Below are 72,089 nucleotides of genomic sequence, written 5' to 3'. Positions count from 1 at the left end.
TCGCCCACACTATCAAAGCCCCTTTTGGTACACTTTTGGTTGAACTTTGAAATGGCATGTATAGGACTACCCTTTTTGTTGTTGGTCATGTACCCTTGGGTTTTGTGTAAATTTGGATAGCCATGCGAAAAATGGCTTAAATATACTTTGATCATAACATTATAATCGTTTTGTATGTTGTTCGTTGAGAGGTATGGAAATGTTTGGTAATGATTAGCCATTGGAATGGTTAATCATGATCATTTTGGTGCTATGTATGACAACCTCTAGTTGATTCATGGAAAACCATGAAATAGGAAAAGTTTACCTTAAAAACAGATGCTGACAGCAGTAGTGGCGTGGATTTGAAAAATCACTAAAAATAGTAGGAATGGAATTAAATAGTGAATAAATTATGTAATTGAACCTTGATAAATCTATTTTCATATGGAAGAAACGAAATGATCATATGAGTCGTATGTTAAGAGATATTTAAGTTTTCGTGATATAGGGCTAGAACGGTTTCTGGATTCCCTGTTCCGACTTTGGAAATTCATTATAAATTAACCAGAGATAATTAGAAGTCATGCCATATATGTATAGATTCCTTTTCGAGTCTAGTTTCTATATAAACAAACAGCATCAGTATTAAAGCCCTGTACTGGGAGATGTCCAAGTCGTAATGTGTGAAGGTCAGAGTAGTCAAACCCTGAAACAGGGGAGACTTTAACTAATAAAATGTACTAATTGGCTTGACCAAAAATTCTATAAAAACATTTGTAGATTGATATATGAGTCTAGTTTCAGGAAAAATTTACGAAACTGGTTTTCAAGTTTGAAACTCAAGATATGATTTTTAAGGCGACAGTGATGCAGTAATCCGTTTGTCTGGAAATTTTTTTAAATGGATTGTGGAAATAAATGTATTATGTCTGTTAGCACCTCGTGTTCGACTCCGGCAACGGGCTCGGGTACGGGGTGTTACAAGGAGTGAGGGAAAAATAGCGTAATATATTCTTAGTAAAACCAATTGGGAGAACAAACACTTACACTAGATTTGACCAAAGTAGGAGTAGTAGTTGCACCAAGGGTATTCGGCCCAAGAGGTGTACAGCCCTTTGCGATTTTGTATGGAAAAAGAGGGTTATTCGGTTACAAGGAAAAAGAAAAAAAAGTCAGTAATAAAGTAGAGGAAGAATGGAAATCGGCACAGGGAAGAAAAAAAAGAGAAATAGAGGGTTTTCGGCTTTTAGGGAAGAGGGTTTCTGGCAACAGAGTGAAGGGAAATTCGGCATTAGCCTGACAACCTCCAACTCAGCACCTATTTATAGTCCCTATAGCCAAATTCCTCAAGCCTAAGTTCCCAATTCGGCTCCACTTTCTCCTCACTTCTCATCTCCTCATTTTTCTCCCTGATAACCCCTTGATCCTTTCCTCAAATTTCACTACTGAACACTCCCCTTGGAGTCCATCTTCATGCCACTTTCAACCTTCTAAAAGGCCCAAAATTAAACTCCTAAAAATACTAAGCTAGGATTCGAACCTCGGATCCCTTGCTAGCCACTAATGCCACCTTCCTACACCCTAAGTGGCGTCACTTAGCCACTCGTCCACAAGGCTTTTTGGTGCCATTTTCCCCTATCTTTATTTAAAAGCCCAACTACTTGCCAACAAGGTCCTTTTAACTATTAACGCATAATTTTCCTTTCCCCTAAGTTCGAACTTAAACCTTAGCCAAGAACTACTATTACCTACTTAACTGAAAATACCCAGTACATTTTTTTATCAGAACTGAAAAAAATTGGGATTTCAGAATTTTTGGGGCGTTACAACTACTATGTGCCTCTCGTAAAATCCTTTGAATAAGCTCATTATCCTTGGGTACACAAACTTTGTCTTGGTATATCAAGTATCTGTCGGTACTAATTTGAAAATCTGATTCAACACCCGACTCACATTAAGTTCTCTTGGCTTGCAATTCACCATCGTTATTTTGAGCTTTACAAATTTCTTGGAACAATGTCAGTCTAGCTTTTAAATTTGCTAGAATCGAACCATCCTCTAACAAGGCCAATTGGACGTTCATTGCTCTCAAAGAAAATAAGGATTTTCTATTTAATGCATCGACGACCACATTCGCTTTTCCCAAATGGTAGTCGATAATCAACTCATAATCCTTTATCAACTCTAACCATCGCTGTTGCCGTAAATTCAGCTCCCTTTGAGTCATCAAGGACTTTAGACTCTTATGGTTAGTACATACTCGGCATCTCTCGCCATACAATTGGTGCCTCTAAATCTTCAACGCAAACACAATGCCGGCCAATTCTGAATCGTGGATCAGGTAATTCTTTTTATGTGGCTTTAGCTGTCTCGAGGCATAGGATATTACCTTGCCTTCTTGCATAAACACGCACCCTAACCCATTCAAGGATGCATCACTATACACCAGAAACTCTTTTCCCAGTTCCGGTTGCACTAAAACTGGGGCTTCGGTCAACAAAGCCTTTAGTTTCTTGAACTCTGTTAGCACTTCTTTGTCCATTCAAAGTTGACATCCATTTGTAACAGCCTAGTCATCGGAGTAGCTATCTTCGAGAATCCTTTAACAAATCGTCTGTAGTACCCAAATAAGCCTAGAAAGCTTCTGATCTCCGACACATTCTTCGGCGGTTTCCACTCTACAATAGCTAAGATCTTACTCAGGTCAACTATGGTCACATTGTTGGACACAATATGTCTCAAGAATCTAACTTCTCGTAGCCAAAATTCACTTTTACTAAACTTGGCATACAACTGCTTATCTCTTAAGGTTTGTAAAACCATCCTCAAATGTTCCGCATGTTGACACTCATCACACGAATAAATCAATATGTCATCGATAAAGACCACTATGAACTTATCCAAATACAGCCGAAAAATACGATTCATCAAATCCTTAAATACCGCCAGGGCATTTGTTAAACCGAAGGGCATGACAAGAAACTCATAGTGCCCATACCTCATCCTAAATGTGATTTTCGATATATCTTGCTCCTTTACTCAGAGCTGTTAATAACCGGACCTCAAGTGTATCTTGGAAAACATGGTGGATCCTTTCAATTGGTCAAACAAATTGTCGATCCTTGGAAAGGGATACTTGTTCTTCACTGTCACTCTGTTGAGTTGTCTGTAGTCTATACATAACCTTATCGACTTGTCTTTCTTTTTCAAAAAGAGTACCAGAGCACCCCACGGAGAATACCTCGGTCTTTCAAAACATTTATCTGATAACTCTTGTAATTGAGTCTTCAACTCCTTTAACTCCGTTGGAGCCATCCTATATGAAGCAATCGAGATGGGTGTCGTACCAGGGACTAACTCAATCCCAAATTCAACCTCACTCACTGGGGTTAATCCGGGTAATTCTTCTAGAAACACATCTGAGAACTCACATACCACCAGTACTGACTCGATCCTAAATTCAGATGCTTGAGTATTTAATACAAAAGCGAGATAAACTTCATATCCTTTCCTCTAATATCTCACTTCTGACATAGACGATATCACCACCGGCAAGTTATTCTTTTTACCCAATTAAACCCGAAGAACATCCCCACTTTCACACTTTAACTCAATAACTTTCCTTCCATAGTTCACTACAACACTATGAGAAGTCATCCAGTCCATCCCAAGGATTACATCAAATTCATTAAATGACAATAATACCAAGTTAGCCGAAAAATAATGACCTCTAATTGTCAAAGCGAAATTTCTACACACTTGGTCAACTAGCACATGTTTGCCTAAAGGGTTGGACACCTTTACCACAAATTTAGTGGACTCTATTAGCATGTTCATACAAGGTATCAATTCCATACAAATATAAAAGTGGGTAAACCTTGGGTTAATTAAAGCAACAATAGATATATTATGGATAGAAAAGGTACCCTTGGTCACATCAGGAGACTTTGCCTCTTCACGGGCATGTATAGCATAAGTCCTTGCAGGCGCTCTGCCCTTGGACCTCACTGCAGCATCTCTTGGCGCACCTCTACTACTAGCCCCACTTCCAAGGCTCTTATGTGGTCTACCACTTGAAGGAGCACTACTTGCCCTCACGTCTTGCTTTTTCTCTTTCTCATCTAATTTCGGGTAGTTTCAGATGAAGTGGTCTAGTGATCCACATTTGAAGCAACCCTTCTCATTCCCTCGGCACTCGTCGAAATAACGCCTACCACATTGTGAACACTATGGCCTATTTGGTCAGGCACTACCAATACTTGCGATATAAGTGGTTTGAGCTTTAGACGTCGTGTGCTACTTGTTCTTGCTCTTGCTCTTGCTCGAGAACCCCACTGACACGTTTGATCGAGTAGAAAACTCTCTTGATCTCTTAGATGAGGTCTACTGTGATTTCCCTATCTGTCTTTTCCTTAAGTCTCGGGACTTGATGTCAGCTTTTCTCTTCTCTTTGGCCAATTCCTTAGCCTTACATGCTCTCTCCATGAGCACCAAAAATTCCCTCAATTCTAAGATGCCAACTAATAATCGGATGTCTTTATTCAATTTGTCCTCAAATCTATTGCACATGATGGCTTCATTAGATACACACTCCTTAGCGTATTTGCTGAGCCTCACGAACTCGCGCTCATACTCTGCTACTGTCATTTGGCCTTGCTTTAGTTCAAGAAATTCTTTCTTCTTTTGGTCGATGAACCTCTCACTAATGTACTTCTTTCAAAATTCTTCCTGAAGGAATCCCCAAGTTACTAGCTCTCTCGGTACGATTGACACGAGGGTGCTCCACCATTGATAAGCCGAATCTCGCAAGAGTGACACTACGCACTTCATGCACTCTTCGGGTGTGCATGATAGCTCATCAAATACCTTAATGGTATTTTCTAGCCAAAACTCTGCTCTCTCCGGGTCATTATCAATATTTGCCTAGAATTCCTTTGCCCCTTGTTTACGAATTCTGTCCACTAGAGGTTTCTCTCTCCTAGCCAACTCTGCTTTTTGAGGAGCTATATGAGCGGGTTGAGGAATTGGTAGAGGTGGGGGAGGTGGAGTATTCGAATTCACACAAATGAACTCCGAATACCATGAGTCAATCATGTGGAGGTAAGCTTCTCTAGCTCCTCCTCCCTGACTCATTGTCATGGGCCCACTATCTACTGGCACGGTCCCTTCAGTGGGAGTCGGTGCATTACTCTCCACATCATCTTCTGAAGCTATGTTAGGATCCATTTACTATATAAATAAAATCATAATTTATCTCATCACGAGTCGTCATACTATCAATATACAATTATGGCATGTATAGCTAGACTCGTACTCGTGCTAGGTTAGTCTTAGAATCGACTAAACCATAGCTCTAATACCACTAAATGTAACACCCCACACCTAAGCCCTACGTCGGGACGGGATACAAGGCATTACCACACTTAATCACATGCATACAATCATATCGATGTCAATAAGACTTGATCAAATTTAAAACTTTTTTAAACTTTGTTTAAACTACTTAATATGGGCCTATGAGGCCCCAAACATCCATTGGAAACCATTCGGGACCAATCTGGGTCCTTTAACTAACTTTAGAAAAATAACTCTTGAAATAGGGCACACACCCGTGTAAAAGGGAAACAAGCCCATGTAGTCATTATAACACGGCCGTGCTGATGGCCCGTGTGACACACACGACCTAAGAATTTAGGGACATGTACGTGCCCATGCCCGTGTGAATTAGATTCTAAATTCGAACCTACAGGGGTTTTCACATGGCCTAACACACGCTTGTATCTATGGCCCATGTCCCTCACACGACCATGACACGCCTTTGTCCTAGCCCGTGTCTAAAAACTTTGACATTCTGTTTCTGACGTCAGCATCCAATTTAGGGCACACGGCCAAGGCACACGCTTGTGGCCAGAGGTCTTGTCCTCCACACGGTTGAGACACACGACCATGTCTCTGCCCGTGTGTTTACTACCATGCATACTAACTTGCAAATTTTATGTGCAGGGGACACACGACCAAGCAACACACCCATGGAGCTGGACACATGCCCGTGTGTCTACTCGTGTGGACAAAATAAGGCTATTTACCAAGCCTTTTTGCCACAATTACTTGCACTAACCTACATAACATCTAACATGACAAATCCACACAACAATACAAGGTCTAATCAGACACACAAGGCATTATCTCATTCATGCAATTTACTCATCCATGAAAATAACATCATTTACATATATCAATAATGAATATTAGCTATTATCCAAGTCTTTTTACAAAATGAAAGGATTCATCCAAGCCAACACATTTGGCCAAATTAACATTAACACAAAACTCAAATGTCTAAGCCCTATACATGCCATATTCAAAATAATGAAACCAACTATACCAAGTGCTTTGGTTGATAGTGTGATTGATGCCTCCGATGTCCGATGATCCTCGAGCTAATTAGGCAGCATTATAATAAAATGGAAAGGAGAGGGAGTAAGCATAAAGCTTAGTAAGTTGCATGCAAATAAATATAATAACAACTTTACCATTCATCATCATGCTCATAATACAGAAGTAGGCATAAGCACAACTTACTCATCACTATCCAACACAATTCACATAGCATATATTGAGCTCACATCTCATACATTTCAGATGGGTACTTGTACCACTCACAATACGGTTATACTTTTCTCGTTTAACTCAAACTGTAACTCTTACCGTTGAACCATTTGGAATACTATCGAATATTCACTAAGCCTCAAACATAGGGTATAATACAGATGCCATGTCCCAGACTTGGTCATACACTAGCTCATCCATCAAGTTGATGCCATGTCCTAGACATGGTCTTACATTGTCTATCAAAATCGAGGCCGACACCATGTCCTAGACATGGTCTTACACTAGCTCTCACATATTCGTGCCGCTGCCATGTCCCAGACATGATCTTACACTGGCACTTCTATATGTGCCAATGCCATGTCGCAGACATGGTCTTACACTGACACATCTCTTAGCCGATGCATGTCCCAAACATGTCTTTCACAAGCTCTCGTCTCAATGCCGATGCCATGTCCCAGACATGGTCTTACACTGGCTCTCATAATGTGGCTGATGCATGTCCTAGACATGTCTTACACTGGCACACAAATAACTCGAATGTCATGGCATGAATATCCGATTTATTTCATAAGGTTCAAATGGGAGTTCTTGTAACAAGCCTAACCAGTATCCGTCATCGGATTGGGGTTACGAGGTATTACCGGACGGGACACAAATTTTGAACAATCGTATGCATGCACTTGCTCAAACTTTTAAACCAATCAAATGTTAACATATATAACTAATTTAAATTCTTTACAAATCATAACATAACAATTTAAATATATTTTCAAAGAACACCAAATAATCTATCCATTAAAATACATACAAAATTTCACAAATCATTTTCATAAGGAAAGTCGAATTTCACATATAAATAATAAAAGTGATATTCTTATTTGACCGAATAATAAGCTTAAAAATCAATCAACTTATACTCATCATTTAACGACTAACCTATACACTACTCAAATATCAAATTTGAACCAAGTAGGACATTTATACACCACATAAAACTCATATAGTCCTTTTGTTTAACCAGTGCCCAAACCACTATTCATTTGGTCATTTTTCAATATATTAGCCGAATGTAATCATGCTAAAACATAGCTTTATTCAATGCTTAAATTTTCATCATTTTCAACCTATCACTTTATACACATAACATTTCATAGAAACAAATCAATATAGATATATATCAACCATAATTTGCACATTAAGTCAAACATATTACAAATATATTTCAACTAATGTATACTTATTAAATCATTACATAACAGAATGCCAATACTTCAAATCATAGTCATTTACAAAATACATCCCACTTATATATCATGCCTATCACTCAACAAAATATTCAACTACAATTTCACATCATACTAAATATACAATACACATATATTTTGACATATCTTCATCACCATTAGCAAATATATCTACCATATTTCACATATAAATACAAAATGGCCGAAACATCAATACCACAACCAAACATAACCATCAATTGATCAAAGCATAAAAATCCAAGCGTAATAAAATAATAAGCCATTTTCACAACATATATAAGGCATATAAAAAACAAGCATTAAACTCAACACATATGAAAAATATAGCCAATAAAGTCAAATCATGTTTGTACATTTCCTCGCATAAGCACAACATGTTTCAAAATTTAACCTTATCAATATCTTTTATTTATTCAAATTCCAAACCAAACTAACATACTTCAAAATCATGTTTACTATATCATAGTTCCCACATTCGAACCATAAGACCAAAACATCATGTCAAGCACCGGGTCATGGGTTTAGTGGCATTTTTTGATGACACTAAATGTGGTTAGCATTCGAACTCCTTAATATAATTATACATAATTTAACTCATATACCCAACCTACATTAAAAACATTCTTTAATATAATTTCATGTCTTTAGCTAATATTAAACATACCATTTTTAAACATAAATTGCAATTCATAATATACCAAATTTGCATGATCAAACCAATCCAAACTACCTATATCTAGCCATTTAACTATGTCTATTCGTTCATCAATATAACTTCCAATGTTCAAACCAATTAACAAATAAATCACATTCATTCTTTAACTTCACCAAACGTACCTAAATAATCAATCCACAATAGATATGTCATAAACATGTACTTTGATTTTTACTAGATATGACCGAATATAATCATACCTTAACAAATCACTATTTTTCTCACAAATAACCAATTCCAAACATATCACCAAAACACCATTCACACCTATCATATAATATTCTTACCAAATCAAACTCCAACTATATCAAATATAACCATAATATACTTTAATACCAAGTCATATAATAACACCTTAACAAAACATAACAACCAAGTTCACATATAATTTTTATCTATGCATGAACCATAACTGAATCAATCAAACACACATCCAAAATCACCAAACAAACAAGCCATTTTCGCATGGCTCATATTTACATGCCCCAAAATCAAATATATAAACTAGCCTATACATGCCATAAATTCGAATTCAGTTTATAAAAATACTGAAACAGTTGATAGTATGATAGACTTTGTTGAAGATTCCAGAGATCGTAACCGAATATACATAAACTAGTATATATATTCTTGAATCATTACATAAATATTCACATTATATAATCAAAAGGCCGAATATACTTTCCATATGCTCATACATTTTTCATTTATATCATACATAATTTGCAACAAATATTAAGTAACCTACTTACCTAATTTCAAATAGACAATAAGCTATCACATGTCTGCTCACTTTAGCTCGTTTTACACATTTGATCATAGCTTATCATTGCCCGTTGAACCATTTGGAATTGAATAGGGTACTCAGATAATCATATATATCGTACAATGCCAACGTCCCAGACGTGGTCTTACATGTAATCACATATCGATGCCACTGTCCTAGACAGGGTTTTACTCACACACATATATCGAAGGCACATAGCGATACCAACGTATTAAACGTAGTCTTACTCGCACACATATATCGAACTCACATATCGATGCCAACGTATTAAACATGGTCTTACTCGTACACATATTGATGCCATGGTTTTACTCGCACCTCACATCTCAAAATCTTATGTCATGACATATGTATCCTAGCTATTCCTAAGGTTCATATGGGGCTTTCGGATGTCGTAACTCTGTCAAAACGAACTTGTAAACATAGTTCCCAAGTATAAAAACATTCGACTATCATATATATACAAGCTCATAAAATTTAAATCAGCCTTCTATGTTCACATATATTCAAAATTTTACAGCATTTATTTACTTATAAACTTACCTCGGACAACGATGATGAGAACAGGACGACTAATCAACAACTTTGGTTTTCCCCCGATCCAAATCTGATTTCTTTAGTTCTTGATCTAAACATATTCAAATTAAACTCATTCAAACATAATTTCACTCAATTTAGTCCAAAAACACATAAATAGGAAAATTACCATTTTACCCCTAACATTTTACACTTTTTACAATTTAGTCCAAATTGCACAAAACACAAAGCATGCAAAATTTGCACACATCATGCTTAAGCCGAATACTACCCATGTTCATACATGTCCATATATTTCATTTATTTCACATTTTAGTCCCTTAATTTATTATTTTTTAAAAATTAGCCCTAATTACTCAAATTCATCAAAACTTCAAATATAAAACATGTTAATCTATCACATATCTTTTATTTTCTAGCATCAAACAACAAAAATCACAAGCTTTCAACAATGGAAAAATACAAAATCATCATCAAATTAAAAAATTGAGATATGGGTTTGATAGATAACATAACAACGATCTCATAAACGTAAAAAATATAAAAACCTAGCTAAAACTCACCTTGAATCAAGCTTGTTAATGGCCGAATGTGGCTTTCTTTTTCTTTTTATTTCTTTTGGTATTTTCGGCCAACTATAAACTAAAATGCATGGCCATTTTTTGTTTGTTTTATTATAATAACATATTAATACATCATTTACATTTTTAACCTTATAAAATGATATAAAACCATGCTATTTAATACCAAAACCGTCCATCCATTTCAACTATGGGCAAATTACATTATAAATGCATCATATTATAAAGACAAATTAAGCACTCTCACATTAAACTATCAACTTTTCACTTTCGGTGATTAAGCCCTTTTTATTAAATCGGCATCCAAACAGTAAAATTAAAACGCGAAAAATTAACACATATAAGTTCACACATAATAAACATAAAAAATAATTTTTAAAATATTTTGTTGACTCAAATTCATGGTTGATATGTGATATTTATGACAGGTTTTAAAGATTTATGAATGAATCATTCTTGAGAATAACTTATTATCACGATCAAGGCAAGTGTAACTATTGAACAGTAGTATAGTTCAGCAAGACCGGATTTGTCGAACCCAAAGGAACCATGAGTACTAGTATTTACTTCCTTTTTATTATCTAGCATAAAAATTAAGAGGTTTGGTTATCTAAACTAAGAATGCACAGAAAGAAAATTTGGGAAAATACTTTTTAGAAAATTTGATTGATTAAGACAGTACCTAAGGAAAAATCCACCTAGACTTCACTTGTTATTTGACTCTGAATCAGACGATTTATTCATTTGACTTGATCCGTAGAAATCCCTAAGTTATATTATTATCTCTCTCGAGACTAACAACGTCTAACCCTAGGTTGAATAATTGAAATCTCTTTCTAATTAACACCCTAGAATTGCATTATCTCGATTTATGGATTCCCTTATTAGGTTTCACCCGAATCTGGAAAAATTTTGTCACCCTATCTCTAGACGCACAATCAACTCCGCTTAATTATGACAATTTTACTCTTAGACAAGGTCTATTCCTCCTCTGAATAAAAGCATTAACTTGAATCAATATTCTGGAATATTAAGACAAGAATTAAGAACAAATAATTAAGAACAAGTCAAGTATTTATCATACAATTCAGATAATAATAACAAGATCTGTCTTAGGTTTCATTCCCATTAGGTATTAGGGGGTTTAGTTCATAATTATGAAAGAAAACATCACAAAAGCATAAAGATAACAAAACATAAGAAGGCCCAAAAACTCCTGAAGGAACTTGAAGGGAGATCTTCAGTCTTGATGATGAATTCAGCTTCTGAGATGGATCAATCGGCTTTCCTTGAGTAATTCCTAGCTTCTTACTCTGCGTCCCCCTTCTAAGTGCCTTATTAGGTGTTTAAATAGGCTTTAGAATGCTTGAGCCCCCAAAACTGGCCTTTTTCGAATAGGGTTATTCTTGGGCTCGACAGGGACACGCCCGTGTGACACGTCCGTGTGCGATTACTCCAGCTCATGGTCAAGGCTGTTGAACAGGCATGGCCGTGTAGTCTACCCGTGTAAGTCGTGCTCCAATCCTGTCAAAGGGACACGGTCGTGTGACACGCCCGTGTGAGAAAGTCCAGGCCGTGTTGATTTCCCACATGGATCTATTTTCTTCGTTTTCAACCCGTTTCTCACTCTTTTTACTCTCTTATGCTCACCTAAGTATAAAACATGAAATTAAAGGATTAGGAGCATCAAATTCACCAAATCTAAGGAGAAATCATCCATAAATGTGCTAAGTATGGGATAAAATGTGTAGAAATTACGGTTTATCAAATACCCCCACACTTAACCATTTACTTGTCCTCAAGCAAAATCCTCAACTCACAATCAAAAAAAATTCTTTTCAATTTATAATCCCTATCAATAATATCTCAAAATAATTCATAAGTATTGATACATTGAAATTCAACAAAAGTACATCAAAGTTTCAAACATTCCAAGTTGAGCATTTTATCACGGAAACATAGGTGTCTCCCCTTATCTAAGTGGTTACCTTTGATCAAAATATCGTAGAGTTTAACATCCTCACTAAAGATTCACTCAAATCACTCAAGGTGTTTAAGGACATCAATAAAAGCACTCATTAGTCAATATGAAAAGTTATTACCATAAGCTTGCTTGAAAATCAAATCTCCACCACTATACATTGAGCTGATATATCAATCAAAAAGGTCTTTTTATAGGGTTTTAACGTGGCTTTGGTTAAGGGGTGTGGACACAAGCTGAAAGAAAAGGTTAGAATCGAGATTGAATTGAAAAATTACCTAGCTAGAAAAATGACTAGTCATCAGTTGAATACAAGTTAGCTTCTTCTCAGAATATGGAATTGACACTCAAGCTCAAAAACGATGAATTACAACTAATATGTATTGAAGTACACTCTTTTTTTTAAGAACAAGTCAAATACATAGAAGAGTAAATCATATCTAAGCAATTAGTTCAAATCCAATCTCGACAAAAATAGGGATCAAATTAGGGGATTTCAACAATAATGGGTTATGGGCTAATATTGAGGGTAAATCAATTAATGGCTTGTTAGGCTCAAAGGGGTTCACTAAGGGTTAATTATGAAGGTAGGCGTTTGTGGAGTGAGTGGGTTAAACCTAAGTGCCTTTATCATCTTGATATATCAAATCAAATGGAGTGGTCTTGACATGCAAAATCAAGCAAGTTCTAGAATAACAAATCAATACGGATGCAGTCATAATAAAAGTGAGCATGAAAGGAATAAAATATGCTTTAAAGGCTCAAGATCTTACAAAAATTATGGCTTTTTGATGTTCAAACTTGTGACTTTCAGCTCAAGATAATACTTAAACTTAGGGAAACAACCTAAAAGTTTTTAATTCTTCAAAAATCAACTTATCATGCTTGATTCCCTAATGTCATAAAGTTTGAACAATCAATGCATAATTGCCTATGTTTTAATTCAAGACATAAAAATCATAAATTAATTAAAATTCATTCTAATAGTGATATGAGTAATTCACGTGAGAATAAGACAAAATTCAGGGATTTCTAATGATGATATAAAAGACCCCCCACACTTAAGATGTACATTGCCCTTAATGAACAAAGATAGATATATTGAAAAAGATAGATATATAATCATAAGATAGGGAGTGAAATGAAACTTCCTGAATGATGAATGAACTCCTTGAATTGGAGTTATGGAGAATAATCAGCCAAAGAAATGATGAGGGAGGAGGAGGATACTCCGGTGGTGGTAGAGGTTCATTAGTCCATAAGTCCTGCGCCAAAAGAATATTATTTCTGGTGGTAGATATGGTCGTGGTCGAGTAGGATATGGCAGTCGTGGAGAACCTTTCCCAGTGGAGTTTGTAGTTCCTATGCGATGATAAGCTTTGGAGCTCTTTATAACAGTGATAGAATCAAGAACTTTTTAGGGAATATAATGAAGCATAATCACTCGTAATGAAATAGCCAAAACTAAAAATTGTAAAACTCAAGATAAAATAGTATTAAAAGGAAATAAAAAGTAATTTAAAAATATAAAGATAAAAATAAAATAGCATAATCTTTGTTCGCTTCTCCCACGCCTATGTATGCAGGCACACGACCATGTTATTTTGATAGGCTCAACCACGGTCGGTAGTCACGGTCGTGTCACTCACCCGTGTTACTTTGGCAGGATTGCCCACAGCCACGTCGCACGGTCGTGGCAACTTTATCGGATCCCGTGTTAGGTTAACGCTTTTCCTCTGTTTTCACACGGCCGTATCACACGGCTACGGCACGATCGTGTACCTAGCCGTGTGGTTTTGGAAATCCTGTGTTCAGTGACTCAGTTAGTGTATTAAATGTTAAAGACTAAAATTTAAAGAAGTTAACACCGGTAGTGCTCGGGGTGCCTCTTGAGAAGCGCTTGTTTATAGTCTAAGCTCGACTCTACCTTGTTGGTATATTTAGGTAACTTCGTGGAGTCGTAGCTCCTCTTTATCGTCTTTGAAATTCTCACTGTTATACATTTTGAGACGATGTCCAGTTACCTTAAAAGTGCCTTATGATGGATGACTTACCACTACTGTGCCATATGGAAACACAGTTTGTACTACGAAAAGACCTGACCATCGTGATTTAAGCTTTCCAAGAAACAATTTGAGCCTCGAGTTATATAACAGGACAAGATCTCCAACTTCAAATTGTCTTCGTTGCTTCAAATGGGTGTCGTGGCGGCGCTTCGTTGCTTCCTCATATAGGCGCGAATTTTCATATGCATTGGCTTGCCATTCATCTAACTCGCTCAACTACATTAACCTATTTTTACCTACAAGTTTGGGGTCAAGGTTTAGAAATTTTATAGCCCAGAATGCCTTGTATTCTAACTTAAACGGTAGGTGACAACTTTTCCTATAAACGAGTCTGTAAGGTGATGTTCCTATGGGAGTCTTAAAAGTAGTTCTATAAGCCCATAAAGCATCATCTACTTTCATCGTCCAATCCTTCCTGTTTAATTCTATTGTCTTTTCTAGGATACGTTTAAGCTCTCGGTTCGCTACTTTGATTTGGCCACTAGTTTGAGGGTGATAAGGGGTAGTTGTTCTGTGATGAACTCCGTATTTCTTAAGGATCTTGTCAAATTGGGCGTTACAAAAATGAGTACCTCTATCACTGATAATTTCTCTAGGTGTACCAAATGGAGAGAAAAGTTTCTTAAGGAATCGTACTACTACTCTAGCATCATTAGTAGGTAAAGCTTGGGCTTCAACCCATTTGGACATATAATCAACAGCTACTAAGATGTATTTATTCCCGAATGAACTAGGGAATGGACCATGAAATTGATACCCCAAATGTCAAATATTTCACATGAGAGCATATATGTCTGAGGCATTTAATCACTTTTGGATATATTACTTATCCTTTGACATTTGTCACAAGAAGTAACATACTTGTTGGCATCTTTGAATAGAGTGGGCCAATAAAAACCTGATTCGAGGGCTTTATGTGCGGTCTTATTTCCACCGTAATGTCCTCTAGTTGGTCCTGAGTGGCAATGTTCCAAGATTTTTAATGCTTCTGTCCTTGTAACGCATCTCCTTATGATTTGATCTGCACATTTATGGAAAAGAAAACGGTCTTCCCAGAAGTAGTTTTTCACATCAGTGAAGAATCACTTCTTTTGCTGATGTGTCAACCCTTTTGGGATAATGTTAGCAGCTAAAAAATTTGCAATATCTGCAAACCAAGGTACCTCAGAATCAGATATAGCAAAAAAATGTTCTTCAGGGAATGAATCATTTATTTCAATGTCATCTGGTTCTTTGGTACTTGAGTTTTCAAGCCTGGAGAGATGGTCAGCCACAATATTTTCAGCTCTTTTCTTATCTTTAATCTCCAAGTCAAATTCCTGCAATAATAAGATTAATCGAATGAGTCAAGGTTTTGCATCAGTTTTAGTCAAAAGGTGGCAAAGAGTGGAATGGTCAGTATAAATGACAATTTTAGACAATATTAAATATGACCTAAATTTATCGAATGCAAAAACCACAGTTAGCAGCTCTTTCTCCGTGGTGGTGTAGTTTTCTTGTGCGGCTATCAAAGTCCTGCTAGTATAATAGATAGGTTGAAAATGTTTATCTCTTCGCTGTCCCAAAACTGCACCTACTGTAAAATCACTCGCATTGCACATTAGTTCAAAAGGTGAATTCTAATTAGGAGCAATTAAAATTGGAGCTTTAGTCAGTTTATCCTTTAAAATATTAAATGCTTCTAAACACTCTTGATCGAAATTAAAAGGCACATCTTTTTCTAGTAATTTAGTCAAAGGCTTATCCATTTTAGAAAAGTCTTTAATAAATCTTCTATAAAACCCAGCATGTCCTAAGAAGCTTCTAATAGCCTTTACTGAATTAGGGGGATGTAGTTTTTCAATTGTTTCAATTTTAGATTTATCAACCTCAATCCCTCTACTAGAAATTTTATGTCCTAACACAATACCTTCTTGAACCATAAAGTGACATTTTTCCCAGTTAAGCACAAGGTTTGTTTCCTCACATCTTATTAACACTCGTTTTAAATTTTTGAGGCAAAGATGGAAAGAGTTACCGAAAATCAAGAAATCATCCATAAATACCTCTATGACATCTTCTACGAGTTCGTCAAAAAAGACCATCATGTAGTGTTGAAAAGTAGCAGGAGCATTACATAATCCAAAAGGCATTCTACGATAAGCAAACGTACCATATGGACATGTAAATTTCATCTTTTCTTGATCTTCAGGAGCCATTGGGATTTGGAAATAGCCAGAGAGCCTGTCTAAAAACAGTAGTGCATGTGTCCTGACAATCTTTCCAACATTTGGTCAATGAATGGAAGGGGGAAGTGGTCTTTTCTCGTGGCATCATTTAGCTTCTTATAATCAATGAACACTCTCCAAGCTATGATTGTCCTTGTTGGGATTAATTCATTCTTCTTATTGGCCACAACAGTCATGCCTCCTTTCTTAGGAACAACCTGCACTGGACTCACCCAAGAATTGTCAAAAATAGGATAAATAACTCCAGCATCTAAGAGTTTAATTACCTCAGCTTTAAAAACTTCCTTCATGTTGGGATTCAGTTGTCTTTGGGCTTGTAAGCATGGTTTATATTCATCTTCCATTAAAATTTTGTGGCTGTAAAAAGAAGGGCTGATCCCTTTAATGTCAGAAATTTTCCAAGCTATAGCCCTTTTATGCTCTCTTAATACTTGGAGTAATTCCTCTTTTTCCTTGGGTTGTAAGTTGGATGCAATAATTACCGGTAATGTGGAATTATTTACAAGGAATGCATATTCCAAATGATTCGGCAATTGTTTAAGTTCCAATTTGAGAGGTTCGTCAATAGAAGGTTTTTGCTTAAGTTCATCTTTTACCCTAATTCCCTCATATTCTGCTATTTTTGAGGAGGTTTCATTGGGGTTTAGTTCGGTTCCTATTTCAGAATCATCATCCATCCCCTCTCCTTGGACGAGGCACAGTTCCATCATGTCCTTGTGTATGATTTCCTAAAAAGAATCTTGAGCAGTTCCATCGTGTCCTTGTGTACGATTTCCTGAAAAGAATCTTGAGTAGCATGATCAATAGAGTCGATAAAATAACATAAGTCATCCTGTTCTCTAGAAAATCTCATAACATCATAAATTTTAAAAATAATCTCTTCGTCACCTACTCTAAGTACTAATTTACCATCATCCACATCAATTACAGCCCTAGCAGTGGCTAAAAATGGCCAACCTAAGATGAAAGGCTCCTCAACATCTTTATCCATGTCAAGCACAACGAAATCAATAGGGAATATAAATTTATCTACTTTTACAAGTACGTCCTCTATAATTCCCCTAGGATATTTAACAAATCTATCAGGTAATTGAATACTCATCCTAGTGGGTTTAGGTTCCCCAAGACCAAGTTGTTTAAAGATTTTATATGGCATCAAATTAATGTTGGCGCCTAAATCAGCTAGTGCTTTATCAACATTCAAACTACCAATTGAGTAGGGAATGGTAAAACTTTCTGGATCTTTCAGTTCGGTTGGCAGTTTTTTCTGGAGTATGGCTGCACTCTTCATTAAGTTCTACTGTAGATAAGTCTTCAAACTTCATTTTATTTTTTAGAATCTCCTTTAAAAATTTTGCATATGTAGGCATCTGCGATATATCTTCAACAAAAGGTAAGTTAATATGCAGTTGTTTAAAAAGTTTAAGAAATTTACCGAATTATGCATCCATGCGGTCCTTCTTCGACTTTGCTGGGTATGGGATTGGTGGTTTATATTCTTTTGCCATTAGATTGTCATTGTTTTCAGGCTTGACCTCTTTTCTTTCAACTTCTTGTGGTGGCTTCTTTTCAGATTCAGCAAACACTTTCCCACTCCTTAGTGAAACTGTTTCCACATGCTCTTTTGGGTTGGGTTCAGTGTTACTTGGTAGGCTACCTTGTGGTAGTTCAGATATCAATTTAGCGAGCTAACCTATCTGAGTTTGGAGCTCTTGGATTGATGCTTGTTGATTCTTAAGTGCTGTCTCAGTATTCTGGAAACGAGTTTCTGACACCGAGATGAATTTTGTTAACATTTCCGCAAGGTTCAGTTTCTTTTCCTGCTGGTAAGGTGGTTGTTGAAAACCCAGAGGATGTTGTGGCCTTTGATTTCCTTGTCTGCCATACGAGAAATTGGGATGATTCCTCCAACCTGCATTTACTATACAGGTTATTTTGGGGTCTAAAGTTATTGTTACGCATATATTGGACTTGTTCCTCCTTAATGCTAGGGTTGAAGGGTTGATATTCTGTGCATGCTCCTCCTCTATTCGAATCGCACCTCATAACTGGATGTACCCAAATAGAACCACACAAACCGTAAATCTTTTTATTTAAGAGTTCTACTTGGTTAGATAGTAGAGTAACCGCATCGAGATTGAAAACACCGACTGTTTTCGTCGGCTTCATTCTCATAACTTGCCACTGATAGTTATCTAGTGAAATCTCCTCAATAAATTTGTAAGCCACCTCAGATGTCTTATTATTGATAGTTTCACCAGCGGTTGCGTCAATCATTTGCCGAGTCGAGGGTTCAGACTATTGTGAAACATTTGGACCTATAGCCAGAATGGTAACCCATGGTGAGGGCATCTTCGCAAAAGGTCTTTGTATCTATCCCTTGCATCGTAAACTCTTTCTAAATCCATCTGCATAAAAGAGGAGATATCATTACGTAATTTGGCTATTTTAGCCAGCAGAAAAAATTTTAATAAAAACTTTTCAGTCATTTGTTCCCAAGTAGTGATTGACCCTCGTGGTAACGAGTTCAACCACTGTTTAGCTTTGTTTCTCAACAAAAAAGGAATAACCGAAGGCGAATGGTGTCATCAGAAACGCCATTAATTTTAAAAGTGTCACAAAACTCTAAGAAATTTGTCAAGTGAGCATTTGGATCCTCATCCTGCAAACCATCAAACTGAACAAACTATTGTATCATTTGAATGGTGTTAGGTTTTAGTTCAAAAGTATTTGCAGCAACAGTAGGCCTAACTATGCTCGATTCAGTTCCTGTTAAAGAAGGTTTAGCATAATCATACATAGTATGCGGAGCAGGATTCTGATTAGTAGTAATCGCAGGAGGTAGCGGATTTTCTTGGTTTTTAGCCATCTCCTCAATTGTGGTTGAAGTATCGTCCTCTTGCTCTTCCTTTGTGTATCGTAAGCTTCGCCTTATTTCTCTTCAATTTCTGTGAACTGTGCGGTCGATCTCATCGTCAAAAATTAGTGGTCCTGACGGATTTCTTCTAGTCATAAACTAGAAAAACCTGTCAGAAGAAAATAAATGAAGAATTAGAAAAGAAAATAAAAAAATAATTTGCAATAAAAGTAAAATGGCTAAAGTAATAAAAATTGAGTGTTCCTAATATCCTAGTTTCCCGGCAACAGCGCTAAAAACTTGATACGTGATATTCGCGACAAGTTTTAAAGATTTATGAATGAATCGTCCTTGAGACTAACTTATTATCATGATTAAGGCAAGTGTACTTATTGAACAATAGTATAGTTCAGCAAGACTGGATTTGTCGAACCCAAAGGAACCACGAGTTCTAGTATTTACTTCCTTTTTATTATCTAGCCTAAAAATTAGGATGTTTGGTTATCTAAACTAAGAATGCACAGAAAGAAAATTTGGGAAAATACTTTTTAGAAAATTCGATTGATTAAGACAATACCTAAGGAAAAATCCACCTAGACTTCACTCATTATTTGACTCTAAATCAGACGATTTATTCATTTGACTTGATCCGTAGAAATCCCTAAGTTATATTATTATCTCTCTCAAGACTAACAACATCTAACCCTAGGTTGAATAATCGAAATATCTTTCTAATTAATACCCTAGAATTGTGTTATCTCGATCTATGAATTCCCTTATTAGGTTTCACCCTAATCCGACAAAATCTTGTCACCCTATCTCTAGGCGCACAATCAACTCCAATTAATTATGATAATTTTACTCTTAGACAGGGTCTATTCCTTCTCTGAACAAGAGCATTAACTTGAATCAAAATCCTAGAATATTAAAATAAGAATTAAGAACACATAATTAAGAACAAGTCAAATATTTATCATACAACTCAGATAATAATAACAAGATCTGTCTTAGGTTTCATTCCCCTTAGGTATTTAGGGGGTTTAGTTCATACTCATGAAAGAAAATATCTCAAAAGCATAAAGATAACAAAACATAAGAAAACCCAAAAACTCCTAAAGGAACTTGAAGGGAGATCTTCAGTCTTGATGATGAATCCGACTTCTGAGAAGGGAAAATCCTCCTTGAGTAATTCCTTGCTTCCTACTCTGTGTCCCCCTTCTAAGTGCCTCCTCAGGTGTTTAAATAGTCTTTATAATTCCTAAGAGCTCCCAAAATTGGCCTTCTCCGAATAGGGTTATACTTGGGCTCGGCAGGGACATGCCCGTGTGACATACCTATGTGCGATTACTCTAGCCCGTGGTCAAGGCTGTTGAATAGGCACTGGTGTGTAGTCTACTCGTGTAAGTCATGCTTCAATCCTACCAAAAGCACACGGCCGTGTGACACGCCCGTGTGAGAAATTCCAGGCCGAGTTGATTTCCCACGTGGGTCCATTTTCTCCGTTTTTAACCCGTTTCTCTCTCTTTTTAATCTCCTATGCTCACTTAAGTATAAAACATGAAATTAAAGGATTAGGAGCATCGAATTCACCAAATCTAAGGAGAAATCATCCATAAATGTGCTAAGCATGGGATAAAATATGTATAAATTACAATTTATCAGTGGTCCTGAAACCACCATTCCAAATAGGGTCTAGATTGGCCTGTTACAACTCTCTCCCCTTAGGGATTTTCATCCCCGAAAATCTTTCCCGTAAATAGGTTTGGATAATGTTCTTTCATTGCATTCTCTGTCTCCCACGTTGCCTCTTCAACTCTGTGTCTATGCCACAGTACTTTCACTAACAGAATTTTCTTATTTCATAATTCTTTAACCTCGCAAGCCAGAATGCAAATCGGTTCCTCCTCATATGTCATATCAAATTTAATCTCAATTTCTGATGGATTAATCACATGTGAGGGATCATATCAATATCTACGAAGCATCGAAAAATGGAATACATTATGGATCTTTTCTAACTTAGGTGGCAACATTAGTCTGTATGCAAACGTCCCGATATGCTCTATAATCTCATACGGCCCAATAAATCTCAGACTCAATTTGCCTTTATGACCGAATCTGAGTATTTTCTTCCATGGTGATACTTTCAAAAATACTTTGTCCCTGATTCTGAAACTTTATATCTTTCCTTTCAAATCTGCATACGATTTCTGACAATCTGATGCTGTTCTTAGACTTTCACGAACGACTTTCACTTTTTTTTAGTCTCTCTAATCAAATCTACCCCATGTATCTTGTTTTTAGCTTGGCTATAATCAAACCATCATCAGACATAACCATATGCGCATTCATTGTAACACCCCTACTAGTAAACATCACAGGAAAAGGTTATGAGGTGTTACCGGACTTGTAAGTCACTTCAAAACAATCATACATCAAAAACCATCTCATTTAAATAATATAAATCATTCATATTCAATATGAATTTAAAACAAGCATACAAAGTCTAAATCATGCATTTGGGACCAAATTGATAACATATGAAAGATTCAAAACTTAGAAAATTTTTAACTTCTCAAAGGTCACACGCTCGTGTGAATAGGCCGTGTGCCTCACACGGAATTAGACACGTCTGTGTGTCTAAGCCGTGGTGAAATAGGGCATACACACTAACTTGTCCACACGGCCTCAAGACACGCCCATGTACCATGCCGTGTGAAAATTAGGTAGGCTACTGACTTGGCCACACTACCGACCACACGCCTGTGTGCCAGCCCATATGATACACACGACCAATAGAAATACTCGTGTGTCTAGGCTGTGTCAAAACAAGAGGGTGTACTGACTTTAATTCGTAGGGTATCCCAGAGGACACACGGCCGTGTAACGTGACTGTGTGTCACACACGGTTGAGACACACGCCCGTGTCTCTGCTCTTGTGGACAAAAATAGGCCATTTTTGAATGGCCAACTTGCCACCGCAATTGGGTCAAACCTACAAGAACCAAACCAAGCATATATACAAACAACTTCAGCCAATTTCTATACCAAACCATACATCATTCAAGCTATAACATTATCAACCATTTACATGCTTATAAACTCAACTCAACTGTGCCAAGACATAAGACCAAATCATATCACACATATGGTGTCATAATCTTTAAACTCATGACCAAATCTCATACCAAAACTTGCCAAACTTACCATTTCTCTTAGTCATTCATAAACACATCAAATAGTTCATCTTGCATCACATTTCATATACCAAAATAAAAACATAAACACAACCATATCAAGCCATATCACATGGATAAATAATAAACATTAAAAATCCTATCCGAAGTACTTCTAGCCTATACATGCCGTACTTTACTATATACAATTTCAAAAGTTACCAAAATGATATTCGATACTGTGGTGACGATCCTCGACAATGCTCGAGCTCACAGCAGCTTTGATATCTATAAAACAATGCAAACACACACAAAGTAAGCTTTCAAAAGCTTAGTAAGCTCGTACTAAATATCATCAACATCTTATAAAATATAAAGTATCAACACATAAACACTTATTAGTTCTCAATTCATCTATCAATTCTATGCCAACATAATTCATATGTTTATATCAATCCACGAACTTCATATACATAATATCATCTAATACATAGGTATCGTACATACCTAAACTTTCCCGTATTTATTCATTTTTCATTCTCATCTCTCGTCCAAATATTTTAAAACTTTCCGAAGATTATTCATGCTTTAAGCATCCGCACACTTAGTGTTTTAAGGTTTACCCAAAGATAGAACGATTCCACAGACTTAATGCCATCTCAATTAAGTGAAACTATCTCTGTATCGCACACTTAGTGCCTCGTACAGCCGAAGCTATACCATTTCGCACACTTAGTGCTATTTATAGCTGAAGCTATTTTGAATTGCACACTTAGCGCCAAATGTAGTTGATTTATCATGGTATTCAATCCAAATCAAATATATACACAATTTATGTATAATCAAAGATCAAAATATACTAGTAACATCATTTATCATGTACGAACTTACCTCGTACTCGGAATTGTTGATTTGAATCGTCTACTCAATTATCTTCGACTTTCCTCGGTCTATATTGGAATTCCTCTTTTATTGATCTATATGTATTCAAAATTAACCCTTTTATTCACCAAGTGATTCAATTCAATCCACAAACATACATTTAGGGAATTTTACAATTTAACCCTCATATTTTCACATTTTGACACTTTAGTCCCTAATTCACAAAATCACAAAATACACATAATTTGCATATAATCATGCTTGGCTAAATTCTCCTAGTACTCATACTAGTCCACACATTTCATTTATTTCACATTTTAGTCCTTCAATTTACACATTTCACAATTTAGCCCATTTTACTCAAAATCACCAAAAATTCAAAGACAAAATATATCAACCCAACATATATCTTTTATTTTCAAACAACTAACATCAAGCTCATAATTTCATCAATTGCACATTTCAAAATCATAAAAAAAAATCAGAATTTGTGACATGGGCTTGATAGTAATCGAAGAAACGATTACAAAAACGTAGAAATTATAAAAAATCAAAACAAAAACATACCTAAATCAAAGCTTGAAAATGCCAAACCCTAGCTATTCTTTTCTCTTTTCTTTTTCTTGTATTTTCGGCCAAGGATGATATAAATAAGATGATTTTTAACTTTGGTTTTAACTAATATAACATTAATATGCTTTTTACCAATTTAACCTTATTATAATTCATTAAAATTCCACCAACTAATGCCCTTTTATGTCATTTAATTCATTCAATCATCAAATAACCTCATAAGGACCTCACAATCATAAAGCCAAATCAAATAAGCACTTTTAACAAATAGCATACAACTTTTACATTTTACACGATTAGGTCCTTTTTCAAAATTAAGCATACAAACATTCAAATTTTCATACGAGACTTTCACACATGCTCATTCACATATCATAAACATGGAGAATAATATAAATATTTTTTTGACTCGAATATGTGGTCCCAAAACCACTATTCTAACTAGGGCCTAAACCAGACTATTACATTCATTGCACGCAAAGCGAACAATGATTTTCGGCTTAGAGCATCAGCAATAACATTAGCCTGTCCCGGATGGTAATCAATCACAAGCTCGTTATATTTTAACAGCTCTAACCATCAACGCTATCTTAAATTCAGATCTTTCTGAGTCATCAAATATTTTAGGCTCTTGTGATCAGAATAAACATGACATTTCTTACCGAACAGATAGTGACGCCACATTTTCAATGCAAATACAATAGCTGCAAATTCTAGGTCGTGTGTCAAACATTTCTTTTCATGTGGCTTTAACTGTCTCGAGGCATAAGCTATAACTTTGCCTTCCTGCATCAAAACACAACCTAAACCATTTAAAAATGCATCACTATAGATAAAAAATTCTTTACCTGATTATGGCTGAACTTGTACTGGATCTTCGGTCAAAAGGGCTTTCAACTGATCAAAACTTTTCTGACATTTTTTTACTAGTCAAACTTAACATCTTTCTGTAACAGCTTCATCATCGGGGTTGCAATCATAGAGAAACCTTTCATGAACCGTCTATAATAACTAGCAAGTCCTAGAAAACTTCAGACTTCAGAATCATTTCTCAGATGTTTCCAATCAAGTCTAGCCAAAATCTTACTCGGATCAACCCGAATATCCAATGCTGATACAACATGTCCCAGAAAACTGATTTCACGTAACCAAAACTCACATTTGCTGAACATTTCATACAATTGTTTATCTCACAAAGTCTGTAACACAAGTATCAGATGTTCAACATGCTCAGTTTCATCACGGAAATAGATCAAAATGTTATCTATGAACACAACCACAAATCAATCCAGATACTATCTGAAGATCTAGTTTATCAAATCCATAAAAACAACAGGTGCATTAATAAATTTGAGAGGCATAACCATAAACTCATAATGTTTGTACCTCATTCGAAACGCAGTCTTTGGCACATCGGAGTCTTTAATTCGCAACTAATAGTAACCTGATTTCAAATCTACCTTTGAAAGCACTGTAACCCCTTTCAGCTAATCAAACAGGTCATCAATCCGTGAAAACAAATATTTATTCTTTATAATCACCTTATTGAGTTCTCTATAGTCAATACACATTCTCATAATTCCATCTTTCTTTTTCACAAATAAAACTGGTGCACCCAGAGAGAGAAACTCTATCGTGCAAAACCTCTATCTGTCAACTCTAGCAACTGAGTTTTTAGTTCTTTTAATTCAGTAGGTTCCATTTTGTACGGAGCTATCAATATCAAAGTCGTCCTCAACACTATCTCAATACCAAACTCTACTTCTCAAATATGTGGTAAACCTAGAAATTCTTCAGGAAACACATCCAAATCCTCGCACACAACTGGTACTGATTCAATGTTTCTTTCGGTCACTTTATTATCAAGCACAAATGTAAAGTAAGCTTCACAACTCTTTCTCACATATTTCAAAGCTAGCATCAAAGATATCACTGCCGGTAAACCATTCAGATCATTAAACTTAATCCGAGTAATCTCATCATTTTGGCAACTCAAATCAATAGTCTTTTATTTGCAATTTACAATAGCATTGTGCAAAGTCAACCAATCCATACACTAAACTCTTCGAATGATATCATCATCAAATCAACCAGAAGACATGAATCTCAAATCATCAACAGACAATTCTTACACATTTTATCAACCAAAACACACCGGCCTAAAGGGGTTCGATATTCTAATCACAAACTTATCAGACTCTACAGGAAAAGTCTTACTGGATATTAATGTCTCACATACATAAGAATGAGTCAAATCAGAATCAATTAATGCAATGGCATTAGTATCAGAGAGAGTGAATATACCAGTAATATCATCTGGGGTTGAAATCTCCTCACGAGGGTGAATAGCATAAGCTCTAACAGGTGCACAAGCCTCAGATTGAACTGTTGTGTCTTTAGTTCCTCTCTGAATGCTACTCATATTTCCTATATTTCTAGGAGATCTACCCTTGGCTAAAGTGTTACTCAATCTTAAATTTTGCATAATCCCTTGCTCAAACGGCTTAGAACAATCTTGGATAAAGTGATCTAAGGATCCACATCTGAAACAAGCTTGATTATTTAATCTACAAATACCCGAATATCTTTTACCACAACATTTGCACTTAGGTCGATCAGATCTGACATTTTCAACACTAACAATCGAAGTAGTTGAAGCTCTAAAGTTTGAATGTGATCTAGTACGATCTCTACTCGAGTTTCCCATATTAGCTTTTGAACGGCTATAATCATCTCAAATTTCTTTGATGTAGATTGAAATGATTTACCTGATGATCTCTCACATAAATCTCTGGCTTCAAAATTATCTTTTCTTTTCTTTTCATTTTCTATAACTTGGGAAATTAAAGGAACTTGAGGGGGTGGAGGTTGTTGAGCAGTCTGATTAATTTGAACGAACTTCGTGAACCACTCATCCATTAACTGGAAGAAGGCTTGATTAGCTTCCCCCTCTATACTACTTGAAATCGGCCTAAAATCAGCCAACGCTGCCCCCTGAGCAGAAGCGAGCACATTATCTTCTACGTCATGCATTACGGCTCGGTCGAGATCCATTTACTATACGAAAACACATTTTCAAATGTCAGGAGTCGTCACTGATAAACTAAAATTTATACCTATTTTACCCCATGTTTAATGCATTTTATGGATGATTTTCCATTAGAATTGGTGAATTCAACGCTCCTAATGCTTTAATTTCATGTTTTATACTTAGAAGAGCATAGGAGAGCAAAAGGAACGAGAAACGGGCCAAAGTACGAAATCAACATGGCCTGGACCGCCTCACATAGGCAAACCACACGGCTGTGTCAATTTGGCAAGCTCGAGCACGGCCTGAAGTAATCGAACACGGGCGTGTCACACGGGCGTGTCCATGCTGAGCCTAAGTTGAGTCAAATTAAGAAAAGGCTAATTTTGAGGGCTCTTAGGCATTTCAAAGCCTATAAATACACCCTAGGGGAGGAAAGAAAGACACACGGAGAATAGAGGGTAAGGAATTATCCAAGGAAGCCGATTGATCCATCTCAGAAGCTGGATTCATCATTAAGCCTGAAGATTTCTCCTCAATTTCCCCTCAGGAGATTTGGGTTTTCTTCATGTTTTGTATTCTTTATCATTTTGTGATGTTTTCTTATTTAGTTATGAACTAAATCCCCTAAATACCTAAGGGGAAGGAAACCTAAGATGAATCTTGTTATTATTTTCTAAATCGTATGATAAATATTTAACTTGTTCGTAATTATGTGTTCTTAATTCTTGTTTTGATATCCTAGGATACTGATTCAAGATAAGCTCTTATTCGGAGGAGGAATAGACCCTGCCTAAGAGTACATTTATGATAATTAAGCGGAGTTGATTGCGCGCCTAGAAATAGGGTGACAAGATTTTTTCGAATTAGGATGAAACCTAATAAAGGGATCCATAGATCGAGTTAATGCAACCCTAGAGTGTTAATTGGAGAAAAGTCTCGATTATTCAATCTAGGGATTAGACGTTATTAGTCTTGAATAGGGATAATAACATAACTTAGAGATCTCTACGGAACAAGTTGAATGAATAAATCATCCGGTTCGGAGCCAGAATAACAAGTAAAGTCTAGGTGGATTTTTCCATAGGTATTGTCTTAAGTCAACCGATTTTCCCCAAAATCAATTCCCCAATTCTTTTCTCTGTGAGTTCTTAGTTTAGATAATTAGTTAATTAAAGCAAAAACCTCTTTATTCTTAGGCTAGATAACAAAAAGACAGTCACTACTAGTACTTTTAGTTCCTTTGGGTTCGACAATCCGGTCTTACTAAAACTATACTACTATTCGATAGGTACACTTGCCTTCATCGCGACAATAGTTAGTTCAAGAATGAGTAATTATAAATATTTAAAACCTATCACGAAATCACGCGATCAAGTTTTCGGCACTGTTGCCGGGGATCTAAGATATTAAGAACGCTCAATTTTTATTACTTTAGCCATTTATTTTTCTTGCAATTTAATTTAATTTTTTTATTATTATTATTTATTAATTTAGTTTTTTCCTCTCTTGGTAGGTTTTTATAGTTTATGACTAGAAGAAACCTGTCAGGACCATTACTTTTTGACGAAGAAATCGATCGTCCAGTTCGCATAAATCAAAGAGAAATAAGGCGAAGTTTACAATACACAGAGAACGAGTAAGAAGACGATACTCAACCCCCAACCAAAGAGATGGCTGAAAACCAAGGCAATCAGCTACCTCCTGCAATTGCGGCTAATCAAAATCCTGCTCCACGCACTATGTATGATTATGCTAAACCTTCTTTAACAGGAATTGAATCAAGCATAGTTAGACCTGCTGTAGCTGCAAATACTTTTGAACTAAAACCTAACGCTATTCAAATGATACAACAATTTGTTCAGTTTGATAGTTTGCAGGATAAGGACCCCAACGCTCATTTAGCCAACTTTTTGGAACTAGGTGATACATTTAAAATCAATGGTGTTTCTGATGATGTCATATGTCTTCGGTTGTTTCCGTTTTCATTGAGGAATAAAGCTAAACAGTGGTTGAACTCGTTGCCACGAGGGTCAATTACTACTTGGGAACAAATGACTGAAAAATTCTTACTAAAATATTTTTCGCCAACTAAAACGGCTAAATTACGTAATGATATCTCTTCTTTTGTGCAGATGGATTTAGAAACACTCTACTATGATGGGAGAGATACAAGGACTTATTGAGAAGGTGCCCTCACCATGGGTTACCGCTTTGGCTCCAAGTACAAACATTCCACAATGGTCTGAATCCTTCGACTCGGCAAATGGTTGACGCAGCTGCTGGCAGAACCATCAATAATAAAACACCTGAAGATGCCTATGTGTTTTTTGAGGAGATGTCACTAAATAACTATTAGTGGCAAGTCATGAGGACAAAGCAAAAGAAAATAGTCGGCATGTATAACATCGATTCGGTCACCATGCTCTCTAATCAGGTAGAACTATTAAATAAAAAGATTGATGGTTTTCTTAGTCTTCACAGGTTCACCCAGTAATGCAGTGCGAAGCAAGTAGCGATGGAACAAGCCATTCAGAATACCAACCTTATGGCCACAACATGGATAACGAGCAATTGAATTACATGGGTAATAATTCTCGATCTCAAAACAATCCATATAGTAACACTTACAATGCAGGTTGGAGGAACCATCCCAATTTCTCGTGGGGAGGTCAAGGAAATCAAAGACCACAGCAGCCTCTTGGCTACCAGCAATCACGCTACCAATAGGAAAAGAAGCTGAACCTTGAAGAGATGCTCTCAAAGTTTATATCGGTGTCTGAAACTCATTTTCAGAACATCGAGATAGCAATTAAAAATCAACAAACGTCGATCCAAGGGCTCGAAACTCAGATAGGCTAGGTTTCCAAATTAATCTCCGAACGACAATAAGGTAGTTTGCCAAGTAATATTGAACCTAACCCAAGGGAACATTTCAACACAATTAATATTCAAGATGATGAAGGAGTCGGTGAGCCTGAACCGGAATCGAGACAAGAAACTGTGGTAAGCAAAGGTCAAGGTGAGGTAGATCAAAATACAAACAAATCGATGAATGTTGAATATAAACCTCATGTGCCATACCCCAACGCGACAAGGAAAGACCGCTCAGATGAACAATTTGGTAAATTCCTTAAACTCTTAAAAAAACTACATATTAACTTGCCGTTTATTGAAGCCTTATCACAGATGCCAAACGCAATGAAATTCCTAAAAGAGCTTTTAGCAAATAAGAGAAAGTTGGACGAGGCGTCGTATGTGGAGCTAAACGCAGTGTGCTCAGCTATTCTAAAAAATAAGCTACGAAACAAACTAAAAGATCCAGGGCGTTTTACGATTCTTTGCTTAATTTTTCTAGTTTAGATGTTAATAATGCATTAGCTGATTTAGTGGCTAGTATCAACGTCATGCCTTATAAAATGTTTAAGCAACTAGGTCTCGGGAAACCCAAACAGACTAGTATGAGCATTCAATTAGCAGACAAAACTATAAGATTTCCAAGGGGTATTATTGAAGATGTGCTAGTCAAAATCAATAAATTTATATTTCTCGTTGACTTCATTGTTTTAAACATAGAGGAGGATAGCAACACCCCTTTAATTCTAGGAAGGCCCTTTTTAGTAACTCCTAAAACAATTATTGATGTTGGCATAGGTGAGCTCACGCTTCGCGTAGGAGACGAAACACTCACCCTTCAAGCTCGCAATTCTAACAACACATCAGAAATTGAAGGTGATTGTCTAAACCATTCTATTAAAACTGACCACATGATACAACCTACTTTGCAGGAGATAAGTCTGAAGGAAGTGCATGAGCCACTCTCAAACGATAGTAAAGGATCTATTCATGAAGAACGAAGGTTGTAAATAGATAAGCTAGATGAATGGCAAACACATAAACCGAGAACACACGATAAACCGAAACTACGCTAGAACGAGCCCGATACCTCTCCAAATCAACTTAAGGTTGGTGATAAAGTCTTATTAGATGCCGCAGATGCCCACATTGTCACTACCACATCAACTGAAGAAATCCCTCTTACGGTACTCAGCATTTTTCCATTTGGTACGGTGGAGGTGAGTCATCCCAAGTTTGGCACTTTTAAGGTAAACAACACTCGTTTAAAACCTTATTTTGATGAGACTGATAGTAGGAAAGAGGAGTATAAACTCCTCGAACCACCATGATCATTCAACAGAGAGGTAAGTCAAGCTTAGACTATAAATAAGCACTTCTCGGGAGGCAACCTGAGCACTGACTGTATTAACTTCTTTAAAAATTTAGTCTTCAACACCTAACTTACTAACGGAGCTTCTAAATACAGGTTTTCCATAGAGACACGGCCAAGCACACGGGCGTGCTTATGGCCGTGTGAAAATAGGGCAAGGAATTCCCCAAACACGGGCTATGATAAAACGCCACGCCATACGATATGGCCGTGGTCGAGCCTACCAAAACAACACAGGCGTTCGACACGCCCGTGTGCGAGAACCGTGGTCGAACCTGTTAAAATAGCAGTGGCGTATGACACGCTCGTGTCTAACACCCATGGTCGAACCTGTTAAATTAACACGGGCGAGGGGCTTGAATACACGTGTGTGGGAGAAGCGAACAACGCCAGACACGACCGTGTGTACCCACATGCCCACAAAACACGGGCGTGCACGAAATGTTAGATGCACCCAAATTCAAAATTCGTGAATCGCACCGGCAAAAATTGGGGAACACGGGCGTGTTCCTTGACCGTGTGGACCAAAATCTATAAATACCCTGCACTATTCACTTTCTTCCTCATTCAAAAACCCTAACCCTAGTCGCTGCAACTCCACACGGCCTCCTTGCCAAGCCCGTGCACCGCCTCCAACTTCATTTTTGACGCTCAATCTCTCTCCCCTAGCGTTTGTTTACTCCTTACACCTCTATTTTACTTATTTCTAATGTTTAGTATCAACATAATCTTCATATATTTTGAACTGTTTTCCATTTTGCTTATTATTTAGTTTGCATTCTTAGGTTAGTTATCATACATTTCGTATTACATCGAGTTATTAGGAAAACCTCATACCCATAACTTTACTATGCTTATTCTCATGATATTTCCATGCCAATGTCTATCATTTAATTTGCATTCTTCGATTATTTATCATACATCTCATGTGAAAACAAGTTGTTAGGAAAGTCTCACTCTTTTGTCATACACATGCCATTACTATGACCATTTTCATGCCATTGCAATGATAACGTCACGAAATTATTATGTTTGGTTGTGGCTGAAATTCTGCTTTTTATTTGAAAATTGTATTCGTTTTACTTTGAACACTCATTAAAATGACTTGATGATTCAAATCGCAGGTACCATGTCGTATTCGCGAGGAAAGAAAACCGCTGTGCCTGCCTTGAAGAAGAGAAAGGGAGCATCATCTTTCGCGGGTCCAACCACGGAGATTCTTCACCCTCTCCTGCAGTTCCCTTGAGGGCCCCAAGAAGTGCTTTTCCAAATACTTTGGCCCGAACCCTAATTGTGGGGCACTGCATCGACTGAGCTGCTGTAGAACAAGTTCACTTGGCTGATTCGATTGAGCCCTCCTAACCACTGACCCTTGGGAGCTATTCTTTGGGATTATCGAACCAACATACCTTGAGCTCACGATGGAACTATGCTCAACGTTTCATCTTCAGACCGCAATGACGAACTACGATGATCCTAGCACAGTCCAATTTTACCTAGGTGGATTAATCCGCCAGCTAAGCATCCCAGAGTTCAGTGCTACGCTAGGTTTATACACAGAGGAGTTCAAGGAAGGGAATGAGACACCCTCAATCGTCACATACACTTCTCATCCTCGAAGTGCTGGCACACTTTGGCCCCTAGCGCAGCCTCCTACAATCCTAGCCACTCCAAGGCATCAATTCTTCCACCATCCCTGAGGTATTTACACGTTATTTTAGCTCACACAATTACAGGGAGGCGAGAGAGCACTGGTATCGTCAACACCCACGACGCCTACTTCTTATGGTGCATGTCGCACAGGCACGTCATTAACCTTAACTATTTTATCGCCCTCGCGATTCAGCACCAGACGGAGCGGCATAGGAAAGGGGTCATCTCCATCGGCACCTACATGACTCGGCTGGTGCGACACTGCAGGCTCCTCAACATCGAGCCCAAGAATCATCCCTCACCCTCATCAGCCAGATGTCTCCACAAGGCATCTTTAGCATGCTTAGCATGAGGATGATCGAGAGGCGCCGAGGAACCTACCCTCCCTAGTATTGTCTCACCCAATCTACCAAGGAGGAGGCCTACGAGGACATTCCTGATGATGTCCCCCCCACAGCACGAGGACCCACCGACTCAGCCACCACCACCTTCTCGTCCAGTTCATACGGCGACCTCATATGCTGACATCTCTGAGTACCTCACTTGATTCAAGCAACAGTGTTTTCAAAGTTTTGACAACATTGATGCTACTTTACAGCAGATTTGTCAACACCTCCACATCTCATCGCCAGTCCCACCTCGCGAACCATCCAGCGATAAAGATGTTTAAAAACATTTATTTATTATTTTATGTTTTTATTTTTATTTTTATTACAACTACTTTTTATTTTTATTTTTAGTTGATTTAGAATTTTATTTTTAATCATTTTCGGTTATTTCTTTATGAGCAATTATTCTCCCTAATATTACCTAAAAAGTTCCTGATTTTATCACAGTTATATAGAGTTCTTAAGCTCATCATTGCATAGGAACTAAAAACTCCACCGGGAAAGGTTCTCCACGACTGCCATGTCTACGACCATAGCTACCACTAGATATAATATTCTTATGGCGCAGGACATATGAACTAATGAACCTCTACGACCATTGGAGTATCCTCCTCCACCCTCGAACCAATTACTCTCCAAAACTCCAGTTCGAGGAATTCATCATATAGGGAGTTTCACTTCTCTCCCTCTCTTATTCTTATACTCTAAATATCTATCTTTGTACATTGAGGGCAATGTACATCTTAAGTGTGGAGGGATATTCATTTATCATTATCAGAAAAATCCCTGAATTACTACCTTGTTCTCTTGAAAAGCTCTCATATCATATTTAGGATAAATTTTAATTGATTTATGATTTTGATTGATATATCTTGAATTAAAACATAGGCATTTATGCATTGATTGTTTAAACTTTAAGACATTAGATAATCAAGCATGATAAGTTGATTTTTAAGATATTAAAATCTTAGGTTGTTTCCCCAAAGTTTAGGTATTACATTGAATTGGAATTCACAAGTTTTTAACATCAAAAAGCCATAATTGTTGTGAGATTTTTTAGCCTTTTGAGCATCTATTAATCCTTTCATGCTTACTTTTATTATTGCTTTGAGTGCATTAATATTGAACTATTATTCTAGAACTTGCTTGATTATGCATGTTAAGACCACACCATTTGATTTGATATGTCAAAATGATTAAGGCATTTAGGATTAACCCACTCATGCCATGAAAAGCCTACCTCCACGATTAACCCCTAGTAAACCCCCTTGAGCCTAACAAGCCATTCCTTGTATTACCCTTAATATTAACCATTACCCATTATTGTTGAAATCCCCCAAATTAATTTGATCCCTATTTTTGTCGAGATCTGAGTTGGAAAAGTTGCTTAGCTATGTTTTCTTCCATTTAGTCTATATTATTTAACTTGTTCTTAAAAAAAAGTTGAAAAATTATGTATACATATTAGTAATTCCATATTCTGAGAAGAAGCTCTGTTGTACGCAAGTGAAGATTAACTCTTTTTCTAGTTAAGCAATTTTTCAATTTAATCTCGATTCTAACCCTTTCTTTCAGCTTGTGACAACACCCTCTAACCAAGCCTCATTACAACCCTCTAAAGATCTTTTGATTGATGTATCATCTTAAATTATAGTGGTGGAGATTTGATCTTCATGCAAGCCTATGGTAATGACTTTTCATTTTTGACTATGGAGTAATTCATTTATTATCCTTAAACACCTCGAGTGATTTGAGTGAATCTTTAGTGAGGATGTGAAACTCTGTGATATTGTGAATCGAAGGTAATTACTTAGATGAGGGGAGACACCTATGTTTTCAGAATAAAATGCTCAACTAAGAATGACTGAAACTTTTATGTTCTTTTAGTTGAATTCTCAATGTATGATTACTTATGGATTATTTTCAGATATTATTGATAGAAGTTATAAGTTGAGAAGAATTTATTCTGATTATGAGTTGAGAATTTTGCTTGAGGACAAGCAAATGCTTAAGTGTGGGGGTATTTGATAAACTGTAATTTATACATATTTTTACCCCATGTTTAATGCATTTATGGATGATTTTCCATTAGAATTGGTGAATGCGTTGCTCCTAATGCTTTAATTTCACGTTTTATACTTAGGAGAGCATAGGAGAGCAAAAGGAACGAGAAACGGGCCAAAAATGGAGAAAATGGGCCAAAGTACAAAATCAACATGGCCTGGACCGTCTCACACGGGCAGACCACACGGCCGTGTCAATTTGGTAGGCTTGAGCACGGCCTGAAGTAATCGAACACGGGCGTGTCACATAGGCATGTCCCTACTGAGCCCAAGTTGAGTCCAATTCGAAAAAGGCTAATTTTGAGGGCTCTTAGGCATTCCAAAGGCTATAAATACACCCTAGAGGAAGAAAGAAAGACACACGGAGAATAGAGGGTAAGGAATTACTCTAAGGAAGCCGATTGATCTATCTCAGAAGCCGGATTCATCATCAAGACTGAAGATTTCTCCTCAATTTCCCCTCATGAGATTTGGGTTTTCTTTATGTTTTGTATTCTTTATCATTTTGAGACGTTTTCTTATTTAGTTATGAACTAAATCCCTTAAATACCTAAGGGGAATGAAACCTAAGACGAATCTTGTTATTATTTTCTGAATCGTATGATAAATATTTAACTTGTTCTTAATTATGTGTTCTTAATTCTTGTTTTGATATCCCAGGATACTGATTCAAGATAAGCTCTTATTTAGAGGAAGAATAAACCCTGTCTAAGAGTACATTTATCATAATTAAGCGGAGTTGATTGCGCGCCTAGAAATAGGATGACAAGATTTTGTTGGATTAGGGTGAAACTTAATAAGGGGATTCATTGATCGAGTTAATACAACCTTAGAGTGTCAATTAGAGAAAAGTCTCTAATTCAATCTAGGGATTAGACGTTATTAGTCTTGAATAGGGATAATAACATAACTTAGGGATCTCTACCAAACAAGTTGAATGAATAAATCGTCCAGTTCGGAGCTAGAATAACAAGTAAAGCCTAGGTGGATTTTTCCTTAGGTATTGTCTTAAGTCAATCGATTTTCCCCAAAAGCAATTCCCCAATTCTTTTCTTTGTGAGTTCTTAGTTTAGTTAATTAGTTAATTAAAGCAAAAACCTTTTTATTCTTAGGCTAGATAATAAAATACAGTCACTACTAGTACTTTTAGTTCCTTTGGGTTCGACAATCTGGTCTTGCTAAAATTATACTACTGTTCGATAGGTACACTTGCCTTCATCGCGATAATAGTTAGTTCAAGAACAAGTAATTATAAATATTTAATACCTATCACGAAATCACGCGATCAATCACATTATCAAAGTATAAAATATGACATGTATTAGCTAGACTCACACACGCTACGTTAGTCCTAGAACTGACTAAATCCTAGCTCTGATACCAATCAAATGTAACACCCCTAACCCATATCCGTCGCAGGATTGGAGTTACGAGGTATTACTGGACGAGACACAAATTCTAAACAATTGTATGCATGCATTTGCTCAAAATTTTAAACCAATCAAATGTTAACATCTATAACTAATTTAAATTCTATACGATTCATAACATAACAATTTAAATATATTTTCAAAGAACACCAAATAATCTATCCATTAAAATACATACAAAATTTCACAAATCATTTCCATAAGGAAAGTCGAATTTCACATATAAATAATAAAAGTGATATTCTTATTTGACCGAATAATAAGCTTAAAAATCAATCAACTTGTACTCATCATTTAACGACTAACCTATACACTACTCAAATATCAATTTTGAACCAAGTAGGACATATATACACCACATAAAACTCATATAATCCTTTTGTTTAACCAATGCCCAAATCACTATTCATTTGGTCATTCTTCAATATATTAGCCGAATATAATCATGCTAAAACATAGCTTTATTCAATGATTAAATTTTCATCATTTTCAACCTATCACTTTATACATATAACCTTTCATTGAAACAAATCAGTATACATATATATATCAACCACAATTTGCACATTAAGTCAAACATATTACAAATATATTTAAACTAATGTATACTTATTAAATCACTACATAACCGAATGCCATTACTTCAAATCACAGTCATTTACAAAATACAGCCTACTTATATATCATGCCTATCACTCAACAAAATATTCAACTACAATTTCACGTCATACTAAATATACCATACACGTATATTTTGACATATCTTCATCACCATTAGCAAATATATGTACCATATTTCACATATAAATACAAAATGGCCGAAACATCAATTCCACAACCAAACATAACCATCAATTGATCAAAGCATAAAAATCCAAGCTTAATAAAATAATAAGCCATTTTTGCAACATATATAAGGCACATCAAAAACAAACATTTAACTTAACACATATGAAAAATATAGCCAATAAAGTCAAATCATGCTTGTACATTTCCTCACAAAAGCTCAATATGTTTCAAAATTTAACCTTATCAATATATTTTACTTATTGAAATTCCAAACCAAACTAACATACTTCAAAACCATGTTTACTATATCATAGTTCCCACATTCGAACCATAAGACCAAAACATCATAGCATTCGAACTCCTGAATATAATTATACATAATTTAACTCATATACCCAACCTACATTAAAAACATTATGTAATATAATTTCATGCCTTTAGCTAATATTAAACATACCATTTTTAAACATAAATTACAATTCATAGTATACCAAATTTGCATGCTCAAACCAATCCAAACTACCTATATCTAGCCATTTAACTGTATCTATTCGTTCATCAATATAACTTCCAATGTTCGAACCAATTAACAAATAAATCACATTCATTCTTTAACATCACGAACCATACCTAAATAATCAATCCACAATAGAAATGTCATAAAGATATACTTTGATTTTTACTAGATATGACCGAATATAATCATACCTTAAGAAATCACCTTTTTCTCACAAATAACTAAATCCAAACATATCACCAAAACACCATTCATACCTATCATATAATATTCATACCAAATCAAACTCCAACCATATCAAATATAACCATAATATACTTCAATACCAAGTCACATGATAACACCTTAACAAAACATAACAACCAAGTTCACATATAGTTTTTATCTATGCATGAACCATAACCGAATAAATTATAATTTATTCAAACCTTGAAACCAAAATTAACAAAATAAACAAGCCATTTTTGCATGGCTCATATTTACATACCCCAAAATCAAGTATATAAACTAGCCTATAAATGCCATAAATTCGAATTCAATTTATAAAAATATCGAAACAGTCGATAGTGTGATAGACTATGCTGACGAGTCTCGAGCTCGTAACTAGACTCCAAAATCTATAAAACAGAGGCAAACAAAAACACACACAGTAAGTTATCATAGCTTAGTAAGTCATAAGCAAATAAATAACTCAATGTTAATATCAACTCAACTTAACCAAACTAATTCATACTATCATAATCACAATTTTCAAAATCATAATTTCATATATAACATATACTTCCATATACAAGTTTTACCTTGGCCGAATATACATGTATCTATTATTAAAGTAACATTTAATTTCAAAACCATAAAACCATAATATAACCGAATACTCATAAACTCATATATATATATTCATGAATCATTACATAAATATTCACATTATATAGTCAAAAGGCTGAATATACTTTCTATATGCTCATACATTTTTCATTTATATCATATATAATTTGCAACACATATTAAGTAACCTACTTACCTTATTTCAAATAGATAAAATGCTATCACATACCTGATCACTTTAGCTCGTTTTACACATTTGATCACAACTTATCATTGCCCGTTGAACCATTCAGAATTGAATAGGATACTCGGATAATCACATATATCATACAATGCCAACGTCTCGACGTGGTCTTACATGTAATCACATATCGATGCCATTGTCCTAGATAGGGTCTTACTCACACACATATATCGGAGTCACATATTGATGCCAACGTATTAAACGTGGTCTTACTCGCACACATATATCGATGCCATGGTCTTACATGCACATCACATATCGACGCCATGGTCTTACATGCATATCACATATCGAAATCCTATGTCATGACTTATGTATCCTAGCTATTCCTAAGGTTCATATGGGGCTTTCAGATGTTGTAACTTTGTCGAAACGAACTTGTAAACATAGTTCCCAAGTATAAACACATTCGACTATCATATCTATACAAGCTCATAAAATTTAAATCATCATTCTACATTCACATATATTCAAAATTTTACAGCATTTATTTACTTATAAACTTACCTCGGACAACGATAATCAGAACAGGACGACTAATCAACAACTTTAGTTTCCCCCGATCCAAATTCGATTTCTTTAGTTCTTGATCTAAACATATTCAAATTAAACTCATTCAAACATAATTTCACTCAATTTAGTCCAAAAACACATAAATGGGAAAATTACCATTTTACCCCAGACATTTTACACTTTCTACAATTTAGTCAAAATTGCACAAAACACAAAGCATGCAAAACTTGCACACATCATGCTTAGGCTGAATACTACCCATATTCATACAAATCCATATATTTAATTTATTTCATATTTTAGTCCCTCAATTTATTATTTTTACAAATTAGCCCTAATTACTCAAATTCATCAAAATTTCAAATACAAAACATGTTAATCTATCACATATCTTTTATTTTCCAGCATCAAACAACAAAAATCACAAGCTTTAAACAATGGCAAAAATACAAAATCATCATCAAATTCAAAAATTGATACACGGGTTTGATAGATAACATAGCAACGATATCAAAAATTGTAAAACTTATTAAAAACTGAGCTAAAACTCACCTTGAATCAAGCTTGTTAATGGCTGAATGTGGCTTTCTTTTTCTTTTTATTTCTTTTGGTATTTTCAGCCAACTATAAACTAAAAATCATGGCCATTTTTTGTTTATTTTATGATAATAACATATTAATACATCATTTACATTTTTAACCTTATAAAACAATATAAAACCATGCTATTTAATACCAAAATAGTCCATCCATTTCAACTATGGTCAAATTGCATTATAAATGCATCATATTATAAAGACAAATTCAATTAAGCACTCTCACGTTAAAATATCAACTTTTCACTTTACGTGATTAAGCCCTTTTTATTAAATCGACATCCAAACAATAAAGTTAAAACACGAAAAATTAACACATATAATTTCACACATAATAAACACAAAAAATGATTTTTAAAATATTTTTTGACTCAAATTCGTGGTCCCGAAACCACTATTCTGAATAGGGTCCAAATCCGGCTGTTATAATTCTAGTATCTCAATATTCATCATACATAATCATTTCCACAAACAGGCAATTTATGCTATGTCAATTCAAACACGTACAATAACAATGTAGTTGTATTATTTACATACAACTTACCTTGGATTACAAAATGTAGACGACTAGTTCGGCTTAGTTCACTTGTTTTGCTTTTCCCCGGTCTTGGCCCGAATTTTGTAATTCTTGATCTAACATGATAGGAATTCAAAAATTTAATCATTTTATTGATCTAGGTACTCAACAATTCATAATTGGGAAAAATGACCATTTTGCCCTTAGACTTTCACAAAATGACCATTTTAGCCCTAGACCCAGAAATTGATTTTTATCACATTTTCTCATTCATCAAGCCTAGCCGAATACTTTTTATACTAGGACCAGCCCACAATTCTCATTATTTCACATATTTATCAACTATTTTACAACTTAGGCAAAATAGTCCTTAGTTAGGGTTTCCATGAAAACTACTTCACAAAAGTTGTTTATTTCACAACCATGATTCTTTTCTTCCATAAAATTTTAGAAAAAAACATGAACACTCTCATGGTAAAACCCTAAACTTTCAACCATTTTGCAAAATAGTCCCCTTATTTGAAAGCTCATGCTACAAGGGTTCTAAAAGTACAAAAATCATCAAGAAAAACCATCAAGATCACTTACTTGTAGAGAGACTAAGTGGATGAAATTTCAAGCTTCAAACGCCCCTCTAATGGCTGCTATTTTTGATGGAAAAATGGAGAAGAAATATGACCCCTTTGATTTTATTTTAATATTCAATTTGCTAATGTCATCAATTACCAACCCTAGTCATCTTTTGACTTTTTGACTCCTCATGTCTCTATGGCCAGCTACCTTGACTTTTAAGGGTCTAATTTTCCTTTAAAGACCCCCAATTTAGGTTCTATAGCTATTTCACACCCTTGGCTATCAAAATAGGACTTTTGCACTTTATGCAATTTAGTCCTTTTTCACAATTAAGCATGAAATCGCTAAAATTAATTCACCAAAATTTTCATCATATAATCATGCCACAACACATAAATTAATATTAAAAATAATTTCTCCATCCTCAAATTAGTGGTTCTAAAACCACTGTTCCGACTGGGCCCAAAATTGGGCTGTTACACATTTACTAAATTTGGCATACAATTTTTTCTATGTAGAGTTTGCAACACTATTCAAAAATGGTAAGCATGTTCATTTTCATCTCTGGAGTAAACTAAAATATCATCTATAAATACCACTACAAACTTGTCTAAATATGGTCTGAAAATTCTGTTCAACAAATCCATAAACACTGCAAGTGTATTTGTCAAACCGAATGGCATCACAAGAAACTCATAGTGCCTGTATCTAGTTCTGAAAGCTGTCTTGGGTACATTTGAATCTTTTACCCGTAAAATTTTTGAAAATACAGTGGCACATTTCAACTGGTCAAACAGGTCATCAATACCGGGCAATGGATACTCATTCTTTATTGTAACTTTGTTGAGTTGTCTGTAATCAATGCACAGCCTCAATGATCCATCTTTCTTCTTTACAAACAGAACCGATGTACCCCAAGGTGAGAAACTAGGTTGAGTAAAACCTCTGTCAATCAATTCTTGTAATTGTGCTTTCAACTCTTTTAATTCTATAAGAGCTATTCTGTAATGTGCTATAGATATCGGTGTTGTACTCGAAACAAGATCTATAGAGAATTCCACTTCTCTAACTGATGGTAAACCAGGTAACTCTTTTGTAAATACATCAAGAAATTCACAAACAACCGGCACTGACTGAATCTTTGACTCAAATACTTTAGTATCCAGTACATATGCAAAGCAAGCATCATAACCCTTTTTGACATACTTCTGTGTTGATATTATTGAAATCACATTAGGTAATCCATCCAATTTATCAGGTTCAACATGAAGTAATTCACCACTCTGACATTTCAATAAAATATATTTCTGCTTACAATTTACCACTACATCATATTGGGTTAACTAATCCATTCCCAAAATCACATCAAATTCATCAAATGACAATAACATCAAGTCAGCCGAAAAGCAATAACCTTTTACCATCAATAGACAATTTTTATAGACTTTATCCACCATAACACATTGGCCCACGGGGTTTGAAACTTTAACCACAAATTCAATGAATTCAACAAGTAAATTTTTAACAGACACTAAGTTTGTGCATATGTATGAATGTGTGGAACCAGGATCAATCAAAGCAGTAATATCAGAATCAAGTAGAGAAAATGTACCAGTAATGACATCTAGTGCAGAAGCATCTTCTCTAGCACGAATAGTATATGTCCTTACAGGTGCTCGTGCCTTAGGTTTAACGGTTGAATCTTTTGTAGCACCTTGGCTACCGATGATGTTACCAGGGTGACAGTGGTCTGCCTCTTACAACAGGATTACTCGACTTTAGAGTCAATTCAACTTCTTTTTCAACCCTTTTCGGACAGTCTTTAAGAAAATGATCAAGGGATCCACAATGGTAACAAGCTCCACTTCTAAACCAACATTCTCCATAATGAAATTTATTACAATGCTTACATTTTGGTTTGGGATTACCAACACTGCCCACACTGGTTATAGAAGGAGATGAAGATCTCGGGTTGGAGCATTGAGAACCTCGCTCTCTTCTTGAGTATCCCATAGAGATGGTAACATGATCATAATACTTCTTTAAATTCTTAAAAGTAGATGATTGTGATTTACTCATAATTCTTTTACTAGAAACCGAGCTTCTCTTTCAGCTTGTTTCATTTCTTTACTCAATTCTTCAGCTTTATGTGCCCAATCAGCCAGTTCCACAAATTCCCTCGATTCAAGAATCTTAATCAATAGTTTAATATCCTCATTTAAACCCTCTTCAAATCATTTGCACATGTCAGCTTCAGATGGAACCCATTCCCTAGTATACTTGCTCAACCGAACAAATTCTCGTTCATATTCAAATACAGTTATATTGCCCTGTTTGAGCTCTAAAAATTCTTTCTTCTTTTGATCCAGGAATTTCTGACTAACATACTTCTTTCTGAATTCATTTTGGAAAAATTCCTATGCAATATTTTCTCTAGGTACCACTGAAGTTATGGTATTCCACCAATGATATGTTGTATCTTCGGTAAAGACACTAACATTTCAAACATTCAGCGGGCGTACAAGATAATTCATCTAAAAATCAGATGGTGTTTTCCAACCAAAATTTAGTCCTTTCTGTATCATCATATTCGGTAGCTCTAAATTCTTCTGCCCGATGCTTATAGATTTTAACTATTAGAAGCTTACCAGTTCAAACAAGTTTAGTACCCAGTGGCATCTCAGAAACCGGTTGAGGAGCAGGTGGGGGAGGTCGTTGTATAGCGGGGTTTGCTCTTAAATACTCAGTAAACCATTCATTCATCAACTGAAAGAAGGCTTGTTTTGCCTCCTCACTTCGGCCCTCAGATACGGGCCTTACTACAGATGCATATGCAACTCTTTGAACTAAAGCTAAAGCATTGCTCCTAGCTTCTTCAAATTTAGCTCTAGCTTGATTGGATGACATTACAAATGACCAGGAGACATCACACTATCACAAATTATATAATGGCATGTATAGCTAAACTCGTGTTTGCTACATTAAATCAAAGAATTGACTAAACCGTAGCTCTGATACCACTAAATGTAACACCCTTAAACCTGAATCTGATGCCGAAATAGGATTGCAGAGCGTTACCAGTGTTTTCAGAATATTTACAGATAATTCATAACAATCACTATTTATTTCCTAAGATTATTCATAACATCCCTTAAATGGAGCCTCGAGGCTCAATATGAGCTTTAAAATCAAATCGGGACTTAATCGAGAACTCTAAAATTTTTCGTGAAATTTCAAAAATTTTCCAAGTTACAGGGTTCACACACCCGTGTGGTCCAAGGGACACGCCCAAGTGACCCTAGGACACACTTGTGCTGTAGGTGGTGTTTGAAACTAGGTAGCTCTCTGACTTGTGTCACACGGCCAGCCACACGCCCGTGTGCTAGGCCGTGTGGTTAATTTAATTTTTCAAAATTAGGTGCAGGTTTCACACAACCAAGACACATGTCCGTGATCTAGGCCGAGTCGCACACATAGCTGAGACACACACCCATGTCTTTGCCCGAGCATTCGGTTTTCTTGAATTTAAGATGCAAGGGACACACGGCTAAGACACACGTCTGTGTCTCTACCCGTGTGCTCAATTCTGAGCATTCAATTTTCTTGTATTTAAGATACAGGGGACACACGGCCTAACCACATGCCCATGTACCAGGCCGTGTGTCATTGTAAACTAAAAAATACATAGGATTTTTCCTATATAAATTATCACCTTTTTACTTAAATTTGTTGTTAAAACCAAGTAATTGTTTAATAAATTAATTAAATATGTGAAAATATGAAAACAAGACATAGAAATTATTAAAATGTGATTTTATGCTTTATTATATAGTTTTCATGCATAAAATGAGTTATTTTATATTAAATTAAGCATATTATATTTTGTGACATAAAGTGGGCCATGCATGATTAAATTAAATAATAAAATATAAAATTATATTTAATAATTCATTTTAAAATATTTCATTAATAATTTAGGTTTTAATTAATTTAATTAAGTTGGTAAAATTTAATTCTTTGGTCCTCTAACATATTAGTTTATTTTTGGATAGGACTGAGAGCTTTAATTTGATTACAAAATCGTCCAAATGGAGGGCCAAGTCAACCCATAATTTGGCTGAATATGAAGGTTCATAAACCATCTTTTTGGTTTAATTACACAAGGACCTTGAAGAGTTGAAGAAATCAGAGATTTGCCCGAAGATTGGCTGGTGATCGAGTCTTAGTCCTAAGTTGTTGTGGCACTCAAATTGACCAAGAATAAATCAAAATCAGCCATATTCCCTTAATTCATGGCCGACCACCATTGGAAGGAGTTTTGAAAGATGGAAACTCCTATTTTTAGCAAACTAGCTCACATGCCTCACCTATAAATAATAGCCCCTTTCTCACTTTTTCAATCATCCTTCATCCCTTATCCTTCATTCATCCCTCACTCATTCATCATTCTCTCCTCTCTCAATTCTCTTAGCTTTCTTAGTTCTCACGCCTTCTTAAAGAACCCTTGGTCGGCCACCTCGGAGAGCCATTAGTAAAGGAGCAAAGCGAAGGAATAAAGGAGCCCTCATCAGTCAAAGTCTTGGGTGATAGCCACTATGAATTGGGTTTAATCTTTCTTACTTTAATTTAATTCAAGAATGTTTTCTATATGTTCTTTTTTCTTATTTACAGCAATGATAGCTTAATTTTATTTAAGCTAGGATGATTGCTTTGATTTAATAATAATTATTTGATTCATGCTTATAATATTTGTGCCTCAATCGATCATGTTTTCAATTAAAATCAAGTCTGTATTTCATTCATACATGATTGAAATGCACCTGAATTAACTAAGCGATCCTAACCAGACAACGGCTAATGGATGCATAATTGAAATGTGCATGCTCAATTTAGATCCTAACCCGATTAAATTGTAGGTTGCATAACATCCCTAACCAGACTCTATTATCTGCATAATTTTTAGATTTGTGTGATTAAACTGTTTCAAACTTAACACGTCCCTGTTACCTCACACGAATACTAAGAAACCCTTAGTAAATAAGGATCAGTAAAATACGTATTTACTAAGTAAAGGATTTCGAAAGGACCTAACATGGTTTCCAAACTCATGAAAGATCGAGTTGCCATGGAATGTGTTTTCGAATATTGATAAGCATGTTGATAATAATTTAAGTTTAATTTAAGTAATTGTCCTAGCTTATTTATGTTATAATTTTTGTTTATTGTGTTAATTCTGCTAAAATCTATCTCATTCATATAGTTTGCATACTTAGGATAAATTGCATTAGGGATCAGTGCATTTAGTTTCATATACTTAATTTTTTATCACTTCTCAATTATATTGTTTTTATTTATCAAATTGTTAATACACTTTTACAAACTAAGTGACTTGGCACAAATACAATCCCTATGGAGGTAATAACTTGATACTTACTTATTACTTTATAACGACTATGTACACTTGCACAAACCCAAGTGTTACAAGTTTTTGGCGCCGTTGTCCGGGATTGTCAACTGTTGCCATAGTCATTTCTGGTGAAATAATTTATTTTCAATTTGGTTATTTATGACAGTACTAACTTATTCTTTTTAATTTTGTAATCTTCTTTCTAGATGTTTATGAGCATAGATCGAATTATCGATTTACTCCCAGTAGACCTTGAAATTGAGTGAACTTTTAGACAAAGAAGACCTGAACGAATAGCTAAGAGACAGAATGAGATGGACCTTGGAAATCAAAATCAAGACCAAGGTAATGAAACCGAACATGTACGAAATCCTATCCTCATTGCCGATGATAGGGATCAATGCATTAGACAATATGCTGTGCCACTTTTCAATGAGTTAAATCCAGGAATTAGAAGGCTAGATATTGAGGCAACCCAATTCGAATTGAAACCAGTAATGTTTCAAATGCAACAAACGGTAGGCCAATTTTTTGGTATGCCCACAGAAGATCCACATCTCCACCTTCAATTGTTTATGGAGGTGAGTGACTCATTCAAGATAGCCGGTGTGACTGAAGAAGTACTGAGGTTGAAGTTCTTTTAGTACTCGTTGCAAGATCGAGCACAAGCATGGCTCAATTTATTGCCATCAAGTTTTATATCTACATGGCAAGAATTAGCAGAGAGATTTTTGGTTAAGTATTCCCCGCCTAGCAAAAATGCTAAGTTGAGGAACGAGATCACAACTTTCTAACAATTGGATGATGAGTCTTTGTATGAGGCTTGAGAATGATTCGAGGAGTTACTTCGTAAGTGTCCTCATCATGGGATTCCTTATTGTATCCATTTGGAGACATTCTATAATGGTCTCAACACATATACTAGATTGATGGTAGATGCTTCTGTGAATGGTGCAATTTTTTCTAAGTCTTATAATGAGGCTCATGAGATCATTGAAAGGATCGCGAGTAACAAATATCAATGGCCAACAAATCAAACAACTTCAGGAAGACGTGTAGCTGGAGTTTATGAAGTCGATGTTCTTACATTGTTATCAACTCAAGTATTGTCTATTTCCTATATGTTAAATCAATTTACCACTAATGGTGCTAATAATTTTGTAGCTTAGCCACCAAGCCCGTTTGAAGTAGTTTCCTGTGTGTATTGTGGGGAGGGTCATTCTTTCGAGAATTTCCCATTGAATCCCGAGTCAGTATCCTATGTGGGGAGCCAACATCAAAATAGGAGTGGACAAGGACCCCAGTCCAACTTTTATAATCCTTCATGGCATAATAACCCCAACTTTTCTTGGAGCAACCAAGGAAATGGACCAAACAACAACTTTATGCAACACAGACCCAACCAATCTTAGGGGCTTAATCAGCAAGCTCCAAAACCACCTCAAGCTAAATCATCAAATAGTTTGGAGAACTAGTTGAAAGCATACATGGCGAAGAATGACACTTTGATCCAGAGTCAAGCAGCAACAATGAAAAATTTGGAAAACCAAATGGGTCAGTTAGCTACGGAGCTTCGTAATAGACCAAAAAGAACCTTGCCAAGCAATATTGAGAATCCAAGAAATTTGGATAAAGAAAATATCACGGCAGTGGCATTGCGAAGTGGTAAAATTCTGGAACCTCGATTGATTGATGTTGAGGACAAGCCTGTTGAAAAGGGGAAAGTCAACCAGCTGTTGACGTCCCTACATGAAAAGAGTCAGAATCTGCAAAGTCTGACAAGGTAAATCCTAACTTAGTGGATTCAAATACTTTAACATCTTCTTTAGATGTAGATTTACCTACTTAGAAGAGTTGTCCGGTTCAACCGAAAGTTCCATCACCTCCATATCCATAAAGATTGCAGCAACACAAGCAGAAACATGAGGTGCAATTCAAGAAGTTTTTGGATGTTCTGAAGCAGTTACACATCAAAATTCCATTGGTGGAGGCTTTAGAACAAATTCCAAATTATGTGAAGTTTATAAAGGATGTACTATCCAAGAAAAAATGACTGAGTGAGTATGAGACTGTCTCTCTGACAAAGGAGTGCAGTGTGTTCCTGCAGAACAAGCTGCCATAGAAATTGAAGGATCCAGGAAGATTTATGATACCTTGTAACATTGGTGAATCTTATTGTGGTAAAGCTTTGTGTGACTTAGGAGCAAGTATCAACTTGATGCCTAAGTCTATTTTCAAGATGTTAGGGATAGGAGAAGTAAAACCTACAACTGTGACGCTTCAGCTAGTGGATCGATCTTTAACATACCTCAAAGGAAAGATCGAGGATGTTTTGGTAAGAGTCGATAAATTTAATTTTCCTACTAATTTTATTATTCTAGATTTTGAAGCAGATAAGGAAGTGTCAATTATCCTTGGAAGACCTTTCCTATCCACAGGAAGAACGTTAATTGATGTACAAAAAGGCGAACTCACCATGTGAGTTCAAGACGATTAGGTAACTTTTAACATTCTTAAAGCGATGAAATTTCTCGATCTGACAGAAGAGTGCTCAGTGATGGAAGAAATAGAAATCTTGATTTCTATGGAAAGCCATCTTGAAGAAGATCCATTGGAGAAAGCCTTAGGGTTTAACCCTTTGAAGGATGAAGAATGTGAAGAAAACATGGCTGTGATGGAAGCCAACTTAAGGAATTTTATTCAATCCACACAGTTTGAACCGTTGAAGTTGGAAGTCAGAGAATTTGTGCAACCCAAATTGTCAATTGAAGAACCACCTACACTCAAACTAAAGGTACTTCCTTCCTATTTGAAATATGTTTATTTAGGTAATTGTTCTACTTTGCCTGTGATTATTTCAGCCGAACTAACAAAAGATCAAATGGAACAATTAATTTCTGTTCTAAAGAAATTTAAGAAAGCAATTGGTTGGACTATAGCTGACATTCGAGGTATAAGCCCTTCATTTTGCATGCACAAAATTACTCTAGAGGAAGGTGAAAAAGCTCAAATTGATGGGCAAAAGAGGCTTAATCCTATTATGAAGGAAGTTGTGAGAAAAGAAGTGATCAAATGGCTAGATGCATGAATCATCTATCTTATTTCAGATAGTTTGTGGGTAAGTCTGGTACAGTGTGTGCCGAAGAAAGGTGGAATTATGATTGTTAAGAATGAGCGTAACGGATTGATCCCAACAAGAACTATTACTGGTTGGAGAATTTGTGTTGACTACAGAAAGTTGAATAAAGCCACTCAGAAGGACCATTTTCCGTTGCCTGTTATGGATCAGATGTTAGATCGACTAGTAGGCAATGAATTCTATTATTTTTTAGATGGTTATTTGGGATATAACCAAATAGTTATCGCTCTAGAAGACGAACATAAAACAACCTTTACTTGTCTGTACGGTATGTTTACTTTTAGGCGAATGCCTTTTGGTTTATGCAATGCACCTGCAACATTCCAACGATGCATGACGACAATATTCACTGATATGGTTGAAAATTTTGTTGAGGTTTTCATGTATGATTATTCTATTTTTGGTAACACTTATGATATTTATTGAGTAATTTAGCTAAGGCACTGAAGAGTTGCGAAGAGACGAATCTAGTCCTTAACTGGGAGAAATGCCATTTTATGGTTAAAGAAGGGATTGTCTTAAGGCAAAGAATTTCAAAGAAAGGAATTGAAGTCGACAAAGCAAAGGTGGACGTAATTGAAAAATTACCGGCCCCAACGTGAAAGGAGTCAGAAGTTTCTTAGGCCATGCTAGCTTTTACCGAAGGTTTATCAAAGATTTTTTGAAAATTTCAAAATCACTGTGTTCGTTGTTAGAGAAAGATACAGTGTTCAATTTCAACAAAGCATATTTAGAAGCTTTTGAAGAGCTAAAAAAATGGTTAATCTCAGCCCCAATAATTATTACACCCTACTAGGGCACATCTTTTGAGTTGATGTATATGCAAGTAGAAAATATTAGTCTCGAAGGCTCGATAATGCATTATGGGCCTATCAAATAACATTTAAGACATCGTTAGGAATGACTCCTTATCGGCTGGTTTTTGGAAAGGCATGTCATTTTCCATTAGATTTGGAGAATAGAGCTTACTGGGCTTTGAAGAAATTGAACTTTGATATTAAACAAGCCGTTGAGAGAAGGATGTTACAACTAGATGAGTTGGAAGAGTTGAGGTTGTTTTCCTATGAAAATGTCAAATTTTGTAAACAAAGATAAGAAAGATGGCATGATAGTCATATACAACCTCGCGAGTTTAAAGAATGTCAGAAGGTTTTATTGTTCAAATCAAGGCTAAAGTTATTTCCTAGGAAGTTGAAATCTCGATGGAAAGGACCTTATACCATCTATCGAGTTTATCCTTATAGAGCTATTGAATTATATGACAATCACAGAGGTACACTTAAAGTTAATGGTCAACGTCTCAAACATTGTTGGGATGGTGAAGTTGAGCGAGTTGAATCCTTGTTCAAATTAACAAACCCTTGGTTATTCACAAACTTGTTTTATAAATAAATAAATAATTAGGATTTATTTTCTTAATTTAGTACTTTTAGTTAATTTTGTCTAAGGAGATTGAAACTTAAGCGGGACCACTGTGACCCCTCCAACCTTTCCTGGAATTAATTTAATGTAATTTATTGAGAAGAAATTTTCTAATTAAGATTTTAAAATTTCTTTTAGTTTCATTTGTTTCGTTTAAATTTTAAATTTTTATGATAATAAAGGGGGTCAAATTTGGCCCAAGTACTAATCAGTTTCTTTAGTAAGATACAGTCTAAATTTAAGGCCCAAGCCAGCAAAAAGAGGAAAAATTCCACACCTATTGCCGCCACTTCCATTGCTTGGCACCCAGGTAACCTTAATGTAGCTAAGTTTTTGATACATGTTGCCCTAAATTTTTCCTATATTCTACTATTTTTCATATCCCTCAAAGCAATTTGCTTAAACCCCAAAAAATTCCTAAACTTTTCTCTTGTGCCGTCAACCTCAAATCCTAAAAGAAACCCTAGTTCTTTTCCCCTTTGTCGAAATCTCCTATTTTTGCCGCAAAGAAATCGCCAGGGCATCAATGTCGCTATCGCACGTAGCCGTTATCACCACCGTACACCACCATTGTTGCCGTATGTTACCTTCACCGCCGTAACCTCTTCACCATCGCAAGGTTTTCCAAGCAAGTCCTACCCACTTGTCGTTTTCTCTTCTTCCCCTATAAGCAGAACTTTGCCGAATTTTTGAGAAAATACCATGTCTCGTAAAAGAACTAGATCGTCAATGACTACTCTTGAAAACCTGATTGTGATCAATGAACAAGTGAAAGAGAGATTTGATTCAATTTTCAAGCATCAACCTATGATGTCGGAAAAAGGTTTTAACTTGAAAAGTAATGATTTGATGGTTGTCCCTGTGCCAATTAGAAAGACAGTTAATGCACTCAAGCGGGAACGATTTTGTGATGCTTGTTCACTTCCCGATGATGAACTAGTTCGAAATTCTATGCAAGTTTGACCATACAAGATGCCATTGAGGTCATTGTTCAGAAGAAAAAGGTACCTATTAACTCTAAGTCCATAAATGATTTGTTTAACTTACCTGATGTTGAAGAAGATGAGTACTACCCTTTGATGAACAACATTAATTGGGATTTTCTTCAACAAGTGCTTGATGTTGTAACAAATTCGGGATCCCAATGGATTATAAGAAAGTATGGGAGCCATTCTTGCTGAAGGGAATACCTAAAACCAGTAGCAAAGGTATGGTTTTATTTTCTTCGCTACAATTTCATGCTTATCTCACACAGTTCCACCATCTTGATGGAATGAATGCTCTTGTTATACACAATCTTGACAGAAAAGTCCATTAATGTTGGGAAAATTATTCTCAAAGAGATTTATGACTGTGCTAAAAAGAAGACAGGAAGTGCTTATTTCCCATCATTAATCACTTCACTTTGCTTAAGGGCTCATGTTAAAACACAAGAGAATTTGAAGGGGCAATATGTCCAAGGGTGCATTACAAGTCATGATCTAGAAAGGTTAATAGAGAAAGTGCATGAGCTGAATCAAGGTGAGCAAGAAGAACCAACTGAGCCAAGTACTGAGGAGTCAATGAACAAAATTGAAACTGAATCAATTTCAAACACTGAAGAAGAAGAATATGATAACAAACAAGTTGAAGACCTTGAACCAAGGGTTGAGCCAGAAGAAGAACCAGTCAAGCTAAGTGTTGAACCTGAATATAGAACTCCCTTGCTAACTTCTGTATGTACTTCAAGGAAATCAGTGTTGTCAATGTTGATGGATATGTGCAAGTTCATGCACAATCAACAACAAAATTACTGGAAATATAAAAAAATTAGAGATGATTCTATTCGAAATACTTTAAAAATATCTTTAACACTTTTGTTCCTGAGTTCCCAGATGCAATCTTTGAGACATGGATAGACAATACTGATTATACAAGCGGAGAAGGAGCTAAAGAAGACAAGGAGAATGAGTCAAAAGAATAAAAGGGAGAATTCTTGTCTTTTTATTTATTTATTTTAGGTCTTTAGGAATTTGTTTCTTTAGTAACTAGGATTTAATTTCTGCAAAATAAAACATAGCAAGCATGAATAAATGCTTGGATTATGAGGAAAGACTTGGTATGTAAGCAGTCTTAATGACTCACCTCTCTTTTTTTTAACCCTACCTGGTGTTTAGTTTTCATTCATTACTTTGTTCTTGCAATGAGGACATTGCTTCTTTTGAAAGGGGGGTAAGGCAAATAATTGCTGCTCAAATTTTCAAGTATGTTTCAATTATTTCTTTCATGAGTATGTTTTAATAAATGAATGTTTAGAGAAATTATTTGTTAATAAGATAGCTTGTATACAAGCATGAATGATGATTTTGTCTAAATAACTATATGTTATCATAAAGAACAAAATGATTGTATGATCTCAGTCTTCGGTAATGTTTTCCATGAAAACTTTGTTTCTTTTGAGATTAGACATGCATGAAGGTTTATATCTTTAAAATTGACTTAAAAACTTTCTTGAGGCGAAATCCTATGAGACATAAAAATATAAAATCATATAGGCACCATTTTCTTTGGATCGTTTGAGCCTTTTCAAGCCCACCTTATGATATTAGACCCTTGAAACTAAAATTTTGAGCTTAAAGACCTGTGTATTGCAATGAACCTACATTACATGCCACATTACCATCTTTGTAAGTTATCCTAATTTTGTGCACCTATCTTAACTTAAGTTGTCTTGGTAATCAACATTTGAGGAAATTTTCATAAAAATGTATGTGCTCATGCTTATAAAAAAAAGGGCGAAGAAAAGTTTGCTCAGTCTTCAAAGAGGAAAAAAATGTATGAGCTTAAGTTCAAAATAAGTTTGGGGGCGTTCCAAAGGTTCACGTAAAGAAAAAGGTTCTATTACGAGAAAACCAAGACAAAGTTAAAGGTTAAGATCTTGAAACCGAAATATCCCATCTTTTAAAATCCCTACCTTTGACCGAGCCCTATTACAACCTTATAAAAGACCTATTGATTTGATGATTATGTCACCTACATTAGTGGAGAGGAAGTCCTAAGTTCAACATATGAAGATTATAAATAAGCTTTATGATTGTTTTGCTTGATTGATGAGAAATTATGTTGAATGAAAGAATATTATCTATGGCTGTGACGTATATACATACTATGATTCATGTTAGCATACCTTGAAACTTAGTATAAAAGTTTCAAAATGGTTGCATATGAATTACTAGTTAATGAAGAAGATCGATGAGCATGAATTTATTCATACATGATTATGGGGCAATGATTGATGCTGCTTACACTTTTAGCAATTTTTCTTTAGTGAGACCTTGTGCTGTGCATGAACATTACTCGGGACGAGCAATTATTTAAGTTTGGGGGTGTATAAACTGAAAAATATATAGGATTTTTCCTATATAAATGATCACCTCTTTACTTATATTTGTTGTTAAAACCAAGTAATTGTTTAATAAATTAATGAAATATGTGAAAATATGAAAACAGGACATAGAAATTATTAAAATGTGATTTTATGCTTTATTATATAGTTTTCATGCACAAAATGGCTTATTTTATATTTAATTCAGCATATTATATTTTATGACATAAAGTGGGCCATGCATGATTAAATTAAATAATAAAATATAAAATTATATTTAATAATTAATTTTAAAATATTTTATTAATAATTTGGGTTTTAATTAATTTAATTAAGTTGGTAAAATTTAAATCTTTGGTCCTCTAACTTATTGATTTATTTTTGGATAGGTGTGAGAGCTTTAATTTGATTACAAAACTGTCCAAATGGAAGGCCAAGTCAACTGAAAATTCAGCTGAATATGGAGGTTCATAGACCATCTTTTTTGGTTTAATTACACAAGGTCCTTGAAGAGTTGAAGAAATCAGAGATTTTCTCGAAGATTTGCTAGTGACCGAGTCTTAGCCCTGAGTTGTTGTGGCACTCAAATTGACCAAGAATCAAGCAACATCAGCCACATTCCCTCAATTCATGGCCGGCCACCCTTGGAAGGTGTTTTGAAAGGTGGACACTCCTATTTTTAGCAAACTAGCTCCAATGCCTCACCTATAAATAAGAGCCCTTTTCTCACTTTTTCAATCATCCCTCATCCCTCATTCATCCCTCATTCATTCAGCATTCTATCCTCTCTCAATTCTCTTAGCTTTCTTAGTCCTCACACCTATCATCATCTTGGAATAAATATTTTGAGCAAATTAGCCTCTTAAAGAACCCTTGGTCAGCTACCTTGGGGAGCCATCAGCAAAGGAGAAAAGCGAAGGAACGAAGGAGCCCTCATCAGTCAGAGTCTTGGGTGACATCCACTCTGAATTGGGTTTAATCTTTCTTACTTTAATTTAATTCAAGAATGTTTGCTATGTGTTCTTTGTTCTGGTTTACAACAACAATGATAGCTTAATTTCATTTAAGCTAGGATGATTGTTTTGATTTAATAATAATTGTTTGATTCATGCTTATAATATCTGTGCCTCAATAAATCATGTTTTCAATTAAAATCAAGTCTATATTTCGTTCATAGGTGATTGAAATGCACCTGAATTAGCTGAGAGATCCTAACCAGACGATGGCTAATGGACGCATAATTGAAACGTGCATGCTCAATTTAGATCCTTAACCGATTAAATTGCAGGTTGCATAACATCCCTAACCAGGCTCTATTATCTACATAGTTTTTAGATTTGTGTGATTAAACTGTTTCAAACCCAACACGTTCATGTTACCTCACACAAATACTAAGAAACCCTTAGTAAATAAGGATTAGTAAGTAAAGGATTCCGAAAGGACCTAACGTGGTTTCCAAACTCATGAAAGATCGAATTGCTATGGAGTGTTTTTCCGAATATTGATAAGAATGTTGATAATAATTTGAGTTTCATTTAAGTAATTGTCCTAGCTTATTTATGTTATAATTTTTGCTTATTGTGTTAATTCTGCTAAAGTCTATCTCATTCATATAGTTTGCATACTTAGGATAAATTACATTAGGGATCATTGCATTTAGTTTCATATACTTAATTTTTTATCACTTCTCAATTATATTGTTTTTTTTATCAAATTGTTAATACACTTTTACAAACTAAGTGACTTAGCACAAATACAATCCCTGTGGAGACGATAACTCGATACTTACTTGTAATACCCTTACGACCGAATCTGACGTATCACATCAAAGTGCATTCTAAAACTTGAACTTGTTGGTGAAAACTGTTTTTGAGTAAAAACCCATTTAGTATTTATTGCTTGAGAAAACTTGGTGATTTCCGTTATTACATCTAAAATTAACTTATCAAAACGTTTGTTATTACTGATTTCATAATCCGTTTAAAACAGCAGAAGCTTTACTAGTTGAAAGCCTTAAGGTTAAAAATTCCAGTTTTTCTTTGAAATCATTATTATTGTGAAGACTCAATGTTCTTACTCTAGCAATTTAAAACACGAAATCAAAAGCCCGATAAAATTTAAAAAATTCCCCAAATGGCCTTATTACATAATTAAAAACCCAAATATAAAATTTTTGAATAAGTTAAGTCATAATCAAACAATCTGCGTCATGTGGCACCTTTGAGCCCCTCGCGGCTCCAAATCATCTAAGGCTGGGGATTAGCTACATAGTTTAAAAGAAAGGTGAGTTTACGAAAAACTCAGTGTGTAATCCCCTACCAATCAAACAGTAAACAGTGCATACAGTAACTGATTGGGCCTGAGCCCTATTCAGTAATAGTGCAGTCTAGGCCTTAGCCCTATACATAGATGGTGTGGGCCTAATCCCTAAACAGTAATAGCACAGCGCAGGTATGCAACCCATCCCAATCCAACCAACACACCACCTGTACCAACCAATACACCACCTGTACCAACCAATACACCACCCATACCAACCAACACACCATGTGGGGATTAAATCGACCCACCCAGCTAGCACACCAATATCACAGTTAAGCTACTAACAGTAACGCATCAAAGCTACTAATAAAAGTAAACGTGGTCTAGCCACTAATATCAGAATACGTGGCAAAGCCACCAGAATAGTAAAACGTGGCAAAGCCACTTATACAGTACTTCCTCCGAATCAGAATCCCAACCTAATGTAAAATGTCAAGTCATAAATATTACACGTATGCAAGATTTCATACTCAGATATAGTCATGCATATATCATACGCTCATCACTCAACCTACCTCTAGGGTATAATGGTCATTTCCATCCGTTAGGGTTAAAATAGTAATTTTACCCCTCAAGGGTATTTTGGTCATTTAACTACTTTTAGGGTCTCGGTACAGATAACGACCCTTTAAAAGGTCTGCAGTCATCTCAAATGACTCAGATAACCCGTATGGCCCAAGAAGTGTAAATGGGCCCGAGGCTCGTTACTCGGCCCAAGTGGGCCCACATGCTCGTGTGGCCCAAACAGCCCAATTTTTGTTGTGACTTTGCGGTCCCATAGCCCACTCCATTATTTGTCACTTATCGTAAACTTTATTCGTGCGATCCCCACGGCCCATTGGGCCCACACGGCCCATCTCAGTCCAAAGAGCCCATAACGGCCTAAGCTCATAAAAACGCTCGTGGCGGCCTCTACAGTCTGTTGTCCCTGATTTGTAGGCTCAGTTTACCACACGGGCGTTCGCACACTCGTGAGGCCTCAAATGCCGAAGTTTCAGCTTTTCAACTTTTTGGCTTTTGCCGATTCACAACAACGTAATGGTGTTAATACACACCATTGTTCATCGTTTTGGTAGTAGCAACAGTTTGGGTTTACGTTTACAATCCTTTTTGGAGAGGAAAACAGCAATCACCACGCGGCCAACCTAAATCCAAAATAACAATCCAAAGTCAGCTTTTAGTTACTTGGATTAACCACTTTCTTATTATTTCTTAATTCCCAACATAATATACCGCTTACCTTGATAGCAGAAGTAGGGTTCAAACCACCCTTAACCCACAATCACCCACTTATTGGCAACGATCTGCATTAAGGTCCACTTTGTTACACAACCTTAAATATAATCAACTTTAACCATGTGAGCTTCTTACCGAAACAAGGACTAAGAGAGGAGAGTAACAGTATTCGGCTTTTCCCAACATAAACTACAAGCACACGATACCACGAATGCACCCCTTAACAATAATCGATAAAAAGAAAGGGATTAGGGAGAAAGACTATTATAGTAGAGCAAAAAGAAAGAGAAGTGGCACAACTGTGAACCCACATATTGGAGATAGCAATAACAAGGCTCAGCTAATGCTAGGATTTCGGTAATCCAAGAGGAAACTCAGTTACCTTGATCAAGCAGGGAGAGATTTGGCTAGGCAAAAGAGCATTCGGCTAGCTCAGAGAAAGGCCTAAATGAGTCGAAAGGGAGAGGAGGCAAGAGGGATTCAGTCAAGGCTCCAAGAGGGAAACACAGTTAAGAGTAAGAGGGCCAAAGAAGAGTGTGACGAGGAGAAAAGAGAAATGGATATTAGAGAAAGGAAGAATTCGGTCAAAGACTTAGAAGAAAAGAGAGAAGAAGGTCATGTCATTCGGCACAAAATAGAATAAAAGAATGAAATGAAGACAAGGAAATTTGGCTTAAATCCCGAAAGGCACGGAAAGAGATCGGCACAAGGGAGAATGGTACCAAAAATGTCAAAAAGAACAAAACCCAAAATAGAAGAGGAGGAGTTTGGACCCTACTCTCACACTAATTGTCAAAAATGCACTCCCAAAACACCTTTAGTCGAATTTGCACCCACAAGCACCCCTATTCGGCTACAACTCCTTCCAATTTGAATTCCTTGAAAATCTCGAAGATTTTCTCCCCTTATCTATCCTTGATATCCTCCATAACAACCTCATGACTCATTCAAACTCTCTACCACCAAAGTTTAAACACAACACCAACTTTGCCGTCCCTTGGTAGCAAAATAAATGCTCCTTGCTTGCCATGGGATTCGAACCCATGCCCCCTTTAGATGACCCATACACTACTTGACACTAAGCCACAAGGCTTTTTGTGACATAAAATCCCACACACTTAAACATAAATCCTAACCGCTAACAGCCAGTCTCCCTTAAGAATAAAACTAAAAATTTTGCCAAGGCCCAGATTTGAACCTAGGCTTCCTAAACACTCCCAAACACACCCAAATCACTAATCCAATAAAGCAAACATGAAATTTGTGTCAAAGCATGAAAAATTATAAACCCTACATTTTTGGGCCGTTACAAATCTACGCTCCTTAAAAAAATTTTAGCCCCAAAATTTACCTGGTCAGAATAAGTGAGGGCATTGATGTCGTATCGCCTCTTCTAGTTCCTACGTGGCCTCTTCTGAACCGTGGTTACGCCAAAGCACCTTGACCAGTGGAACAGATTTCTTCCTTAATACTTTAACAAAATAATCCAATATCTGCAACGGTTTTTCCTCGATAGTTAAATCAAGCCTAACCTTAATTTCCTCAGCTGACACGATGTGCGAGGGATCAAAAAGGTACCGCCTCAGCATTGAAAAGTGAAACAAGTCATGAATCCTATCCAGCTCTAGAGGCAACTCAAGTTGATAAGCGACCGGTCCCACATGCTTAAGTACTCGATAAGGCCCAATAAACCTAGGGCTAAGCTTGCCTTTCTGCCCAAACCTCAAAATTTTCTTCCATGGTGAGACTTTAAGAAAGAAATAATCCCCCACCAAGTACTCGATCTCTTTATGCTTTAGGTCTGCATAAGACTTCTGCCTATCAGATGCTTCCTTTAATCGATCTCGAATCAACTTTACCTTGTCTTCTGTATTGAAAATTAATTCTGGCCCTCACCCAATTCAGTCAACAGGTAGGAGTACAACACCTACGACCATATAACGCCTCATACGGTGCCATTTGAATACTGGACTAGTAGCTATTGTTATACGCAAACTCTGCCAATGGAAAATAATCCTCCCAGTTGCCTCTAAAATTAACTATAAAACTTCTTAACATGTCTTCCAGTATCTGAATCACCCTCTCTGACTGCCCATCTGTCTGAGGGTGGAACGCAGTGCTGAAATCCAATCTTGTACCTAAAGCCTCATGTAACTTCTTCCAGAACTGAGATGTGAATCTAGGATCTCTGTCAGATATGATAGAAACTGGTACACCATGCACTCTCACAATCTCGAACACATACAACTTGGCCAACTTCTGCAACGAATAATCAGTGCGGATCGGTAAAATAGGCAGATTTAGTCAATCGGTCTATAATCACCAATATCAAATCCTTCTTAGTAGGCATTAAGGGTAGCCCACTTACAAAATCCATGGCTACCCTCTCTCACTTCCAGAGTGGAATTTTAACTGGCTGCAGTAACTCAGAAGGTAGTTGATGCTCAGCCTTAACTTGCTGGCATGTCAGGCACTTACTCACATAATTAGTAACTCCACGTTTCAACCCTGGCCACTAGTACAGCTCACAAAGATCTCGGTATAACTTGTTCCCACCAGGATGCATAGCATATAAGCTACTATACGCCTCTTGTAGTATAGACTGCCTCAAACTCTAATCTCTCGGCATGAAAACTCTTCCACAAAAACATAATACTCCTTCACTATTTAGCCCAAAATATGTAGTCTCACCATTCTTGACTTGTCAATAACGAGAAACTAGCGACTTATCTAGCAATTGTTTCTCCTTAATTTGATCAGTCCAAGCCAGTCTCACTTGCAGTTCAGCTAACAAGCTACCATTATCGAATAGACTGAGACGAGCAAACATTGCTCTCAAATCAGATACAACCCTAAGGCTCAGTGCGTCAGCTACCACATTAGCTTTACCAAGGTGGTACTCAATTGAACAATCATAATCCTTAAGTAACTCTATCCACCTCCGTTGCCTAAGATTCAGCTCTTTCTGAGTAAGGAGATACTTGAGGCTTTTATGATCTGTGAAAATAATAGTCTTTTCACGGTATAAGTATTGTCTCCAAATCTTTAGTGCAAATATCACCGCAACTAACTCTAAATCTGGGGTAATTCGCCTCATGAGGCTTAAGCTGATGAGACGCGTAAGCAACCACTTTACCCTCTTTCTTCAACATACAACCCAATCCAATGTGCGACGCATCACTGTAGACAATAAATTCCTTCCCTGACTCTGGCTGTATCAAAACAGGGGCCTTAGTCAAAACATCCTTCAATTTCTCAAAACTCTCTTGTTGTTTATCAGTCTAATTGAATGGTACCCCTTTACACAGTAGCTTGGTTAGAGGTGCAGCAATCAGTGAAAACCCTTCAACAAAATGTTTGTAATACCCAGCCAGACCCAGAAAGCTTCGAATCTCAGATACCATCTTTGGTGGTTTCCAATCCACTACAGCTTAAATTTTTCGAGGATCCACCCTAATTCCCTCTGCCGACACTACATGACCCAGAAACGTCACTTCTCGCAGCCAGAACTCACACTTGTTGAACTTTGCGTAAAGCTAATTTTCCCTCAAAATTTGTAAGACAATTCAAAGATGCGCATCATGATCCTCTTCGGTCCTTGAATATACCAGAATGTTGTCTATAATCACAACTACGAACTGATTCAAATAAGGCTAAAATACTCGATTTATCAAATCCATGAAAGCCACTGGTGCATTCATCAATCCAAACGGCATCACTAGAAACTCGTCATGACCATAGCGAGTTCTAAACGCAGTCTTATACACATCAGCCTCCTTAACCTTCAACTGATGATACCCATACCGAAGATCTATCTTGGATAAAATTGTGGCTCCTCGCAGCTGGTCAAACAGATCATCTATCATCAATAAAGGGTACTTGTTCTTGATAGTCAGTTTGTTCAATTGATGATAATCAATTCATATGCGCATGGATCCACCCTTCTTCTTCATAAACAACACCAGTGCTCCCCACGGGGACACTCGATCGAGTGAATCCTCGGTCCAATAGCTCTTGAGTTTGAGCCTTTAACTCTACCAGCTCTTTCGGTGCCATCCTATAAGGGGAAATGGACACTGGAGTTGTTCCAGGTAGGAGCTCAATGCCGAATTCGACCTCACGGTTTGAAGGCAAACCAGGAAGTTCTTTAGGAAATACATCTGATAAACCATAAATTATACATATTTTTTACCCCATGTTTAATGCATTTTATAGATGATTTCTCATTAGAATTGGTGAATTTGATGCTCCTAATGCTTTAATATCATATTTTGTACTCAGGAGAGCACCAAGAGTCAAAAGGAGCCAAAAACGAGCCAAAAAGGGACAAAACAGACCAAATTAAGAAGATGACACGGCCTAAGCCTTGCCACACGGGCATCTCACACACCAGTGTCTTTTGAGGGTGTCGACCAAGGCTTTCACGATTCACATGGCCTGGTCATTGACCCACACGGCCGTGTTCAATTTAACGGATTAAACACGACCGTGGCACACGGGCGTGTCCCTACCGAGCCCAAGTTAAGTCCAATTCGGAAAAGGCCACTTTTGAGGGCTTCTAGGCATTCCAAAGCCTATAAATACACCCTAGAAGAGGACGGAGAAGGGGGTAAGGAATTACCCTAAGAAAGTCGATTGATCCATCTCAGAAGCCGGATTCATCATCAAGACTGAATATCTCTCCTCAATTTCCCATCAAGAGTTTTGGGTTTTCTTTATGTTTTGTATTATTTATTCTTTTGAGATGTTTTCTTATTTAGTTATGAATTAAATCCCCTAAATACCTAAGCGGAATGAAACCTAAGACGAATCTTGATATTATTTTCTGAATCATATGATAAATATTTAACTTGTTCTTAATTATGTGTTCTTAATTCTTGTTTTGATATCCCAGGATACTGATTCAAGACATGCTCTTATTCAGAGGAGGAATAGACCCTGTCTAAGAGTACTTTTGTCATAATTAGGCGAAGTTGATTGCGCGCCTAGAAATAAGGTGACAAGATTTTGCCGAATTAGGGTGAAACCTAATAAGGGAATCCATAAATCAAGTTAATGCAACCCTAGAGTGTTAATTAGAGAAAAGTCTCGGTTATTCAATTTAGGGATTAGACGTTATTAGTCTTAAATAGGGATAATAACATAACTTAGGGATCTCTACGGAACAAGTTGAATGAATAAATCGTCCGGTTCGGAGCTAGAATAACAAGTAAAGTCTAGGTGGATTTTTCCTTAGGTATTATCTCAAGTCAATCGATTTTCCCAAAAGCAATTCCCCAATTCTTTTCTCTGTGCGTTCTTAGTTTAGATAATTAGTTAATTAAAACAAATAAAACCCCTTCTATTCTTAGGCTAGATAATAAAAAGATAGTTATTACTAGTACTTTTGGTTCCCTTGGGTACGATCTCCCAATCTTACCATTACTAAACTATTGTTCGATAGGTACCCTTGCCTTTTCGTCGTGATAATAGTTAGTCTAGGCTTGATCTTCATTATAAATATTTATCACTTGTTATGAATCACGCGAACAAGTTTTTGGCGCCATTGTCGGGGAACTAAAATATTAGGAACGCTAAATTTTTATTACTTTAGCAATTTATTTTTCTTGCAATTTAATTTAATTTAATTATTATTTATTAATTTACTTATTCTTTCTCTTGGCAGGTTTTTATAGTTTATGACTAGAAGAAACCTGTCGGGACCATTACTTTTTGACGAAGAAATCGATCGTACAATTCGTAGAAACCAAAGAGAAATAAGGTGCAGCTTACGATACATGGAGAACGAGCAAGAAGATGATACTCAACCCCCAACCGAAGAGATGGCTGAAAACCAAGGCAATCAGCTACCTCCTACAATTGCGGCTAATCAAAATCCTGCTCCACGTACTATGTATGATTATGCTAAACCTTCTCTAACAGGAACTGAATCTACCATAGTTAAACCTGCTGTAGCTGTAAATACTTTTGAATTAAAACCTAACACTATTCAGATGATACAGCAATTTGTTCAGTTTGATGGTTTGCAGGATAAAGATCCCAACGCTCAATTAGCAAACTTTCTGGAATTTTGCGATACATTTAAAATCAATGGCATTTCTGATGATGCCATTCATATTCGATTATTTTGTTTTTCATTGAGGAACAAAGCTAAACAGTGGTTGAACTCATTACCACGAGGGTCAATTACTACTCGGGAACAAATGACTGAAAAATTTTTACTAAAATACTTTTCGCCCGCTAAAACGGCTAAATTACGTAATGATATTTCTTCTTTTGTGTAGATGGACTTAGAAACACTTTACGATGCATGGGAGGGATACAAGGACTTAATGAGAAGGTGCCTTCACCATGGGTTACCACTTTGGTTGCAAGTACAAACATTCCACAATGGTTTGAATCCCTTGACTCGGCAAATGGTTGACGCAGTTGCTGGCGGAACCATCAACAACAAAATACCTGAAGAGGCTTATGAATTCATTGAAGAAATGTCACAGAATAACTATCAGTGGCAAGTCATGAGGACTAAGCCAACAAAAACAACCGGCATTTATAACGTCGACTCAGTTACTATGTTGTCAAATCAGGTAGAACTTTTCAATAAAAAGATTGATGGTTTTCTTAGTTCTACGCAGGTACATCCAATAATGAGGTGTGACTCAAGTGGAAGAGGTGTGCATACAGAATATCAATCCTTCAATCCTACAATCGAAGAGGAACAAGTCAACTATATAGGAAATAATAACTTTAAATCTCAAAATAACCCATACAGTAATACTTATAATGCAGGTTGGAGGAACCACCCAAATTTCTCCTCGGGAGGTCAAGGGAATCAAAAGCCACAAAACCCTCAGGATTTTCAACAGCCACCTTATCAACAGAGAAAAAACCAAACTTTGAGGAGATGCTCTCAAAATTCATATCAATGTTGGAAACCCATTTCCAAAATACCGAGACAACACTTAAAAATCAACAAGCATCGATCCAAGGACTCGAAACTCAAATAGGCCAGCTATCCAAACTAATCTCCGAACGACCACAAGGTATCTTACCAAGTAATACTGAACCTAACCCAAGGGAACACCTCAACGCAATTAGTACTCAAGATAAGGGAGGATTCATTGTGCCTGAGCCAGAATTGATGCAAGAAATTGTGGTGAGCAAAGGTAAAAGTGAGGTAAGTCATAACAAAATGATGAATGAAGAATATAGACCTCATGTCCCATACCCTAACGCGAAAAGGAAAGACCGCTCAGACAAACAATTCGGTAAATTCCTCAAACTTTTGAAAAAATTACATATTAACCTACTGTTTATTGAAGCTTTGTCGCAGATGCCAAATGCAATGAAATTTTTAAAAGAGCTCTTAGTAAATAAGCGGAAGTTGGACGAAGTGTCGCATGTGGAGCTAAACGCAGTCTGCTCAACTATTCTACAGAATAAGCTACCCTTCAAATTGAAAAATCCAGGGAGTTTTACAATTCCTTATTTAATTGGTAGTTTAGATATAAGTCATGCATTAGCTTATTTAGGGGCTAGTATTAACGTAATGTCTTACAAAATGTTTAAGCAACTAGGTCTTGGGACACCTAAACAAACTAGGATGAGCATTCAATTGGCAAATAAAACTATAAGAATTCCTAGGGGTATTATTGAAGATGTACTCGTGAAAGTAGATAAGTTCATATTTCCCATTGATTTCGTTGTTCTACACATAGAGAAGGATAATAACACCCCTTTGATTTTAGGAAGGCCGTTTTTAGCAACTGCTAAAACAATTATTGATGTTGGCACAGGTGAGCTTACACTTCGTGTGGGAGACGAAATGATCACCTTTCAAGCTCGTAATTCTGGCATCACATCGAACATTGAAGGTAATAGTCCACATCAATCTACTAAAACTAACAATATGATTTTGCAGAAATTAAGCTACAAAGAAGTTCACGAGCCATGTTCCAAGGATGATAGAGGACATATTCATGAAGAATGAAGGCTACGGATAGAGGAGCTAGATGAATGGTGAGTACACAAACCGAGAACACATGATAAATCGAAACTACATCAAAACAAGCCCGATACCTCTCCTAATCAACTTAAGGTTGGCAATAAAGTCTTACTAGATGCTGCAGATCCTTACATTGTCCCAACCACACCGAATGAGGAAATCCCCCTTACGGTACTCAGTATTTTTCCATTCAGTACGGTGGAGGTGAGTCACCCCAAGTTCGGCACTTTTAAGGTAAACAACACCCGATTAAAACCCTATTTTGATGAGATTGATAGCAGGAATGAGGAGTATATACTCCTCAAACCACCCTAACCATTCACTAGAGAGGTAAGTCGAGCTTAGACTATAAATAAGCGCTTCTCAAGAGGCAACCCGAGCACTAACATATTTTGATTTCTTTATTTTTAATTTCTAACACTTTGAATCATTAACTTTATCTTTGAATTGCAAAGTTTTTCAGCACACACGGCCAGGCACACGAGCGTGCCTAAAGTCGTGGCCAAATAGGGGAAGAGACACGGTCGTACGATACGGCCGTGTGGAAACAATACATGATTTCCCCAAAACACAGGATGCGATAAATCCCCATGGCCGTGTGACATGGCCATGGGGGAACTTGATAGGTGATCACGGGCGTGGGAATGGAAAAACACGGGCGTGCCAGGGGCAAGGCTTGATTTTTTTTCTGTAACACAGGTTGGAGACACACCCATGCTGTTAAGCTGTGGACAATAATACACGGGTGGGGTACCCTAACACACGAGCGTGGGAGAAGTGAACAAAGCTAGGCACGACCGTGCGACATGGTCGTGGGCCACACACGCCCAAGACACACGGGCGTGGGATAGTAGCAGGGCACGACCTAAATCGCAAAATTCTAAAAACATGGGCTCACCCTCAGAGTACACGGGCGTGGCCCTAGGCCGTGTGGCCCTCCCCTATATAAACAAACCACTATTCATCTTTTTCCCCCTTTCGAAACCCTAGCCAAAATCTACCCTTCTCCACTCCCTAATCCCTATCCCGGCCACCATTCCCTAGCTTTTCATTTTCCTAAACCCCAAACCATCCTAAAATCCACTTCCCCTGCATTAATACTCACTTTCCCATCTCTTTTCCCTCTCCTACAATTTCCACGAGGGCCCCAAGAAGAGCTCTTCCAAATACTTCGGGCTCGACCTTTAGCAGCAGGCCACTGCATCAACTGGGCAGATGTCTCCACAAGGCATCTCGAGCATGCTTAGTATGAGGATGATCGAGAGGCACCGAGTAACCTCCCCTCCCTAGTATCATCTCGCCCAATCTACCGAGGAGGAGGCCTACGAGGACATTCCTGACGATGCCCCCCACAGCACAATGACCCACTGACTCAGCCACCACCACCCTCTCGTCCAGTTCATACGGCGGCTTCATATGCTGACATCTCTGAGCGCCTCACCCAATTCGAGCAGCAGTGTTTTCAACGATTTGACAACATTGATCCTACTCTACAGCAGATTTGTCAGCACCTCTACATCTCATCGCCAGTCCCACCTCGCGAACCATCCAGCGATGAAGGTGTTTAGAAATATTTATTTATTGTTTTATGTTTTAAATTTTTATTAAACTACTTTTTATTTTTGTTAGATTTTAGAATTTTATTTTTTAATTATTATTAATTTCGGTTATTTCTTTTCGAGTACTTATTCTTCCTAATATCCCCTAAACAGTTTCTGATTTTATTACAGTTATATAGAGCGCTTAAGCTCATCATCACATAGGAACTAAAACTCCACCGGGAAAGGTTCTCCACGACTGCCATGTCCTGCTCGACCACGGCCATAGCTACCACTAGATATAATATTCTTTTGGCGTAGGACTTATGGCCTAATGAACCTCTACGACCACCGGAGTATCCTTCTCCACTCTCGAACCGATCACTCTCCAAAACTCTAGTTCAAGGATTTCATCATACAGGAAGTTTCACTTCTCTCCCTATCTTATTTTTATACTCTAATATCTATCTTTGTACATTGAGGGCAATGTACATCTTAAGTGTGGGGGGTATTTATTTCATTATTAGAAAAATCTCTGAATAATCATCTTGTTCTCTTAAAAAACTTTCATATCATATTTAAATAAATTTTAATTAATTTATGATTTTGATTGATATATCTTGAATTAAAACATAGGATTTATGCATTGATTATTTAAACTTTAAGAAATTAGAGAATCAAGCATGATAAGTTGATTTTTAAGAATTTAAAATTATAGGTTGTTTCCCCAAGTCTAGGTATTACTTTGTATTGGAATTCATGAGTCTAAACATCAAAAAGCCATAATTTTTGTGAGATTTTTGAGCCTTTTGAGCATCTATTAAGCCTTTCATGCTCACTTTTATTATTGCTTTGAGTGCGTTAGTATTGAACTGTTATTCTAGAACTTGCTTGATTATGCATGTCGAGACCACACCATTTGATTTGATATATCAAAATGACTAAGGCACTTAAGATTAACCCACTCATGCCATGAAAAGCCTACCTCCACGATTAACCCCTAGTAAACCCCCTTGAGCTTAACAAACCATTTCTTGTATTACCCTTAATATTAACCTCTAACTCATTATTGTTGAAATCCCCTAAATTAATCCCTATTTTTGTCGAGATTTGAGTTGAATGGATTGCCTAGCTATGTTTCCTTCTTCATATTTAGTCTAAATTGAATTCTCAATGTATGATTACCTATGGATTATTTTGAGATATTATTGATGCGAATTATAAGTTGAGAAGAAATTGTTTTGATTATGAGTTGAGAACTTTGCTTGAGGACAAGCAAATGCTTAAGTGTGGAAGTATTTGATAAATCGTAAATTATACATATTTTTTACCCCATACTTAATGCATTTTATAGATAATTTCTCATTAGAATTGGTGAATTCGATGCTCCTAATGCTTTAATTTCATATTTTGTACTCAGGAGAGCACCAAGAGTCAAAAGGAGCCAAAAAGGGACAAAATAGACCAAATCGAGAAGATAACACGGCCTAAGCCTTGCCACACGAGCATCTCACACGCCCATGTCTTTCGAGGGTGTTGACTAAGGCTTTCACGAATTTAACGGATTGAACACGGCCTGGCAATCACGTCACACGGCCTTGGAACACGGGCGTGTCCCTACCGAGCCCAAGTTAAGTCCTATTCGGAAAAGGTCACTTTTGAGGGCTTCTAGGCATTCCAAAGCCTATAAATACACCCTAGAAGAGGAGAAAGAGGAGGACGGAGAAAGGAGGTAAGGAATTACCGCAATGAAGATGATTGATCCATCTTAGAAGCCGGATTCATCATCAAAACTAAAGATCTCTCCTCAATTTCCCTTCAAGAGTTTTGGGTTTTCTTTATGTTTTGTATTCTTGATTCTTCTGAGATGTTTTCTTATTTAGTTATGAACTAAATCCCCTAAATACCTAAGGGGAATGAAACCTAAGACTAATCTTGTTATTATTTTCTGAATCGTATGATAAATATTTAACTTGTTCTTAATATGTGTTCTTAATTCTTGTTTTGATATCCCAGGATACTGATTCAAGACATGCTCTTATTCAGAGGAGGAATAGACCCTGTCTAAGAGTACTTTTGTCATAATTAGGCGAAGTTGATTGCGCGCCTAGAAATAAGGTGACAAGATTTTGCCGAATTAGGGTGAAACCTAATAAGGGGATCCATAAATCGAGTTAATGCAACCCTAGAGTGTTAATTAGAGAAAAGTCTCGGTTATTCAATTTAGGGATTAGACGTTATTAGTCTTAAATAGGGATAATAACATAACTTAGGGATCTCTACGGAACAAGTTGAATGAATAAATTGTCCGGTTCGGAGCCAGAATAACAAGTAAAGTCTAGGTGGATTTTTCCTTAGGTGTTGTCTCAAGTCAATCGATTTTCCCAAAAGAAATTCCCCAATTCTTTTCTCTATGCGTTCTTAGTTTAGATAATTAGTTAATTAAAACAAATAAAACCCCTTCTATTCTTAGGCTAGATAATAAAAAGATAGTTATTACTAGTACTTTTGGTTCCCTTAGGTACGATATCCCGATCTTGCCATTACTATACTATTGTTCGATAGGTGCGCTTGCCTTTTCTTTGTGATAATAGTTAGTCTAGGTTTGATCTTCATTATAAATATTTATTACTTGTTACAAATCACGCAATCAACATCAGAAAACTCCTTAACAGTTCTGACATCTCCCACAGAAGTACCTTTAAAATCAGAAAACTCCTTAACAGTTCTGACATCTCCCACAGAAGTACCTTTAACATAAGCTAGGAACATCTCACAACCCTTGCGAACCAGCTTCTCGACCCTTAACGTAGAAATCACATTAGTCAGATAATCCCTTTGCTCCCCTATCACAGTCACCTCCTCATCCTCAATAGACTTCAATACCATAAGCTTAGCAATGCAATCTAATTTCGCACGATGCTTCACTAACCAATCCATGCCCAATATAATATCGAATTCCCCAAACGGCAGTTCCATCAAATCTACCGGAAAGACAACCCCTTGAACTTCAAGGGGCACGCCTCTAAACAACTTATTCACCCTTACCAACTGTCCTAGTGGACTCAACACAGTTATCTCACTAACAGTATTTTCAAACTGGATACCTAGCATCTAGACACAGTGCATACAATATATGAGTGTGTAGACCCAAAATCAATCAAAGTAGTGTATGGTACATTATAAATCAGGAACGTACCAGTTATTATGTCAGGGGCATCACCATCCTCTCAACGATGAGCAGCATAGACCAAGGCTAGCTGTCTCACCTCAGTGTTACTAGCACCTCTACCCGATACTCCACGACCTCGTCCCTAACCATTTCCACCTCTAGCCTGTCCACGGCCTCTCGGTGGCTGATAACCACCTCTCCCTGGCTGAACATGGCCCTGACCTATCGATTGCATTTGAACAGGCCCTGAGTACAGTTTTAAACATGATGATCCATGGATCCACATCGGAAACACGCCCCAGTTCATTTCCAACATTCACCTTGATGAGCTCTTTCACAATCAATGCAAGACTGCGGTCTTGAAGCAACCAAAAGAACCACTCAGATTGGCCCGTCAAATCTGGCCCTCTTTATAGGCCTTCTAGAAGAACCCGAGGGTTCAAAATCCCTCTTATTTCTGCCACTATATTTCCCGCGGTTCTGGCGCTCAGAGCTATCAGCGCACGTAACTCATTTCGGAGACCATCCTCGAACCACACACAGTGTTCATACTCAGTCGTGACTATCCCACGAGCATACCGACTCAGTTGCAGAAACTCTGCCTTATACTCTGCCACGGTCTTATTCCCCTAAGTCAAGTTCAAGAATTCCTTCCTTCGGGCGTCCACATAACTTGCGCCCATATAATTCCCTGAAAAGGCTTCTTTAAAAATCCCATCTCAAAAGATCAGCTTGCGTACCTTCTCTCACAGTGAGCCACCATTGGTAAGCCTTATCTCGCAGTAAAGACATTGCTGCTTTTAATTTTTGCTCTATAGTACAGTCAAGGTCATCCATTATCCGCTCGGTAGCCTTCAACCAATACTCCGTCACA

At 36.5% G+C, this 72,089-nt stretch overlaps 4 non-coding genes across 4 annotated transcripts; 1 reads left to right on the top strand and 3 right to left on the bottom strand.

Annotated features, from left to right (window-relative positions):
• Window positions 1-19,088: 19,088 nt before the first annotated feature.
• On the top strand, window positions 19,089-19,195 carry LOC121203901 (small nucleolar RNA R71). The gene has a single exon (XR_005898833.1). It is a non-coding gene; the product is annotated as a small nucleolar RNA R71 (small nucleolar RNA).
• A 10,177-nt stretch (window positions 19,196-29,372) lies between these two features.
• Window positions 29,373-29,478, bottom strand: LOC121203864 (small nucleolar RNA R71). The gene has a single exon (XR_005898799.1). It is a non-coding gene; the product is annotated as a small nucleolar RNA R71 (small nucleolar RNA).
• An 18,303-nt stretch (window positions 29,479-47,781) lies between these two features.
• On the bottom strand, window positions 47,782-47,888 carry LOC121204099 (small nucleolar RNA R71). The gene has a single exon (XR_005899027.1). It is a non-coding gene; the product is annotated as a small nucleolar RNA R71 (small nucleolar RNA).
• Window positions 47,889-64,751: 16,863 nt separating this feature from the next.
• Window positions 64,752-64,858, bottom strand: LOC121203820 (small nucleolar RNA R71). Its single transcript, XR_005898755.1, has one exon. It is a non-coding gene; the product is annotated as a small nucleolar RNA R71 (small nucleolar RNA).
• Window positions 64,859-72,089: the final 7,231 nt, after the last annotated feature.

This window comes from Gossypium hirsutum, chromosome A07 (assembly GCF_007990345.1).
Source record: "Gossypium hirsutum isolate 1008001.06 chromosome A07, Gossypium_hirsutum_v2.1, whole genome shotgun sequence".
Lineage (NCBI taxonomy): Eukaryota > Viridiplantae > Streptophyta > Magnoliopsida > Malvales > Malvaceae > Gossypium > Gossypium hirsutum.
Note: the sequence above shows the minus strand (reverse complement) of the source record. Positions and strands in the feature narration are given on the sequence as shown.